This window comes from Castanea sativa, chromosome 5, assembly GCF_040712315.1.
Source record: "Castanea sativa cultivar Marrone di Chiusa Pesio chromosome 5, ASM4071231v1".
Lineage (NCBI taxonomy): Eukaryota > Viridiplantae > Streptophyta > Magnoliopsida > Fagales > Fagaceae > Castanea > Castanea sativa.
In genome coordinates, this window is record NC_134017.1 from 2,876,493 (window position 1) to 2,948,581 (window position 72,089).

At 33.1% G+C, this 72,089-nt stretch overlaps 5 protein-coding genes and 1 long non-coding RNA gene across 7 annotated transcripts in view; 3 read left to right on the forward strand and 3 right to left on the reverse strand.

Moving 5' to 3' along the window:
* Window positions 1-4,063: 4,063 nt before the first annotated feature.
* Window positions 4,064-10,269, forward strand: LOC142634246 (putative disease resistance RPP13-like protein 1). Its single transcript, XM_075808544.1, has 2 exons — window positions 4,064-8,490; window positions 9,686-10,269. The coding sequence occupies exon 1, from the start codon at window positions 4,264-4,266 to the stop codon at window positions 8,467-8,469; it is 4,206 nt and encodes a 1,401-aa protein (XP_075664659.1). The 5' UTR covers window positions 4,064-4,263; the 3' UTR covers window positions 8,470-8,490; window positions 9,686-10,269.
* A 7,402-nt stretch (window positions 10,270-17,671) lies between these two features.
* Window positions 17,672-20,372, reverse strand: LOC142637235 (protein TIFY 10A-like). The gene is made up of 5 exons (XM_075811517.1): window positions 19,983-20,372; window positions 19,555-19,735; window positions 18,659-18,945; window positions 18,496-18,553; window positions 17,672-18,028 (listed from the first exon to the last, which is right to left on the reverse strand). Exons 1-5 carry the CDS (start codon window positions 20,101-20,103, stop codon window positions 17,905-17,907), a joined length of 771 nt encoding a protein of 256 aa, XP_075667632.1. The 5' UTR covers window positions 20,104-20,372; the 3' UTR covers window positions 17,672-17,904.
* A 14,793-nt stretch (window positions 20,373-35,165) lies between these two features.
* On the forward strand, window positions 35,166-37,794 carry LOC142637308 (pollen receptor-like kinase 3). The gene is made up of 2 exons (XM_075811582.1): window positions 35,166-36,639; window positions 36,931-37,794. The coding sequence occupies exons 1-2, from the start codon at window positions 35,319-35,321 to the stop codon at window positions 37,704-37,706; spliced, it is 2,097 nt and encodes a 698-aa protein (XP_075667697.1). The 5' UTR covers window positions 35,166-35,318; the 3' UTR covers window positions 37,707-37,794.
* Window positions 37,795-50,363: 12,569 nt separating this feature from the next.
* LOC142634240 (uncharacterized) lies at window positions 50,364-53,129 on the reverse strand. Of its 2 annotated transcripts, none has more exons than XR_012844091.1 (3): window positions 52,993-53,129; window positions 50,896-51,125; window positions 50,364-50,806 (listed from the first exon to the last, which is right to left on the reverse strand). It is a non-coding gene; the product is annotated as an uncharacterized LOC142634240 (long non-coding RNA). The 2 variants fall into 2 exon arrangements; XR_012844092.1 differs by having other exon boundaries at window positions 52,934-53,065.
* Window positions 53,130-63,884: 10,755 nt separating this feature from the next.
* LOC142636190 (exocyst complex component EXO70A1-like) lies at window positions 63,885-66,674 on the forward strand. The gene is made up of 2 exons (XM_075810317.1): window positions 63,885-66,162; window positions 66,331-66,674. Exon 1 carries the CDS (start codon window positions 64,010-64,012, stop codon window positions 65,948-65,950), a length of 1,941 nt encoding a protein of 646 aa, XP_075666432.1. The 5' UTR covers window positions 63,885-64,009; the 3' UTR covers window positions 65,951-66,162; window positions 66,331-66,674.
* Window positions 66,675-68,794: 2,120 nt separating this feature from the next.
* The window catches only part of LOC142636783 (uncharacterized), a 4,282-nt gene continuing 987 nt past the window's right edge, over window positions 68,795-72,089 (reverse strand). The window contains exons 2-5 of the mRNA XM_075811080.1: window positions 70,758-71,676; window positions 70,081-70,176; window positions 69,357-69,493; window positions 68,795-69,255 (exon numbers count right to left, since the gene is read on the reverse strand). Coding sequence (XP_075667195.1) covers window positions 69,081-69,255; window positions 69,357-69,493; window positions 70,081-70,176; window positions 70,758-71,676 — 1,327 coding nt within the window. The 3' untranslated portion in view covers window positions 68,795-69,080. The remainder of the gene's footprint in view (window positions 69,256-69,356; window positions 69,494-70,080; window positions 70,177-70,757; window positions 71,677-72,089) is intronic.

The window sequence follows — 72,089 nt, forward strand, 5'->3', positions numbered from 1 at the left end:
TCATAACAAATGAAATGTTAATTAATCTTGTAGTCTGATCCCATTTGTTGTGACTTATGACATTCAATCCCAAGTATTACCAACATTTTCTTAATTTTCTCCCTATCTCAATAATAATGATGCAACTAGAATTTGAAACAAACTTCAAAGCAAAGTCATTAGATGACTCATAGCTTTCTTCATATAGTCTCATAAGATCTCATTGATCTTTAGAATTTGACATAAATTTTCCATTTACTATATGTGTTGGGACCACAATTTGATTCTCTACAACCACTCTAAAAACAGGCCTGCGTGGTATGATGTTGAAGGTCATAAAAGATTTAAGTGTGTCTTCTTCATTATTAATTGGTTTTAAGGTGGAATGACACAATTCACGATCTGATAATATGAATTCAATTAATTTTAGTACTATTTTTATGAGAAGTAAAGAATGCTATAAAAAAAAAAAAAGTTTTTTTCTTTCTTTCTCATAAAATTGCTTCAAATATATATATATTTCTTAAACTGCCCACATGCATCCATTAACTTTTACCTTTTCCTTTAACATCTCTCTCTCTCTCTCTCTGCGCGTGTGTGATAAATGTCAACCTTTATTGAAGAAACATCCAAAATGCTAAGGCCTAAAGGCCCTACCCATCTTTGAGCTCAAGGAAGATGGTGATGAATTGGTGATAGCTCCCGAAGGTGGGAGAATACAGCAGCCCTGTGACCAAACAGTGAACGGTGGCTTTAGTGGCTTCTCTAAAATCAGAAGAAAAGTTTCAAAAATATTTATGGCTAATTTGTTTAGAGATAGATAGATGGTGACGTCCGGTTTAGTACAATAACAAATATCTTCCACTAAAAGTGAAGTGGTGGATTCGAGTCAAAGAATTAGTCTTTTTAAAAAATTAGGAGCAAGATTGTTTATCATGACCTCTTCCAAACCCTACAAAAATAAAAGTTTTGTGCACTAAATATGACCTTTAGGTAGACATGAGAGAAGTGGAATTTGCACACAAATGTAAGGCTAGACAAAAAATAATATTACAACTAGAGTGCCACTTAAACCCCAATATTTATGGCTAATTGTAGTTGGCTATTGATTAATAAACTTTCTAGATAACAAATACACAACATAAGTACAAATCAGAAATGAAATTTCAAAATCTTCAGAAATCAGATCCACTTAATAAATGAAATTTACAAATTCTCCTCTTCTTGGGCCATACTTACTAATCTAAAAAAAAATATATGAATAAATTCTAAAATAATTAAACCCAAAAAAAAAGTACAGAAGAGCTGACAAGAATAGTTAGGATTTTAACTTGTGAAGGCATCAGAGGGAGGTGTAACCTAAGTCATAGAAGATGGTGATCAGTTGGTAACTATAACTTGAGCTCAAGCTGGTTTGAAGATTGACCTCCCACCTCAATCCATGGATTGCTTTCCTCAGGTTTGGGTGCAGCTGGTGAAGGTGGGTTCACTTGGTATGGTACATTTGCTGCCGCCCTGAAAAATAAGCAAAACAAAATTTAGAAAAGAGCATCATTAATTGATCATCATGATAAAAATGAAACCCATATTAAAAAAAAGGACAAACAAATATGCTTAGTCCTAAAATTTGTCAAGTTCTATATTTTATCCTTAAAAGTTGAAAATTTTCTTCAATCCTCAAAAAATCATAAATGTACCAATCAATTTTGGTCCCAAAAAATTTAGGGACTAAAATTTGAGTACTGTTTTTTTTGGCATTGTTAAATAAATTAGAAGATCCACGCATATGCAAATTCTAGGAAATTGGGCAGTACTTTTTTTGAAAGATAAGAACTCTACAAACACATCATTGCTTCTTCCTATTTCCCTTTTCTTTTTGTATCTTCTGAAAAACTGACTACCTATCCTTTTTCTTCTCAAAGAACCGGTGAAGTGAAGCTTTTCTTGCAATTGGCAAATCTGTAAGGTAAAAAAATGTCGTAACAAAAATGTTAGTACACGAAGCTTTTGAAAGCTGAAAACCTTTTCCTCATAAAGTATTCACGAGACAAGGCAATTACCAGAACCAATAGCACGAGGTTGTTGTTGAACCCTTTCTTTGGTGGTGGTATTCCTTTCGTGTGCGGCTACAACATTTGATTCAGAAGCAAGGGCAGAGTCAAGGAGGGGGGGAGGGGGGGGGGGGGGGGACTCGCCCTCCTAGTCAGCTCAAAAAATACCTTTAATTATTAAATACCCTTGTCTACTTTTTGCTTTTGGGTTTATTAAATGTCACTTTATTTCTTTAGTCTTAAAACAAAGCATAACTAGTAAGAGTCTGTTTGGATAGAACTTATTGCTAAAAACTGAAAACACTGTAGCAAAATAATTTTTAAATGTGTAAATAGTATTGCGAGACCCATTTTTAATAAAAAAATTGCTAAAAAGTACGTGAACAGTGCACGCACAGTACGCGCATAGTGTGCACACTGCCGTTTTGTCTCCTACAGCAGAAACGAAAAAAAAATAATAATAATAATAAGAGCAAAAAACGCAGACGCAGCAATAATCCGAATCCAAACGCATTCTAAATGAACTATTGAGGAATCTTAAGTCCTCCACTAACATGCCTTGCACTGAAATTTTTTTAATTTGCTTCTACCATATTATAATTTGAACATTTTATAAGACCACATTAACCAAAATAATAGAAATTCACATATATTGCACTTAATATCTATCTAACTACTAATAGTTTCATTCATAACTTGAGTTTTGGCTCAAAAAAAATTAATATCTCTTAGTATTTAAAGGAAAAAGTTTCTCTCCAAACTAGTTTGGAGAAAAACCCTTCAAACTTATCAAATATTTTTATATTGAGTGTGAAATTTAAAAATCCAACCGTTGGATTGCATGTTCTTATTATATTATTCATGCTTGCAAAATTTCAAGAAAATCAAAAATCAATTGCTATGTCATCAAACAAATGTTAAAATTTCAAGTTTTTGTAATCTAAAATTGTGTATAAAAAATAAGTTCATTGATCAAATAGTAAATAAAATCCGATTTGAACGAAATTTGATATGCATGTTAAGAACATAAGGAATATGAAATTCAACGGTTAGATTTTCAAAATTCATACCTAAAAAAAAAGATATATGATAAGTTTGAAGGGTTTTTCTCCAAACTAGTTTGGAGAGAAACTTTGTTCTTAAATGAATAGCTTTTAATTTTTCAAATTGGTCTCCAGGATTATATATTCACATAAATTTGTGTAAATGCGAATATCATATATAAATCCCCCCCACCCCCCCCCCTCCTCTCACTGTTCAGAAGCCATGGAACTTCTTGAATGAACTTTCTCCATCATGCTAGCAGGAGTAGAAACAAAGCCATGGAACCCTTTTTTTTTTGGGTTTTCGGCATAATCATTGGAAACATGACATTGGAACTGTTAAATATTAGCATTGATACACCATGTTGAATATGCTATTATGGATGCGGAAGCGAAAGCATAAAGTATAGAACACAATAACACAAGAGGATTACGTGGTTCAGCCTAACGGCCTACATCCACGGAGGAAACCCTAAAGGGCTACATCAATAATATATTAATGTATAGAACAAATCCTGTGTTACAATGAACCATAACATGTGTATATATAGTAGACTAAACCCTAAACTAATAGACTTCTAGTACAAGTAGGAAACTTGGCTTGCACACAAAGTAGAATTAGGCTTGGACTTATGCTAATGGGCTAATATATCTCTAACAGGAACAAATTTGCAACCGGAAGAAGCGTCCCCACTGGAGTGAACAAGCTTTGTTAGCTGATGATTCTGATCTCCAATTTCTCCAACAGCAAGAAATTACCTTCCAATCCATTGTTGTTACTTGTTCCTAAACCACTTTTAAATGATGTTGCTAAATACTTGCAAGTTGCATCTTTTTGAGACCCGCATTAGGACTTGTCTCCATCAAGTCAGCAGCTGACCAGGTCCTCCCTCTCTCCTACTTTCTTCACGGATTTACTGTTTCAAGTTCAACATTTCTTCTTTCTTCTTTCTTCACAATAATTGCCTTTACACTCTCTCTCTTAAGCAAACTGCACAGCACAACAACACAGTTTCAGATTAATCAAAAACTCACTTTACCCTTTGTAACAGAGGAGAGAGAAGCCGAAGCAATCCTTGTGTGTTGGTCATTTCGTGAAGGACTTGGTGATCTTTGGGTCTCTAATCTCTCTCACCTCCTTCATTTTTGGAAATCTTAGCCCATAGTTCCCTTGTTTCTACGTGCAAACCATGTCAGTTGTTAGAGAGGCTGCTCTATCCTACTTCCTTCAGAAGCTGTTTGACAAGTTAACCTCTCTTGATTTGCTGAAGATCTTCAACCAAGAGCAATTTGATGCTGACCTTAAGAAGTGGGAGACAACATTGATGAAAATCCGTGCGGTTCTGGATGATGTAGAGGAGAAGCAGATGACATGCTGGGTGGTGAAGATTTGGCTGGATGAGCTCGAAGACTTGGCTTATGACGTGGAAGACATCTTAGACGAGTTTGCTACTGAAGCATTGAGACATGAGTTGATTGCAGAAGCCAGCACAAGTAAGGTACTAAAACTCATCCCTGGTTGTGTTGGCTTGAATCGAAATTGTGTTACTTTCAGTGCTAGGATGCTGTTCAAGATTAAAGAGATTGACACAAGATTGCAAGAAATTGTGACACAGAAGAATGATTTGGAATTAAAAGACAAAGCTCAGGGAATGACTAAAACAACAAGATCAAGACTGCCCTCAACTTCTCTGGTCAATGAAGGTCAGGTTTTTGGCAGGGATGAAGATAAAAAGGCTATCATCAACTTGTTGCTGAGTGGTGAATCAGGTGATGCTCAACTGTCTGTTATTCCCATACTTGGTATGGCGGGTTTGGGTAAGACAACTCTTGCTCAACTAATCTACAATGAAGATAATGTGGATAGTTACTTTGATTTGAAAGCATGGATTCATGTTTCTGAAGATTTTGACGTTGTAAGAGTGACAAAAGTAATTCTACAATCTATCACTTGTGAGACCTATGATATTAATGATTTAAATTTACTACAAGTCAAATTGAAAGATAAGTTATTTGGCAAGAAGTTTTTGCTCATTTTGGATGATGTCTGGAACGAAAACTATGACTTTTGGACTCAACTACGTTGTCCTTTTGAATTTGGAGCTCCAGGAAGTAAGATTGTTGTCACAACTCGGAATGATCGCGTTTCATCAACATTGGGCACCACTAAAGCTTATAAGTTGAAAGGGTTGTCAAATGATGCTTGTTTGACAATATTTATCCAACACGCATTGGGCATAACAGATTTCAGTGCATGTCCAGAACTTGAAGAAATTGGCCAAAAAATTTCAGAGAGGTGTAAGGGCTTGCCTTCAGTAGCAAAAGCTCTTGGAGGCCATTTGAGAACCATACACAATCGTGATGAGTGGAAACATGTGCTAAATAACAAGATATGGAATATGTTAGAAGGGAATAATGATGTTCTTCCTACTCTTAGATTGAGCTATATATATCTTCCTTCGCATTTGAAGAGGTGTTTTGCCTATTGTTCAGTATTCCCAAAGGATTATGAATTTGAGGAGAAAGAGCTAGTCTTGTTATGGATGGCAGAAGGTTTAATTCATGAAACAAAAGAAAACAAGCAAATCGAAGATCTCGGTGTTGAGTATTTCCGTGATTTGATTGGGAGATCATTTTTCCAACAATCAAGCAGTAATGAATCACTCTTTGTTATGCATGATCTCATCAATGATCTAGCTCAATGGGCAGCGGGAGACTTGTGCTATAGGTTGGAGGATAAATTGGGTGGCAATAAACAATTCAAGATTTCTACAAAGGTACGTCATTTTTCCTACATTCGTGGTGTTTGTGATGGTATCACAAAATTTGAAGCCTTCCCCAAAGATGTGTGTTTACGAACTTTCCTGCCGCTACCAATAAAGAACAAAGGTTACTTAACAAATTATGTTTTAGACTTTTTGTTGCCCCAATTAAGATACCTAAGGGTATTATCTTTAAGTGGATATGAAATAGATGAGCTACCAAATTCAATTAGTGATTTGAAACATCTAAGATACTTCAACCTTTCTTGTACTAAGATTACAAGTTTACCAGAATCAATAACTAATTTGTACAATTTGCAGACATTGATATTAAAAGGTTGTTCACATCTAACAAAATTACCTGAGAAAATTGGGAATTTAATCAATCTTCGGCATCTTGATATTACTGATGCGCATTTAATCAAAGAGATGCCTATGGGACTAAAAGAGTTAAAGAGCCTACAAACTTTATCTGATTTTGTTGTGGGGAAAGATACCAAATCTAAAATAGGGGATTTGATGAACTTGGAGTTTCTTCGAGGAAGATTTTGTATTTCAAGCTTGGAGAATGTGCCTAATGCTGAGGATGCAAGAAATGCCAATTTGAATTGTAAGAAGAATTTAGATGTATTGGTGATGAAATGGCAGTTTGATGATTTACAAGTTAGAAGAGTTGCAGTTGATGTTCTTGACATGTTACGACCTCCAAGCATGGTGAAAGAACTTTTTATTAAGGGCTATGTAGGTGAAAAATTCCCAACTTTGTTAGGAGATCCTTCATTTTCAAATATGGTGCTCTTAAGGATTGAGAATTGTAAAAATTGTACATCCTTGCCTGCAATCGGGCAATTACCCTCTCTCAAAGACGTTGTCATTAAAGGAATGGCTAAGGTAAGGAGCATTGGCCCTGAGTTTTATGGGGAAGGTTGCTTGAAACCTTTTCGATCCTTAGAGAAACTTTGCTTTAAAAATATGCAGGAATGGCAAGACTGGATTCCTCAAGGAGGGGAGTATGAATTCCGTCAATTGTATGAGCTTACTATCTTTGAATGCCCCAAATTGCAAGGAAATTTGCCCCACCATCTCCCATCGTTGAAAAAAAATTTTGTTCATCAGTGTAAGCAATTGCTTGTTTCAATACCAAGCCTTCCAATGCTTCATGAATTAGAAATTGTGGGATGCAAAAAGATGAGGAGCGAAAATACAATCGAGTTAAGTTCACTAAAATCAGTGTTTTTTTCTATTCCAATGCCAAATATTTTGAATGAGGAGTTCATGCAAAGGTTAACAAAGATCGAATATCTGAAGATATACGATTGTAAGGAGCTAACAACATCGCTGTGGCAAGATAGGTTGGATTCCCTTATAAGGCTATATATCAAATCATGCCCAAGACTTGTCAACATTAGCTTGCCTTCTACATTAAGGACAATAACAATTGAAAGTTGCCATGCTCTGAACTCCTTGCCAATATCCAATTGTACGTGTCTAGAACATGCAACTATTGAGGGATGTGCTTCTTTAACCTCCATTTCAAGAGGTAAGCTACCTCCGTCTTTAAAGAGGCTAGATGTACATAATTGTGAGAATTTGTTGTTTGTGGTGGATGTGAGAGAGGCTTCTCCTTCTTCTTCTTTAAATTTGATAGAGGAGAATCTTCATGGCAACACTAACAACAATGCATCTTTTCTTCAACACTTAGAGATTAAGGATTGTGAATCTCTAAAATGCTTATCATCAAGTGGCAACCTATCTGTCATGCTTAAACACCTTGAGATTTATGGATGCTTAAAGCTGACGTCCTTATCATCAAGAGACCAGTTACCTGCAGCCCTAAAACACATTTCAATACGACTTTGTCCAATGTTGGAGTCAATAGCAAATACACTACACAACAATGCATCTGTTGAACAACTTAAAATTTGGCATTGTGAAAAGCTTAAGACCTTACCCGAGGGCCTACACAAACTATGCCACCTCAATGAGATCAACATAGGTGGGTGTTCTAGTCTTGTTTCCTTTCCGGATAGAGGGTTACTCCCTACCAACCTGAGAAAGCTTGTGATCCAAGATTGTGAGAATCTTAAGAGCTTGCCCAATCACATGTACATCCTTACCACTCTTCAAAAATTAAGTATATGGCAATGTCCAAGTATTATATTCTTTCATGAAGAGGGTTTCCCCACCAATCTAACATCACTTAATTTGTCAAGTGTCAATATCGGTAAGCAAGTAGCTAAGTGGGGATTGCACAGACTTACTTCTCTTAAATATCTCAAGATTTATGGATTTTCAGATTGGCAGTCGTTTCCTGAAGAAGGGAAGAATATGATGATGTTGCCTAGCTCTCTCACTGGCCTGAAGATAATGAGTTTTCCAAATTTAGTATTCCTATCCTCGAAGGGCTTTCAAAACCTCTCTACTCTTAAGAAACTGCTAGTCTATGATTGCCCTAAACTCTCATCCCTTCCAGAGAAGGGTCTGCCTCACTCACTTCTGAAGCTTCAAATTTATAGGTGTCATCTGCTGGAACAACATTGTAAGAAAGGCAATGGGCGAGAGTGGTTCAAGATAGCTAATATCCCTTGCATTCTGATTGATGGCCGTGCACAACAAAGAGGAAAAACTACATAAGTATACATTTACTTCTTCCAGGTACACCATTGTTTTTTATTAAATAAATTCCACTGTTATTTTGCTTTCACAAACTCCACCATTAAGAATTTGTATGATAATAGTGCTCATTACATTTAAGCTGTAGAAATTAGAAAGCTCAATACAGCAATATACCCAAAACACAAACACCATCCTCCTCTCTCTCTCTCTCTCTCTCTCTCTCTCTCTCTCCACACACACACTATGATTTTAAAAATTTGAACCTTAACCCAAGCTAATTCTTGCAACGTTGCAGCAGATGCTAGTTTTTGAACTATTACAAATTTTTCTCAAAAAACTTGGACGAAAAATTTGGGTTGAACATGTTCGATTTTTTTTTTTCTTTAAACAATTTTAATTATGGCGCTTTGAATTTTTAGCTCATCAACATCTCTTAGAGTTTTAATTTTGAATTTTTTTTTTTTTTGGGTGGGGGGATGGGGGAGTTCCCTTCGAATGAATATGTTGTCATAAAAGAAACTTGACTTTTAATTTTTGGAGTGCCCTTTCAGATTATGTAAATATGGGTAGCACTTTCCTTGGGAAAATAGGATTGTGATATTGGTCATCAAAGTGGGTTTTGTGGGCATAGATGGAGTAGAGTTTATATTTGAGGGAATGAGTGTGAGAAATTTAGTCTAGTTTTAAGAGGCCCTGCAAAATTTCAGGCAGTTTTTTTTTTTTTTTTTTTCATTGGGGACTATTTAGAATGTTCCATAGTACTATAAAATTTGGTTTTCTGTGTGTTTTGTTTTAGGTGAAGAGCAGCAATTAAAAGCCATATCAAAGGCCTTACTCTGTGGGTGATTTAGGTTAGGACCGAACTAATTCATTGGCTAATGAAAATTATTTAGGGAGAAGATTAAAAATTCCTTAGCTTTTTAAGTTCAACTACCAAGCTTGTTCACATTCACTCTGTATGTGTTGATATAGTCCTAAAATTTAGCCAACTCTCTAGCAGCTTAAGCTCCATGTCAAAATAATAATTTTCCTTTGGAAAATCTCGACTGGAGCTCTAGTTGTAAAGGAAATATTGCTAAAAAAGCATATTGACATTGAGACTTCATGCACTCTGCACAATGAAGGAAGTGAGTCTTTTGATCATTTTTTTCATTACTTGCCATCTGGAAGGGCTGATTAACTGAAATATAGAACAACAATGACACTTGGACTAATCTCATTTACACTTTTTCAGCTACAGACTGAGCGATTCACACTTCTTCAGTAACAAATCTACCTTCAAAGGCAGTGAGATCACTGCGATGGTTCTTAATTACATTGAGAACATAGAGCAGCTTTGCAGGAAAGGGAGAGTTATTAAAGAAGGACCAAATTATGAAGCTGAGGGAAGCACATCAAACGGGGCACTGGCAGGTTAGAGGCAAGCAATTATGGATGGCAATTCCTGATTCCATAGGGTGTGATGGGTTATAAGAGATGCAGGGTGTGAAGGGGTCTAAGTGATTCAGCTGGAAGGTTCAAGTGTTGGGCAATATGGAGCCTAGTTTGTAACTGTCTGGATTATGACCCAACTCGATATAAAAGTGTTATGATTTTTAGTGGAAGATTTTCTGCGGCATAGCCCATTGTCAGTATGCTGTGTGAGATATATTGCTTCAAATTAGGCTTTGGGGTGTTATTTTAGAGGAAAAAAAAAACTGTACTACCACACTTTGTATAATCTCTTTGAAAATAGTGAAATCACTGCAACTCTGTGGATGTAGGCAAATTGCCAAACCACGTAATTTCTTGTATCGTGTGATTGCCTTTGTGTATGTGTTATTTTTCTTTATGTTTTTTTCATCTTACAAATCTGGAAATTCGTGTATATTCTCAACATCTTGCTTGTTTTGCAAAGACAATATGGGTATACTGCTAGATGTTTTAGCTGGGACAATAATTCCAATTCACTTCCTTCCTCCTTTTTAGACAAGCTCTGTTAACCTTGAAGCATTGAGGAATTCAAAGTGTTTTTGTGCTCTCAACCAACAAAGAGCTTGAAAAATATTCAGAAAACAGAAGGACATGGTGAGGGCCAGTGTTACAGTGACCTACAAGCTCAAGCAACCAGCATAAGAGGTGTCGGCTTTGTTAAAGATATTAAGTTTATATGTGTCAAGATGTTATGGCCCAAGAGGCCCATGTAAGGTTAGCTTAGCTCCTATATATACCCTACTTAGATTCTATATAATATGCAATTGAAAATACCAAAGATGTCGCTACTTAGGTTTTCTCTCATGAATGTAGACTATTAGGCTGAACTATGTAAACCTTGCGCTCTTTTTCTCACACTCTCCTACTTCCCCTTCTCTACAATATTTATTTTAAAAGAAAAAAAGAAAAACCTACCCTCAAAGTTTTATCATAATTTAGTTTGAGTCTCTAACTTTGGTTTTGTTCAATTAAGTCCTTAAGTTTCAAAATTGTTCAATTAAAGCCTCTTGTTTGCATCTGTTAAGTGATCTACCATTAAGTACCCAAAACAAAGTAGTTTTGATTTTTTAAAAATTTATTACATTAAAAAATCCATAATATTTTTTTTGAAATAATAAAAATTTTAATTAGGATTAAATTAATAATAATAAAAAAAAAACAATAACAAAAACACTCTGACTCTGCCCCCATCATCTTAGCATCCCTAGAAATCAACCAAAAACGCTGAACAAGAGCATAATAATTATTATAATTAAAAAAAAAAAAAGATCAATAAATTTGTTTGCATTTAGCTTTGCTTAATAGAATGTCTTTACAAATATGAGGCAAAATTTTTGTACCCTGGTTCATATCTGTAAACCAAAGTCATTGATTTTGAGGTACGTAAGAAATAAAAATATCTATAACTAAAATCAATCTCAAATGCTGTTAAAATCTACATAAGCTATTGACAATTCTTATTCAAGAAAATCCGAATAAACATGGACTTCAAGGTCAAAATGGGAGAGGGAGGCAATAAGTGCATGTTTTTACATACAGTTGATCTCCATTATCGAGGACTTGAGGAATTTTATGTGAGAGAATATTATCTAATGTCGATCGAGCTAGAGACAACCCTCAACTCATATACGATTGATGATGGAGTAATTTTGAAATGTTTGCTCGTTATCTTCGTCCATTTCATTTGTAAAATCAATTGAGGCAAATGATTGTATGGTCTTTCTCTTCGCTTTTCTTTTCTTTTTTTGTAGAGAGAAAAAAATGATTGTATGATCTAATAACTATTAGGGTTTTAGCCTTTTAGGCCCAGTTGCCACAATATTAACCAACTCTTAGTCAAGTAATTAATTAGTTTAATTATGCTTTAGATCTGAACTGAATAACATCATACAAACATTAATTACATAAAACATATAGTTGATGACTTAAGAAAACTGATGAAACAAATTGTTTCACAGCAAAAACCAGGAATTTAACCGTCAATCCTTAAGGCAACAAATCCACTAAAATATAATGGAAGTTTATAAAGAAGATTTAACACTAAATCTAAGGTTACCTCATGTAGTGTTTATTGACGTGACCAAACGTAGGAGATTTAATTATTTAAACCATAATTTGTCTTGACCAAATATTTAAACGATACCAACTAAAAGGACAAACTAAATTCTAACTATTAGAATTGTATATGATTAGCCAACCTAAAAATACAGACCTATATAACAATAACATTTCATCCCATTCTAAGGAGTCAATTCTCATACGTAGTAAAAAGAATAAAACAACTCCAACAAAAGGGTGAACATACTTGTGAATATATTTGTCTACGTATGCATGCACAATATATATGACTCCAAAAACTTCTTACTTATAAATTATAAGTTATAATTTACAAAGTAATGTGTAAATATCTAAATTAAATCTTACTATATCCTATTCACATTTCCTTGGCTTAGTAATTTGATTAGTAACCTGGATGGGATAGACTTGATTTTTGTGACCTCATGCCAAGAAAAGCGCATTAATTAATTAATAAATATAGGCTGAATAGTGATTATTATATTTTTCTTTGATTAATTTTTGTGTACATTAGATTTTTAGCCAACTTAAAAAATTAAAAAAAATAAATAAAGAACTCACATAAAAAAAAAAAAAAATAGTTGAATTTCTTAAAACTAAGTGACCCTTACCCCCCAACAGTTTGATTGTGTTTCACTAATGAGAGAACGTATTAAACAATTCATCTCTGTCAAAGAATTTATAATGCTTGGCATTCTTTGTTAAAATCTTGGACCTCTTTTCATGCTAATAGAAGACATCCAATTTTTCATTGTTTAGGCTCTATTTGTTACAATAAAAAATATTTTGTGAAAAATGGCTTGTATTTTTGGAAAACATTTTTTTTTTTTGGCAAAGTAACTTGTTTTATGGGTTTAGTTATGACTCTTCAACCCTAAAAATGAGTCAATTTTTTTGTTTGACTCACACGAAAAATTATTAATATTTTTTGTAATTTTAAATAATCATAGGAACAAAGATTATAATTCACAAAATTAGATCCTAAAATAGGAAAATATTTTCTTATTTTTTGGACTACTTGGGAACATCAAATTGAAAAATAAACCCTAAATTCAAAATCTACATGAAAAATTAAATGGGATAGTGACTAATCTGAGCAAAGAAAGTAATTGGCAAGGTTGTCAAAATCGGGATCCTACGTAGGATCGTGGGAGGTAGGTAGGATCGGAGATCGTAGGATCAGATCGTGGATCGTAAGATCCTACCTATTTTTAGATTTTAAGCAAAAAACCTATTGATAGTGACTTTTTATGTTATATAATCACTTAAAATATGAATCCATCAATTAAAAAAAAATTGCATCATAAAATGTAATTTGCACGCACTACATCGTTCTTATGTCATTCTAACGAAGCAAAATATATTTAACTTTTGACATAATGTATCTAAAAAGTTCAGTACATGTTTAATTAGCAACTAAGTACCAAAATATTATCTACACATATGGAAAATGTTTTCCAAATTCTAAGTTCCAAATCCAAAATAAGTTAGGCTAGTTAGCATATAAAAACTAGCTAACTGCAATTTTACAATATGTAATCCAAAAGAGAATTCTCAATCTAAGGTAAACTAGCTAGTTAAATAATGAAGATCCTGTTTCATAATTTTTCAAATTTTACTTAATTTAGTTAACAAAATAGAAAAATGAAAACCTTAAAAGTTTTGTCAAAATCATATACACAACACAACAATATAGAATCAAGCTATCAAAGTACAAATAAATGATAAACTACTAAGTACTAACTACCAAAACAAATTACCAGAAAGCTTAAAGGCAGCAATGGCTCATGACAACATCATTGAGAGGGCTGAGAGGTGCTGGGTTTTTGACAGAGGAGTGAGGAGGCATAGGACTGAGGTGCTGGGTTTTTGACTAGGTTTTTTTAAAAAAAATGTTAAACTTAAGTTAAGAAAGCTTAAAGGCAGTGATGGCTCACCACTAACAGGGCTAAGAGGTGCTGGGTTTTTGTAAGAGGGCTAAGAAGGCGCGGGACAAAGGTGCGTGCTGGAGCTTTGTGTTTCTAAATAGTTTAGGTTTTGTTTTTGAAAACGTTAAACTTATACCATAAGTTTTTTTGAGATTTTATGTTGACATAGGGGTAAATTTGGGACTTCAATTCATTATTGGGCTTCTAAAACCCGTTGGGCTTGTGGGTTTAGGTTTACCCAAATGAGTACCACTTAAAAAAAAAAAAAATTCAAGCCAAATGGTAGGATCGGTAGGATCCCATACGATCCTACACGATCCTACCTATGATCCTAACATTTTTGCGATCCTGCTACGATTTTAAACTTTTTGGTGAGGTGGAATCGTAAAATCGTGCGATTTTACAATCCAAATCGCGATTTTGACAACCATGGTAATTGGAGAAAAATATTTAACTGTTAGTCTTTAGAAGAGATGGTGCCAAAAGAGAGAAATTACTATTGAGGGGTTTTACTTGCTATAGAGATTGTACAAAAAGAGAAAAATTACTATTGAGGGTTTTTTTTTTTTTTTTTGTTGTTGGAGAAAAAGCTTAGTAATGTTTATTATTAAAGAATTTCAACATCAAAATGTAAGGAAATTAACTATCACTAGAGGAATAGACTTCATCCTAGGGGCGGCTCTACAGCCAACCCAGGGGGTTCAAATGAACCCCCTGGCTTTGCCCAAAAATATATATATATATATATATATATATATATATATATATATATATATATATATATATTTAAAATTTTAATTTTTTTTTTGTTTTGACCCTTAAAATAAAATTTTGAACACCCTAACCTTAACTTTTGTTTAAACCCAATTGAAATAAACTTGAAATATGATCATATGAGTGCTATTTTCACAATATTTTTACAATAAAGGTTAAGTGACAAGTTGTAATATATTGACTTTTTATCTAAACCCATAACTAACATCATTTTTTTACATACCTTTAACAACTTGTCATCTAGATTGTATTGCATAAATGTTTTGTACTCTTAAAATTTCTCATTTAATAAAAAATAAATAAACCTTCTCTCTGGATTCTGGTTTACTTTACCGTTGATGGTAGAATAAAATTGTTTTTTTCCTACACTTTCCTTTCATCAACAAAAAATTACACCACCTGTACTACCAACTGATCTGTATTTACATCTATGATTTTTTTCTCATTCTCTCTTTCTCCCTTTTATATTTTCTTTCTATCTAATCAAGTAGTTTGATAAGTGTCCTACAGTTTTTCGAGTCCAAAAAGTCTTTTAGTGCTTGCTCCAATTTCAAGAGAATGACCACATGTGTGGTTAAAAATCCATACACTTTAAAAGCAAAATCTTATATAAGTTACTATTTATTTTCCTTAGTTTAACATTTATTCTCAGACCTACTCTTAGGTGTGTTGCTATTCTTCTTTATCATATTTTTTTTATTTAATTGATATTACATATGATTATAATAAATTATTATTAATTTGACAAATATTATGATTAGTTATTTGTTTATATTTATTTATATGCATTCTATTGTTGTTTTCTTACAAATTTTTAGACTATTAATAATTTTTTTAGACTATTTTACAATATAGTTGTATCGTATACCATTTAGAATACTATGTTAGATTATTGTATGTAATATGACAATTATATATACAAAAATAAAAATTAATCATTTTATTTTTTACTCCTCCACAATAAAATTTTAGCTCAAGACACTGTTGACCTCCCTAAAAGAAAATCCTGGAGCCGCCACTGCTTCATCCAGACTAACAACAAAAAAGAAAGTCTAGTTCTCTTGGCTAATGCGTGAGCAACCGAATTACCTTGCCTCCTAGTATAAGAGAATGAATGGTTCACAAGAGAACCAACAATAGAATTAATATCTTTTATAATATGTCCAAAGGACGAGAGAAGAGTCCTCACCTATGAGAGCTTTACAAATAAGCTCAAAATCACCCACAAAGATAGAGTGGGTAATACCAATTTCTTTCACAAATTGGATTGCCCTTCTAGCTGCAAGATCTTCCACCATAACAACTGACGAAGGCAGAGGAATTTTTTCAAACATGGTCACATGGCTGCCATATGACCTCCCCTTATACTTTCAAGCCACCAACCCAATTCCAGCTTCATTTGAATCATTAAAAATAGCGTCATCATAATTTGTTTTATACTCGGCCAGCGCAGGAGATTTCCACTTAGTAGCTGTAGGACGAAGTTTCAAGCGTGAAGCAGCTGACCTTTTACGAAAATTTGCCAGAAGAGTAGCAGCTTGTTCAAGAATGTTTGAAGGAGTTTTTTTATTTTATTTTGATAGTGTATAGTTCATTTTGGTGGTCTATAGAATATATAATTTTTAAAATTTTTTTTTTTAATATAGACCGAGGTTTAATCTTGATCTCTTATTTAACAACAAGAGACTTTACCAATTAAACTAATTAAATTTCACAAATATATATAAATATATGTAATGTTTTAAAAACGTTTTTCACCATTCAAAAACATAAAACATTTTCTTCTTATTTTTCATTGCTGGACTATACCTTTTTTTACCGCACCAAAACACTAGAAAATGCCGTCATAACAAATGAAATGTCAATTAATCCTGTAATCTGATCCCATTTGTTGTGATTTATGACATTCAATCCCAACAATTACCAACATTTTCTTAATTTTCTCTCTATCTCAATAATAATGCTGCAACTAGAACTTGAAACAAACTTTAAAGCAAAGTCATTAGATGACTCATAGCTTTCTTCATATAGTCTCATAAAATCTCATTGATCTTTAGAATTTGAAATAAATTTTCCATTTAATATATGTAGTGGGACCACAATTTGACTCCCTATAATTACTCTAAAAACAGGTCCGTGTGGTGTGATGTCGAAGACCATAAAAGATTTGAATGTGTCTTCCTCATCACAAATTAGTTTTGAAATAGAATGATACAACTCAAGATCCGACAATATAAATTCAATTAACAAATGCCTTAAAGCAATTGTTAATATACCATTTCGGTACTATTTTTATGAGAAGTAAAATATACTGTAAAAAAAAAATAGTTTTTTTTCTTTCTCATAAAATTATTCTAAATATATTTCTTAAACTATCCACAGATCATCTGTTAACTTTTCCTTTAATGCGCGTGTGTGATGAATGTCAAACTTTATTGAAAAAACATCCAAAATGCTAAGGACTAAAGGCCCTACCCATCTTTGAGCCCAGGGAAGATGGTGATGAATTGGTGATAGCTCCCCAAGGTGGAAGAATACAGCAGCCTTGTGGACCATACAGTGAGCGGTGGCTTCTCTAAAAGCAGAAGAAAAGTTTCAAAAATATTTATGACTAATTTGTTTTGAGATAGACAGATAGTGACGTTGGGCTTGGTAAAACGACAAGTGTTTTCCGCCAAAAGCAGTAAGTGGTAGATTCGAGTCAAAAAATGAGTTTTTTCAAAAAATGGGGGATTAGAATATTTATTATGACCTCCCTCAGACTCTACAAAAATAAGAATTTTGTGTCCTGAATATAACCTTTAGCAAAATAGTGAGGGAAGTGGAATTTGAGCACAAATATAAGGCTAGAAAAAAAAATTATTATGACTAGAGTGTCACTTAAACCCCAATATTTATTATTTATGGCTAATTGTTCGTTAGCTATTGATTAATAAAATTTCTAGATAACACATACACAACACAAGTACTAATCAGAAATGAAATTTCAAATCTTCAGAAATTACGTAATAAATGAAATTTACAAATTCTCCTCTTCTTGGGTCATACTAATCTAAAAATATATATATGAATAAATTCTAAAATAATTAAACCCAAAAAAAAAAAGTACAGAAGAGCTGAGAAGTATAGTTAGGATTTTAACTTTTTAAGGCACCAGAGGGAGGTAACCTAAGTCATAGAGAAGATGGTGATCAGGTGGTAACTATAACTTGAGCTCAAGCTGGTTTGAAGATTGACCTCCCACCTCAATCCATGGATTGCTTTCCTCAGGCTTGGGTGCAGCTGGTGAAGGTGGGTTCACTTGGTATGGTGCATTTGCTGCCGCCCTGAAAAATAAGCAAAACAAAATTTAGAAAAGAGCATCATTAATTGATCTACATGACAGAAATGAAATCCATTATAAAAAATAAAAAAAAAAGGATAAACAAATGTGCTTAGTACTAAAATTTGTCAAGTTCTATATTTTTTCCTTAAAAATTGAAAATTTTCTTCAATCCTCAAAAAATCATAAATGTACCGATCACAATTTTTAAGCACTATTTTGTTCCCCTCAAAAACTTTAGGGACTAAATATAACCCGAACCAAAATTTGACTACTTTTTTTTTTTTTTTCTTTTTTGTATTGTTAAATAAATTGGAAGATCCACCCAAGTTCCTTAAAGCTCAAGCAAATTCTAGAATATTGGGTAGTACTTTTTTTTTTTTTTTGAAAGAGAATAAAACTATACAAATTAAACACATCATTGCTTCCTTTTTTTTCCTTTTCTTTTATATATTCTAAAGCATTGCTTACCTATCCTTTCTCTTCTCTAAGAACCGGTGAAGTGAAGCTCTTCTTGCAATAGGCAGATCTGTAAGGTAAAAAAAAAATTGTAACAAAAATGTTAATACACAAAGCTTTTGAAAGTTGAAAACATTTTTCCTCTTAAATTATTCACATGAGACAAGGCAATTACCAGCAACAATAGCACGAGATTGTTGTTGAACCCTTTCTTTGGTGGTGGTATTCCTTTCGTAAGCGGCTACAACATTTGATTCAGAAGCCATGGGACTTCTTGATCTAACTTTCTCCATTATGCTAGCAGGAGTAGAAACAAAGCCACTAGAAATACTAGAGCTTCCCTTGGTAGCCACAGTTATGATTTCCCTTGCCTTCTCAGCTGGTAAGTCATCGAATGATAGAACTTGGCCCCTATAGAATATGGTCATCTGGGCTGTCACAGCCTCCATGGTTGCAGGCTTCCTACAACAACAACAACAACACAATTAAGCATTAGTCTCAAAACATTTTGAGATCGATTAAGAATTCTAGACAGATTAATTAGGGTCGACCACATGGTTACCGACTTTCTTTTACCAAATAAATTACTCTAATGACAATATGTTTTTGTTCAAGGATTAAAGTTGAGATGTTCCAAATATCCATGAAGTTTAATGCTTAAGCTATAAGTACGTGCATGACTTTTCCTTCACCTAATATATACCCTTACAAGTTAAAACAAATTACTAGAATATAATCATGTTTATGTAGGTCTTTTGGTGCTTATAATAGGTGTTCTTATGTAATTTCAGATGACTTCGTGGATGGATGACATCCAACTATCTGAGCACAAACATTCGCTTTGAATTGACATTATGTTCACCATCTAACTATCTGAGCACAAGCATGTGCTCCATGTTTCTCAAATAATAATAATAATAATAATAATGTTCATCACTATTCAAAAAAATAAAACTAACTTAATGTTTCAAAAATAAATAAAAAATGGAGCAAGGTTTTTCGTCTTTCAATACATTCATAAAAAAATAAATAAATAAATAAATAAAAAAGCAAACACAAAGGGCTACACACCTGGAATCAGCCTTATTGGTAGCCATTTCAGTTGGGTTTGAGGGAAAAACACCAAGCTTTTGAAGAAAGTCCATGGGTTGCACGTTTGAGGGAGCCACAGCGTTTTGTCTCAAAGCTTCACCTGAATTTTCCATGTTTGTTAACAAATCCATAGTGGTTGCCACTGGTGTCTCGGGGTTTTCTGAAACATGGCCAGACAAAGAAAGTATATATATGAGACCCTTTGTTCTAAAACCGAGACTTATTGGAAGTCAAAAAAATATAAACATGTACAGATTTCAGAAATCTTCAACCTTCCTTTCAAGAAATGAGAAATTCAAAGGGCATAATAAGAGAGCAAAAATCAAAAAGTTACAACTTCTAAAGTGAAAAGTAAGGCAACCCAAAAGAGATAATGAAGATAACAAAGAAAACAAAAAAAGCAGTACCTTTGGGTTCTGGCCTAGTCATTTCAAGGCTAAGACTTCCTTTCTCCTTCATGTACTGGCTCAAGAGGTTGCATGTCTGGGCAAAATTGGACTTCTCTTGTGCCTTGCTGTGTTTCATCATGTTTGTCTGGCTAGAAAAGTTTCAGCTATATTATTTTCACCACAAAACAATGACAGAAAATTTTGTGTGACTAATGTTTTTTCTTGAAGATTTTGATGAAAGGTTATTATAGTTTGGGGACTTGGATGAAAGACTAAGACAGGAGAGGATATAATAAGTGTTTAGTGTAAGGTATAGGTAGCTTTAAACATGTGCTTTGAACAGGATTTGCTAGGAAGGGGGGGGTCCTCTTTCATTACACCAACTTTGAATATGAACATGGAAATTTCTTAAATTACTTTAATGAAATTTCCTTTTCAAGCACGTGTTTTTTGCATCAGAAAAAGAGGTGGATGGCCAAATACCAGTAATCATAAATCCCACAAAACGAGTCAATGGAGAAGGAGTGTGACCCACCTCTAGAGAGATGATACATTTACAAGATTGTCCATGGTGGACTAGGTCCAATGTTGACACTTTTTTTTTTGGTAAATCAATCTTATGCTTCTTCTTCTTCTTTTTTTTTTTGTTGGGTTAAAAAGGATAATGTATTAGATTAAATATAAATATAAATAAGTCGATTACAAACATTAGCTGCCTTATCAAAGGAAGAGTAAATTCTCCACCACAAACTTTGGATTGTCAAAAAGAATAAAAAGAGGATTCTAAGTTACCTTCGTCTTGTTGATTTTATTTCTAAACAAGTCTCCTTTTTTGTAGTTTATTTGTTAAATATGGGATAAAAATATTTTTAGATAAATTTTAAGCTAAATGTATGACAAAAAAATAAAATAAAATCAACTTTTTTATTTAAAAAAAAAGTGATTTTATTAATTTCAAAAAACTAAAAGCAAATTTTTTTTTTGGTGAAACCAACACACGTGACCTTTTTTCATAATTAATAATAGTGCTAATAAAAATGGTGTAGTCATCCATGTAAAAATGATGGTAACCATAATTTGTCACATTTGGTGTTATGAAAATAAAAAGATTTTGAAAATTTTATACCTTTAGCATTACTTTTTATCTTGCCAAGAGCCTCATAGCTTATTTGGCACTTCTTAATAAAATTAAAGGGATATGCACAAATTCATTTGTTAATGATTTAAAGGGATATGCCTCATAGCTTATTTGTTAATGATTTATTGATTTATATGCACAAATTCATTATAGTTGTGTTTGCTTTCTTTGATATATGTGTATAGTTCTACTTTATTTTTTGAAGAATGTATAAAAACATAATTTAATAGAGTATAAAATGCGTCTTAATCACTATCCTTAGTGCATTCGTTAGAGCATTACTTTATATTTCTTTTTTTGAGAAAGTATATAAGCACAAAAAATTCTACACCTATTGATGTGAAGAATTGTGAGGTAACTAAAAATGTGATGTTAGCGATAGATTCAAATGAGAACCATTCAAAATTTGCCAATTTAATTATTGTGAAAAATGTTGTCAGATTCTTTGTGTACGGTAACATTTTTATTAATATTACTTTTTATTTCTTTCTCTAATCTTTTGTTTTCATATAGTATATTTTTTCCATGTGGCGAATTGAATTAAAAACTACACCTCGGGGATCTATATCATTGTGACATTTTATGAGTTGTTCACAGGTCACCCTCATCGAAATATTAAGTTGAGTAGTGGGAATTCAATATTATTCCTTCATTTATAACCTTTTAATTATGATTTTTGATAGAATATTTTGAACCATACTAGATTGTCAAAGTTTTCATTGAATAAAAAAGAGTACAATTTGATCTAAAATGAGACTAGTTACCTAAAAGAAGAATTCTTGATTCTCATAATTGTTTGGAAGGAAATTTAGATGTGCCTTCTTTGCTTTTGATAGTTTAATCAATTAAAACAATTTTCACTTTGAACAGCTGAAAGGTATTTCAACGGTGAAAATCATATGTTAGTATGAAACTCATATAATCTAATGATGACCTTTTATTCTGTAAATTGCAAAAACGAAGCTCGGAAATTCCAACCTGTTTTATGGGTTAATGGATATTTTCCCTAATAATTTTAGCTAATAAAATTATTGTAGTTACTCTTTGATTTTATAACAATATGTGACCATATTATGTTTTTATTATGTTACAACTCCATTTTGTCCCTTAAATTGAACTTCATTTATCAAATTAGTTCTAAAGGTATACTTTTTAATAATTTAGTCACTCACTCACAAAATGAATTAATATCTAATTGACTTATTTTAACAAAGTGGGGAACTAAATTGACAATTAAACTTTGAGAAGTAATTTGACAATAAGGACAAATTTAAAAATTGAAGTAAAAGTTAGGAAATCAAATTAAATTTTACACTTTTACTTAAGAGATAATCATTTTTTAGAAGAATTAAAGAGATAATCTAATAACAAAACTTATCATTTCATATGCTATTGTCATGACTTTAGCCTAGTGATTCAATTTATTATAAATTTTGTAAACCAATGGATTAAATATTTAAGTTAAGGTGCATTTAATCTTTAGTAAAGATATATATATATATATATATATTTAAATAAAGTTAAATTGTGTATAAATATTTTTAAAAAAATACCAAGAACAACAATGAATTTATGCATGTAAACCTATAAATTACTATTTTTTCAATAAAAAAAATATCATGCACTGTAATTTATAATTGATGAAGAATCAATACAACATGTAGTTTAAAAAACAAACAATTGCACATTTCAAAACCTTTGAAGACTTCATGAATAGGTTAAAGAGAAAATAGTAGGTGAATTGAAATGTCATTTTTCAAATGAGTTGGGTTCAAGTTACACCTGGTATAACTCTAAGTAATGTTACAACAATCAATATTTTTTAACTGTGTGTGAATTTTGATAAATCGACCGTTAGATTATATTATTTTTATATATTTTTCATACTTGCAAAATTTCAAGATGATCAAAGATTAATAATGATGTCATCTATCAACTATAAATTCAAGTTTTTGTAATTTTAAATAATGCATAAAAAATGAGTTTATGGATCGAATGGTAAATAACATCTGATTGGTATGAAAATTAGCATGCATGTTTGGAACATATAGAACATATAATCTAACAGTGAAATTTTCAAAATATAAATTTATTAACAACTTATTGGGTGGTGTAATATTGTTTAAAGTTACACGAGATGTAACTTGAACTCAACTTTTTCCATATATATATATATATATATATATATATATATATATATAAAATAGAGTCAAACTGTGCATAGATAAAAAAAACACAATCAATAACAATAAATTTGTGTATACAAAGTACAAACCAATAAATTATAGAAAATGCTAACGGATGCCTTTAAGGTAATAATTAACAATCCATTTAAAAAAAAATTATGGGAAAAGAAAAAAAAATTTAGATAGCTTTTTTCATTTTCCACAAAAATGGTGTTAAAACTTTTTCAAAATAAATTATTAACTATTACTCTAAAGGCACTTATTAGCATGACCCATAAATTATTAATCACTTTTTTATTAAAAAAAAAAAAAAAAGTTAGCATGCACAATACTCGGCATGCACAATTCAAAAAAGTTTCAAGACTTTCGATGTACTTTAAAATAATAAAAAAGACAAAATAGTAGGTGAAATTTTATTTTTTCTTGGAATCTAGAAGGTGAAATGTAATTTCCCAAATGGGTTTCTTTTTATTTTTTCAAGCTTGAAAGTGGAAACTTTAAAACTTGAAACTTGAAGCCCATAAAGCACGAGCGAAATTGAGGGCGCAATTTCCTAAAAAGGGTATTTGAGTCATTTCGCACACTACTGACGGTGTTAAAGCTAACGGCGTTAGGTGACAAAACCAGAGAAAAAAAAAACATTTACGTGCCGACACAAAAAGTGCCGACACGTGCACGGGCCAATCCCGTTCCGTCACGTGTCTTCGAGATTCGTGTGGTTTTATTTTTTTTTAATTTCTTTTCTGTACATTATATTTAAAAAAAAAAAATTAAAAACACGTGCTTAAACAATTCAAACAATTCCCCAGGGGCAATTACGTCATTTTGACACCCACCGAAGTGACAGACACGTGTCAAATGTCCACGGCTTTGAACTGCGAGTGCACCAGGATTTGTGGATTTGTGATTTGCGCGGTGGTCCAGTCTGTGGTCCAGTGGTTCTGGTGAGTTGTACGCTGTGAGCCCAAGTGCGCCAACTCTCCAAGGCACAAAATTCACGTGGAAACTACTTTTGTAATAAAATAGACCCCGTGACTACCATTTCAAGAACTTTCTTGGTCTTGAAAATAAACTAAAACCTTTTTTGAGAAAAAAAATAAAAAATACTTGTCTATACTCTATACCTATAATTGAGCTTATGAGTACAAAACTATATACCAGTCTATTTGTTATATACACATATATACATGACAAAAATATTTATCTTGATGTGATATTTTAAAAAAAGAAGAAGATAAAAATACAATTGCTATTAAAAAAATATTAAGATAACTATATATTTTGAAAATCTAGTTCTTAAGTTATATTTTTTTTAATATTCTTAATACACGTGTTAAATTTCGCGTCAATTGGATGTTATTTGCTATTTGATCCATATACATAATTTTAAAATACAAAAACTTGAAATTTAAATATTTGATTAATAATGTAACTATTGACTTTGATTTTCTAGAAAACTAAAATATTTATTTTGATATGAGATAAAAAAAAAATATGAGTACAAATTTTGACTATAAACTTGGTTGTAGTCAATGACTATAACTGCTACTAAAAAAATTAAGATGATTAATATTTTGAAAATCTAGCTATTTGATTGCATATCTTCTGTTTAACTCCCCACCCCACAAAAAAAAAGCCTCAAAGGGATATGATTGGTTTTAAAGGGTTTCTGAGGTGCTTGAATTATTTTTTTTTCCCTTTTTTTCTAAGGAAATGCTTGACTTAACAACTTAACATGTGGTTCATTCCTCTTGTGTTAATAATTTATTTTTATTTTCCTATCAAAAATATATTTTATTTTATTTTTAGATGTTATATAATTTTTTTTTAAATCAATGGACATAATTGATGATCTTTTCAATTTATTATTTATTTTATTTAAAATCAATGCATTTTTAGAGGTTTTTTTAATTGTTAAAGCCCATTTTAATTTTGTAAGAACGGCTTTGTTAAGCTAGGTTTTTTTTCCCCCCATTTTCAAGAATATTTTTTGCATTAAAACTTGAAGTATAAGCCATTCAATAAGTTAGCTATTATTATTATTATTTTTGTACACGTAGCTTATTTCTAATACACTAGTTTTAGCAAATAAACAAATCAACAAATAAGACCAACCAAACACACAGTAAGGCATATCACACAACACAAGACTTATCTAGGGTAGCCTACCCTAGAAAATATGTGTTTATCTACTCACATGTTTATTTTTAAATGATATATATATAATGGAGCAACCGAGCAAGTAAAGACATCAAATGGGTTTAGATGGAATCCATCACATGTTGGAAGAAACCGAAGATGGTGGTACATTTGTCCACGAAGCTGCAAAGCTGAGGCAAGAACAAAATGTCAATTATTTTTTATATTTGAAAGATCTTTTAAAAAGTTATATTTGCTAAGTATAATTAATAACTAGCTACTAACTCATGCATTACGCATGGATTCATTTAAAAATAAACAACGGGAGGGACATGGGAATGTAAAAAAGTAAAGAGGAGCATATTAAAATTGTTAGAAAATAAAATGTAATTAGAAGCATATTAAAATTTTATCTAAATTTAATACTACTTATAATAATTTATTCTAATTTTTAATAAGATGGAACATGTGGTGATTTTTGTTGAATAGATATACGATTGGTTTTTTTATTTTTATAAATAGTTCATTAATATAAGATTCTTAGTATTTTGCACTCATTAACTTACTTGGCAGAAAAATTAAAAAACATAAATGAACATATGGCAACAATTAAAATCTAATTTAGAATTTAATTAGATTTTTTATGAGCTTTGACTTTAAATATATACTAGCATGTAACCCATGCAATTATGCAAACGCATAGATACATTTAAAATTAAACATAATTTTTATTAAAAAAATATAAATAACTAGTGAAATTTTTTTTTTTTATAAAAAAAATAGCATGTAAGACATACATATGTATGTATATATTTAAAATTAAACACAATTTTTATCATAAAAATATAATAATTAATCAAATTATTATTCTTAAATATAAACGCAATTAGTCACATATTAAAATTCTTACCAAAATTTAATACTACTTATGATCTTTTTTTTCTTCTAATTTTTAATAAGATAACATGTGTGATGATCTTTGTTGTGTGGTGATTTTTATTAAGTCTATATAATTGATTTTTTTTTAATTTTATAGTTCATTAATATTATATTTTTAATATTTTACACTCATTAACTCACTTAGCACAAAGATTAAAAAAACTCAAGTGGACATATGGTACAAACTTAAGTGGATAATTATAGTGTGGTCCACATGTAAATTTAGACACATGACACAAAAATAAAATAATGTCATATATTTATTTTGGTAAGTAATAATGTCAAACAATAAAAGAAAAAAATTGCCTTAAAATTTTTTTTTTTATTTTAAGAAACCCTTTTAAAATTCCATGGCTTAAAAATGGAAGCTCTATTTTTCACAAACCACAATGAGCATGTGGATTTGTTTTTGGTTATCTAATTTCTACTAATTAAGGTTGTTCAACAGCTCAAGCAAGCCTCACAGTAGCATGCAAAAATTTTCACTTAATTTTTGTTTCTTTTTCAAAAAACAAAACCAATAATAATACATGAAAAAATGTGAATCTTGCTGCATACATACACAAAAGCTACTTTTTTTTGGTCCACATATACATACACAAAAGCTTGCCTACCAATAATTCATCCCTCTCTTATGTACGGACATATTCTGGAGTCTATTTCACGGCAGCAACAATCCTTACGCCATTGTGATTTTAGATTTTTTTGGTAAAAGAGTCCAATTTAGTACTACTGTACTAGCATATAAGGTCGTAGCGTATAAGCTGGTTTTGTGTTTTGTCCCTCTAAATCTTGGACCTTATACAACTAATTCCATCATATATAATTTTTTTCTTTTTAATGAGAATCCCATAATTTATTTCTTTTAGCATGGTTTATATTTTATTCAATAAATATAATAAACTTATGAATTAGTAAGATTTAGGGATAATTAAAATACAGCAAGTGTAATTAAATGAATACTACGTGAAGATCGTTAAAAGTTGAAACTTATTATTTGTTTTTTAGGTAAAATATTATTTGAGTCTCTAAATTTTACTAAAAGTTTGTTTTTCATCCCTAAATTATTAAAAAGTCTATATTTCGTCTTTAAACTATTGAAAATGTTTTATTTATGTCCTTAAACTTTACTAAAAATTTGTTTTTCATCTCTAAACTATTAAAAAAGTTTTTTTTTTTTATCATTATTTTTATTTCTATACTATTCAAAGAACTTTTTACAAAGTTTAGGGATAAAAAGAACTTTTTAAAGTTTAGGAACAAAAAACAAACTTTTAGTAAAGTTTAGGAACCAAAATAGTATTTTACCTTTTTTTTGTTTTTTTTTGTTTAAGTAAGTGATGTCTCAACTTCTGACTAAATTATTCTCTTCTTGCCCATAAGACACTTCGAAAACTCCATTGACCAATAGTGTGGTAAATTGAACACGGAACTTCTAGATTTATGTCACACTCCAAACTAATAAACCTATTTAAGTTTAATGTTTTGTACATATACAAGACTTAAATTGCTTAGCCTTGTTCAATATATATAATAACTTATGAATTAGTAAGATTTAGGGATAATCAAAATACGGCAAACGTAAATAAATGAATACCACTTGTAATACCTTCTCCACACGTAAAAAGGAACCCTAAAAGTTGAAACTTATTATTTGTTTTTGTTTTTTTGTTTAAAGAAGTGATGTCTCAACCTCAAATTAGATTATTCCATTTTTGCCTATAAGACACTTCGAAAACTTCATGAACCAATAATATGGTGAATTGAATATAAAACTTCTAGATTTACATCTCACCCCAAAATAATGAACCTATTTAAGTTTAATGGTTTGTAGATATACAAGACTTAATTTCCTTAGCCTTAAGTTAGTGATAAGATCAATTAAATATTAAATGGCTCTAATCAAACTAAAAATATCTTAAAATTGGTAGCAACTCTACAACTTCCTCAAAATTCAAGATCTTGCCAAAGGATTAAGCCAAAATCCCATATTGATGATCATATTTATCAATAATAACCCAAAAATTGGAAAGAAATCACTTTTTAACCTTTGAGTAAAAACACCACGGATCACAATCATAAAAAGTTTCAAAAGTTGTTCAAGATATAATGTCATATCATTCATATACTGTAACCCTATACTTTTCCAGGTGTCTCCAACTCAACCTTTGGTTTTATTTTAATTCGAACATATCTATATCATATTCATATCTCATTTTCTTAACTCTCAAAATAATCATTTCTTTTGGGACGACTCAAAACACTCGTTTTTTTATTTTTGTTTTTAAATTTAAATGGAAGTACTTGTATTTTAAACGTGGATTTTTAATGTTACTTTTGGTTGGCAGACTTAGCCAAACTGATCCATAATATAAGAATTAGAAACATATCATTATCAATCTCTACTAGTTGTATATTTAGGCATATTTTTGTTGTTTAGAAGACAATGACCACATGATATCATCAGAGTCGTCATTATCATATTCAATTTGTGTAGCTAAGCAAACAATAGTTGGTCAATCACAAAATTGTTTTAAATTATTCAGGCTGCAATTTGGGAAACTAAAGTCGAAGATTCAAATCCACACCATGGAATAAAATAACTTTCCATAAAATATATGATTTTAAAATTTAAAGAAATTTCCAAAAGCCAACTTGGTCAGTAGTCCAATAAACATGAGTTGTGTAATACCTAACTATTTCTCTTTGTCTGTTACGAAAATTTTATGTATAGCACTATTCGAATTCTCTACATTTAACAAGAGAAAAGTAGTGACTTGAAATTGAGGGCAATTGATCAGTCTATCAAATTTGGATTTTTCTAAAGAGATGGAAACATTTACTAACTTAACCATTTCTTTCTTGTACTACAAAAACTATACAATTAAAAGGGTTCCACTTCTCTTCATATGATGTCCCAAATTTAATGTACTAAATTGACTTTATAAGAGTAACTTTATTGACAAAGTCCTCAAAATCCGGAGCCGACAGAAAAAAGAATGGGTGAGATTGAGTGAATTGTATAACCATTTCCACTGAATTGGGTCTAAATTTTAAAATATTCCAAAATTTATAATCGACCTAATAGATTTTTAGCCATCATCTTCGCATGTAAGGTTATTGCATTGATTAACACGCTTTGGAATATGATTTTTATATATATATATATATATATATATATATATATATAGAGAGAGAGAGAGAGAGAGAGAGAGAGAGAGAGAGAGAGAGAGAGAGAGAGAGAGAGAGAGAGAGAGAGAGAGTCTTAACCTATGACATTTGTTTCTAATAATTGTTTTTTATCATTAGATCAAAACACCAATTGAGTTTTGATATAGACAGGGATTTAACCTCAACTCTCTAATTCTACGATAAAATATTTTACCGATTGAGCTACCTGGAACCTACTTAAATGCTAATAGTTTAAGCAAATAATAACTTTAAGAATTATTGGATTATGTAAAATTTGATAGTTACATAATTATAAATAAATATAAGTGTAAAGTTAAGGTATTTCAAAATTTTGGCTTTTGAAATGATTTGAAACTTATTACGGTGATTGGACTATTACAATGCAAAGAGTTGACTTATTATCCGTATTACTATTTAAGAGGTATTCTTTATATGAGATTCTCAATTTAGGAGTCTAAAATACCCTCAAAATCATAGGGTTAGATATCTAAAATTAATAATTTAAAACCTCCTAATTTTTAGATAAATTAAAAAAATAAAAAAATTCTCCCACCTCCATATTTCTCTCTCACGTTAGTTGTCAAGTATTAATACAACTTCTTCTTTTTGAAAAAATAAAATAAAATAAAACTGTTTTTGTAGGGTGTTTGTAGGGTGTGGGGGGCAAGGGTCAAGGTTCAAATCTCCAGGAGTGAACTTCACACACATATACACTTAGATTATGCTAAAGTAGAATTCTATCTTGTATAAAAAAAAAATGTACCATTTTTTTTTAATTCACTAAACGTTTTTTTTTTCTCACCTCCACATTTTTCTCTCATATTAGTAGTCAAATACTAATACAATTTCTTCTTGAAATAAAAAATGAAATAAAATTGTCATGAGTAAAACACGTAAACCCAAAAAATAAAAAGTCTCATTGCAAAACGCATGTGATGAGACTAGTACTATATTTAAGGGACTTCTCTTATTTAGACCCTTATTTTTTTTGTTCTAAAATGCCCCTACACTCCTATGTTTAAGTAAAGACAAAACTAAAGGACAATCCGGTAAAAATACAACTCTAACTCCCACTAAAACATTGCCTAACAAATATGGTCACTCTCCTATTAATTTTCAAATTGTTTTTTCCACTTATAAATTAGATTTTCAAAATAATAGAACAACAAAGCCCAACATTTTCACTTTTTTTTTTTCCCTCTCAAATTGAGATAAATGGAAAATTATGACACTAAACCCAGAAAAAGCCTCATAATTTTAGGATCTTAGTTGAGGCTCTTTTCTTTTCTTTTTTAGTTTAGTGTCATAATTTTCCTTTTTTTTTTTTTTAAATTTTGAATAAGTTTGTTTTGAAGACTTTTTTTTTTTTTAAGAAAGGTTTTGAAGACATGGATTAGTAGGAGAGTGCCCTATTTTGTATGCATTTTAAGTGGAGTTGGAGATATATTTTTGCCGGGTTGTTCTCAAGTTTTTCCCTATGAAATGTAAGGTTTAGGGGTATTTTTAAACTATATAAAAGTCCAGTTCAAAGAGGAGAATTCTCTTATAGTTAGTATAGATTATTATTTAAATTGTCCCTTCATATGCTACTTCATTACAAAAAATATTTATCCGCTTATAAATCAAATTTTCAAAAATAATAGACCACAAAACCCAACATTTTCACTTTTTTTTTCTCTCAAATTGAGATGAATAGAAAATTATGACACTAAACCAAAAAAAAGTCTCATAATTTTAGGATCTTAGTTGAGGCTTTTTTTTTTTTTGGTTTGGTGTCATAATTTTCCTTTTTTGTTTTTGTTTTTTTTTTTTAATTTTAAATTTTGAATAAGTTTGTTTTGAAGACTTTTTTTTTTTTTTTGAGAAAGGTTTTGAAGACATGGATTAGTAGGAGAGTGTCCTATTTTGTATGCATTTTAAGTGGAGTTGGAGATATATTTTTACTGGGTTGTCTTCAAGTTTTTTCCCTATTAAATATAAGGTTTAGAGGTATTTTTAAACTACATACAAGTCCAGTCCAAAGAGAAGAATCTTCTTATAATTAGTATAGATTATTATTTAAATTATCCCTTCAATTCATATGCTACTTCATTACAAAAAATATTTACTTGCTTATAAATTAGATTTTCAAAATAATAGAACCACAAACCCAACATTTTTCCTTTTTTTTTTTTCTCAAATTGAGATGAATGGAAAATTATGATACTAAACTCAAAGAAAAAGCCTCATAATTTTAGGACCTTAATTGAGGCTTTTTTTTTTTTTTGGTTTAGTGTCATAATTTTTTTTTTTTTAAATTGAATAAGTTTTTTTTGAACACATGAATTAGTACGAGAGTATCCTATTTTGTACGTATTTTAAGTGAAGTTGAAGATATATTTTTACTGATTTGTCCTCAAGTTTTTTTCCCTATTAAATGTAAGGTTTAGATGTATTTTTAAACTACATAAAAGTTCAATCCAAAGAGGAGAATCCTCTTATTTTTAGTATAAATTGTTATATAAATTGTCCCTTCATATGCTACTTCATTACAAAAAATATTTATTATATTAATAATGACTGAATAAGTTTTGCTACTTCTAAAAAAAAAAATAATAATAAAAAATAAATAAATAAATAAGAGCTTTAGTCATTAGAAAAAGTAATTGTTAGTAATACTTTCGTAGTGAATTCTACCTAGCTCAACTTATAAAATTTTGTACTCTAGAATAAGAAAACTAGAATTGAAATCCAACCAATACCAAAAATCAATTGGTATCTTGACCTAATGGTAATGACTAATCTTCATGTAGTGTTATATGGAAAATAACAATTTCACTTTAATAAGTACGAAAAATATATTTAAAGTTAGCCATTTGCTTATTTGATTGTCTACTAGGTAGATAATTTTTCTTCTCAAATTGCATATTGATTCCAGATCTGCATGATGAACAAGCACTAAAAACAATAAAAAAAAATAAAAAATTTGAACCTTGAAAAATGGAATGATTTTTCAGTTTCATCATGTCAATATTGAATCAGAGATAAAGAATTGGTTTTCCCTTCGATGGAAAATTAGGAATTGAGTTAGTTGACAAGATTTAGTCAATGAATTATGAATTGTGCATCTGAGAAAATTTAGCACCTAGATAAGGAATTGGTGCAAATTAAGCGTAACTGAGGCCAGTCGTTGCGCCAAGAAATGACACAAGCCAGCACATCTGACTATTAATTATAGTATAAGTATTCAGCCACCTTCTAGGAAGTTTCAATTGAAAGACTATTCAAGGAGGTTAGTTGATACTTGATAGGCCCCAAATCAGGGAAAAAGAAAAAGTAAAAAGAAAAGTCTATATGATTTTTATGTCAAAGCCAGCCCGGCCAAGATCCATCTAGGAAATGTAACTGGATTCAATGTTGGATGATAGTGTTTTGAAGTGGAAAAATAATCTTTGAGTGATGTTGTTGTTATTATAGTATATAGTGTTTGTGATATTTACAAATTGATGTGTGATTTGTTTTAAATACTATGAAATGGGGATTTTTTTTAGAGAGAGAGAGAGTGGTACCCATGGTTATTGGGGATTTATTTTTTAGAGATAACATGTAATACAAGGAATAACTATTACAATTTACAAATTTTTCGGTAACGAATAACTATTCATCTCTCTCTCTACGTACACACAAACACACTAACATCTGAGCATGTGAGGGAGGCTCTTTTATTTTTTTTAAAGGTTAATAATTTTTTTTCAAAATAATAGTAGCAATGGTTTGAAAAAAAAGTAAAAATAATATGAAGGCTGGAGATTTTATTTATAAATTTTTAAAAAAATGTTGAAAAAGTTATTGTAGTTCTTGCTCTTCAAAAATCTCCAGAGAGAAATTGAGAGAGAAAGAAAGGTACAAGATTATTATTATTTTCAACAAAAAGGTGACATTCATGATTATTGATCTAACTTTGTTGACAAGTATAATCCTATTTAATTTATATTAGGGTGTGAAATTTAATTAATTAAAACAAACAAACAAACTACAAAAACTACAAAACAAAAAAAACAAAAAAAAAATCGGATGTATTAATTTAAATTTCATATTAAATTTTTTTATGAAACGTGTATTATTGAAAAAAAAATTAATTGTTTAATATATCACCATTTCATTCAAGCAAGTATAATTTTCAATTATTGGAATTTAGTATTTACCATTTAGAGGAGATGCTTTCAATTTCCTCCTTTTTTCAATATATATGGAGATATGAATTTTGAACAGAGAAAAATAACAATAATTATACAATTATTTAATTTATAAAATTAAATATTAAGCAAGACCCACAGGGACTATTAATAAATTATAACGAGTCCCTTAAGAGTTATAGATACTAAATTATTAGTTATCATGTTAGCTAGGTAACTTTCTTAGGGAAATTAAAAAAAAAAATTGTTAATAATTCATTTATTTGCACGTATGAATTCATTGTCTTTGTGTGGGTTTCTCTTCGTATTTGTTCATGCTTTAACTTTCTTTTTAGAAAAAATGCATAAAGATATTATTTAATGTAGTTTTAAATGCAACTTAGCTTTGCCTCTAAGGTCTCAGAAATCTAAATTAAATATATATATACATATATATATATATATAACATTATATAATTATACAATGATATTTTAAAATTTCATTTGACTATGACTTAATTTTCTTATCAAATCTTATTATATCAAACTGTGAAATAAAGATTTATGGCTTTATTCTTATATCTATGCATAGTAAGTCTTTTACGGTGGAATTGATAGTAGTTTTAATATGTTCCATAATATTATATTTCAAAAATATTAAAGGCCTTGTGGCTAAATCTTTTAGCATATGTTAAGTTTATATTTTATCAAGAACATAAGGGATTTAAGAGATGGAGAGAACTATCTCTCAATGTACAATCCATGTGCTAATGAGTAATTACCTTAAAAAAACGAGACTCAGAGAGAGAGAGAGAAGTAACTCTAGCCACAAAATACTTTGAATAAAATAAAAGGAGGGGACTTAATTAGAAAACTTAATTTTTTTTCTATTGTGATTAGAGTAATTGTACTTTCATTTATATCCATCATTGATATCGTTTTTACTATGCACTAATAAGAATAAAAAAAGTGTAAATAAATACGAGGCAAAAGATTTTTTTTTTAAATGTAGTTAAATTGTATGGAATTATATCTAAGATAACCTTATATGTGAAAATAATAGATACAAACAATACCCAAAAATAAATTTTTTTAAAAAATCAATTAAGATGTGGCTAAATATTCAATTGTCTAAACGATTAAAACCTCACTTGGGTTGGCCACTTAAGCAAAGATGTCCACCAATTCAAATCACCCAGCTTGTAATACCCAAAAAAATATACTGTGAGCTGGGTTATCCAAAAAAATATACTGTGAGCTGAACATAGGCCTAGAATTGGGACTTTGATTATTTTTTTTTAGCTTGGAACCCACCTAAAAAAAAGCATCTGCAATCCAATTAGAACAAACGGTTATAACGGTTTTTCAAAAAAAAAAAACTGACTTTTTCAAACAAGAAGCTCCAGAACTCTCTCCCTAAAGCCCTTAGGTCTCTCCCATTCTGAGGCTATCTTTTGCACTCTCCCCCAAAGCAATACACACCATGAAGAGAACACACCAATTCCAGCCACAACGAGAAATCAGCAGAGCAAATAATACCCAAAACTTCACAGCAAAATTTTCAGTTGCCAAGACCTTTCTTAGGCTTCAAGTTACCGGCTGAGTAATGGCCGCTACTCAGCAATTCCTCGGGCGGTCTCTTTTCCTGTCCATTTTTTTGTTCCTCTCTCAAATGGGGTCTTCTTTAACCGAGTCAGAAGCATTGCTTAAGCTCAAAAGCTCGTTTACAAAAGCCGGTGCTCTAAATTCTTGGGTGCCTGGCTCAGTGCCTTGTAAGGGAGAAGTTGGGTGGGATGGACTAGTTTGTTCCAATGGCGTTGTCACCGATATTCGCCTTGGAGGTTTTGGTTTATCAGGAAAGATAGATGTTGATGCCTTGCTTGAACTTTCTGATCTCAGGAGTATTAGCATTATGAGCAATAATTTTTCGGGTCCAATACCCGAATTCAACCGGTTAGGCTCGTTAAGGGCTATATACTTGTCAAGGAATCAATTTTCAGGTGAAATTCCATCGGATTATTTTGCAAATATGGGGTCTTTGAAGAAAGTTTATCTTTCTAGTAACATGTTTACAGGCAACATACCTTCTTCATTAGCTCAAATTCCCCGTCTTAGCGAATTGCTTCTTGATAACAATCAGTTTAATGGGACTATTCCTTCTATAGATCAACCAACATTGGCGTTACTCAATGTTGAAAACAACAAATTAGAAGGTGCAATTCCATCCAGCTTAGCGAAATTCAATGCAAGTACATTCGAGGGAAATGTTGGCCTTTGCGGGGAACCGTTGGGCAATGAGTGTAATGTGGCAGCTGTTGAGCAGCCAGCAGAATCAAAAAACTCAAACACTTCAAAAAATATGATTATTGGAATTGTAGTTGCAGTGGCGGTGCTTCTTATGATTATTGTTGTGATTATTGGAAGATCAAGAAAAAAAAAGAGAGATGAATTTGATGTGCTTGAACATGAAAAGAGAAATTCTGAGGAACATGTTGTTGAGGTGCGGGTGTCTCAGTCCGGGTCTAGTAGAAGAGAAGCTGATTCAATCCATAGGAAGGGCAGTAGCTCAAGCCGTAGGGGATCTAATCATGGCAAAGGCAATATGGCGGTAGATTTAGTAGTGGTGAATAATGAAAAGGGCGTTTTTGGGTTGCCAGATCTGATGAGGGCATCTGCAGAAGTGCTTGGGAATGGGTCTTCGGGGTCTGCATACAAGGCTGTGATGGCTAATGGGGTGGCAGTTGCAGTGAAGAGAATGAGAGAGATGAATGCACTGGGAAAAGATCATTTTGATGCAGAAATAAGGCAGCTTGCAAGTCTACAACACTGGAATATCTTGACACCTTTGGCTTACCATTTCCGGAAAGATGAGAAGCTGTTGGTATATGAGTACATTCCCAAAGGCAGCTTGCTTTATCTATTGCATGGTATGATTTTTATGACAAGTTCTTGCAAAGTCTGCATTTTCTCTTTTGACATCAAAATAAGAAGGATGTCAATCTATTAGAAAATGCAGCCTAGCTTATTTAGCAAAACAACCCAACAATGTTCCTTTTAATTATCGTTTTACAATTGCATATGACTTAATAGGTAAATTTAAGATTTATCTTTTTGGGACCAAGCAGAGAGTGAATTTACATGCATTTTTCTATTGGTGAATCTAGACATCAATGTTTGCTACATAAATGACTTCTATTGATCTCGTTGCACTTTTTTAGGTGATCGTGGACCATCACATGCTGAACTAAATTGGCCTACACGTCTAAAGATTGTTCAAGGAATTGCTGAAGGGATGGGTTATCTGCACACTGAACTTGCTTACTCCAGTATACCCCATGGAAATCTCAAATCCAGCAATATTCTTCTCAGTCCTGACTTTGACCCCTTACTCACAGACTATGGATTCTTCCCATTGATCAATCCTTTGGATGCAGCACACGCATTGTTTGCATTTAAGGCGCCCGAGGCAGCAAACTTTGGCCTAATTTCTCCTAAATGTGATGTATACAGTCTAGGAATTGTCATTCTTGAAATCCTTACTGGGAAATATCCTTCTCAATATCTAAACAGCAACAAAGGTGGCACAGACGTAGTCGAATGGGTGAACTCAGCTATTGCTGAACATAGACAATCTGAATTGTTTGATCCCGAAATTGCAAGCTCTAGAAATTCAATTGGTGAGATGAAAAAGCTTCTCCTCATTGGTGCAGCTTGCACTGAAAGTGATCCTGAGCAAAGACTAGACATGATGGAAGCCATTAGAAGGATAGAGGAGGTGCAAGTAGAGGGAGGCCAAGAGGATAGAACAATGAATGTCTTACCATCTCTTCGAGACAGCTATGAAGATATTTTTCCACAAATAACTTTTGAAGCAAGAAATTCATATGACGGCCTTGGAGGGCTATCTAGGACGAGACTTGAATCACACAGCTTTGTAAGCCAATCATCAGGGCGTCCTAGTACTGATGATAATTTTGTCTTTGCCATCCCATAATAAATGTAAAGAAGTTTTTATTTTCTTTTGATTAAGGAATTCTCTGTATTCAACTTAATAGGGAAATAAGTTGAATGGAGTGGCCTTTCTTGATGCACCATTTTACAAGAATTTGAGCTAAAGAAAAAGGTCAAGATAAAAATTTAATGCATAGGTACCTTGGCTTATACATGTAATTTTAAAACATAATTCTCTTTGAACTCAAAGTTACATGTTTTTGTAAAAAGCAATGTTCACCGCAATTGCTTTGACTTCAATTTAAAAAAACTAGAAACTATTTTTTTTAACGAATAAGAAGACTTTAAAGCACAATAAATTTTACAAAAGATAGTTAATCACTTGAGCCAGAAAACTTCAACCAAACAAAACAAACCAGTAGCTAAAACTACAACAAAACAAATCTAAGCTTGACAAAGCGATTAATCTTATCGCACAAAAATTATGCATAAGTAAAGTTTAATGGCATGTAACTGTAAGCCATGTTGTAGGAGTAACTTCATGTTGACAGCCATAGCAAGAGCAACAAATTATGAGGAACCCGCACTATGTCTGATATGTAACACCATCCAAACCACCTCTTTAATTATACATTTGGGAGATCCATTTGCTAAATGATAACTACGAGGGGATGCTCGCAGTACAGCTAGTCCCAATTCTCAATTCTAATGCTTTAAACATAGTTTAAATGTTTAATTATTAGTTGCTGTCACAAGTTGATACTGCTAGAAAGATTGAACATAGAATAATACTGTCAAATCTTTTGTTTATGCTGTTCCAGATAATTGCTAATCCAAATTTTAGGTTGGGATCAGGTCAGCTGGCGTGTCTCCAGAAAGTGACATGCAATTGGAAGTCTGATGCACTGTGAAGTTAAAAGTTTGGACATAGTTACAACTAATGGTCAATGTTTGTTTTGGTTGAGCTTCAAAGGATCTAATGTGAGTAGAGATAATTACTGGATTGAAAAGATTTAAGGCTAGAAAGAATACTTGTGGTTGACCAAAGCAGTTTGGATAGCAATTGAGCAAACCTTCGAAAATCCAATCATTTTTCCTTAATTTGAATCTTTTCATATTGTGTGGTGCATCTCTCTTGATAAAATTTCCATCATAAAAAAAAAGTACACTTAAAAATTTTCCATCATTTTTTTAGAGTTCATTGTTTTTGTTTGACATGGCGATCTATCAATATTTGCAGGTCTGAGGATCTCATGTTGGTAGCTATCTCCCCAGCTTTGAAGTTTCGCATCATACTCGGGTTTTTTTTTTTTTTGGATTAATCAGAAACTTCTTATTGTTGGGGAAAAAAATCCTAATCCCCTCTATCTATGTGTGAATTAATGAATATAACTACCAAGTAATAACAATATTATGGAAACAACAAATTTCAACAAGCACCAGATAAACACAACCACGCAAGAACACCAAATCTTACGTGGAAAACCCTCCGGTGTAGAGGGAAAAAACCATAGGACAGCTCCGAAAAATATCCACTATGAAATAAAGATTACTACTATCAAGTTTATGTTAAATTTGAGTTAACAATAAATTGAATATACAACAAATAAATCTCGAGTAAATACAATCACACCACAAAGCCAATAGCAAAATCTTCCTCTAAATGCTCCAACTCTCCATGGTTGTAGCACTCAAAAACTCTCATTGTGTAACTTGAGTAAAGAAAAATGTCTCTTTTTTCTTTTTCACTTGTTAACGTGTATAATGTTATGGGCTTTAGGCCCAACTAGATTACTTGTATAGCACACATTCTTGTACTACACATTTACTTGTACTGCACTCCTATGCCTCCTATACAAAGGCGCACATATATATTCCTCAGTTGAGAAATACAATACTATTGAATTCAGTATTTCTAACATGGTATCAGAGCAGACTATCATTGTTACACTGCCCTTGTTACACTGCACGAGCCTCACACCTATTGTGAGGCTTCCACTGACCCTTTATGGCAGATTGTAATGAAAGAGGAACTTGATACATTATCTAAAAACCATACTTGGGACTTGGTCACTCTCCCCCCTGGGAAATCTGTGGTTGGTTGTAAGTGGATCTACAAGATTAAGACTCGCTCTGATGGGTCCATTAAGCGCTACAAAGCTCATCTTGTTGCAAAAGATTTTACACAGGAGTATGGGATTGATTATGAAGAGACCTTTACTCCAGTTGCTCGTATCTCATCTGTTCATGCCCTCTTAGCTGTTGCTGCTGCTAGTAAATGGGAAATTTTCCAAATAGATGTCAAAAATACATTCCTTAATGGGAATTTAAGTGAAGAAATTTATATGCAACCTCCTCCTAGTCTCTTTGTTGAATCAAACAAGGTTTGTCAACTTCGGTGTGCACTTTATGGCCTTAAACAAGCTCTACGAGCTCGATTTGCCAAATTCAGTCCTACCATCTCTCGCTTGGGTTACATGGCCAGTCATTATGATTCTGCCTTATTTCTTCGTCGTACTAACAAAGGCACTATTTTACTTCTCCTGTATGTGGATGATATGATCATAACTGGTGATGACCTCAATGGCATTCAAGAAATCAATGATTTTCTCAATCAGCAGTTTGAAACGAAAGATCTTGGACATCTCAGCTACTTCTTGGGTCTTGAAATCACTCATTCTACAGATAGACTTTACATTACTCAAGCCAAGTATGCCTCTGAACTCTTGTCTCGAACTGGACTTATTGATAGCAAGACTGTTGACACTCCAGTTGAGCTTAATGTGCATCTGACTCCCTCAAGAGGGAAATCATTGTCTAATCCCTCTTTTTACAGACGCTTAGTTGGCAGCCTAGTTTATCTCACTGTTACTCGTCCAAACATTTTCTATGTTGTTCACCAGGTTAGCCAGTATCTGTCTGCTTTACGATTGACTCACTATGCTGCTGTTCTGCGCATTCTTCGGTACCTAAAGGGCACTCTCTTCCATGGTCTTTTCTACTATGCTCACTCTCCTCTTGTTCTCCGTGCATTTTCTGATGCTGATTAGGCAAGAGATCCCACTGATCGCAGGTCCACCACTAGTTATTGCTTTCTTCTTGGTTCTTCTCTGATTTCTTGGCGAAGCAAGAAACAAACTCATGTGGCCTGCTCCAGTACTGAAGCAAAATATCGTGCCCTTGCTGATACCACATCTGAGCTTCTTTGGGTATAATGACTTCTCAAAGACTTAGGTGTGTCTACATCCTCTGCTACTCCTCTTTATTGTTACAACAAGAGTGTCATTCATATTTCTCACAATGATGTCTTCCATGAATGGACTAAACACATCGATATCGATTATCATTTTATCCGTTATCATCTTGTCCATGGTGCTCTCAAACTAATCTCAGTTTCCTCTACAGATCAACTTGCAGATATCTTCACAAAATCATATCCTAAGAGACACCTTCGTACTTTGGTTGACAACCTCAAGTTGGTCTCACATCTACCTTGAGTTTGAGGGGGCATTGTTAACGTGTATAGTGTTATGGGCTTTAGGCCCAACTAGATTACTTGTATAGCACACATTCTTGTACTACACATTTACTTGTATTGCACTCCTATGCCTCCTATATAAAGGCACACATGTATATTCTTCAGTTGAGAAATACAATACTATTGAATTCAATATTTCTAACATCACTCTCTCACACTCTCACTGTGTTGCTCTCTATTTCTTCACACGGACTGCACCTCAAATGGCTGAAGCTCTCTCTTTTTTCCGTGTCTTGCTCTCTCTGGATCTCACACCAAAATGGCCGAATGTGGCTCTCTGTTTGCTTTAGCTTTCACTACTTCAGCTCTCTCCGCTTCAGCTTTTTTCCCCAAGGCCGAATGGCCTTTCTTTTCTTTTTCTTTCTTTCCTCCTCAGCGTGTCTCACACTCTTAACTCAACTTTGCAACACTCTAACTCAGAAAAGTCAAACCCTCCCATGCATGCTCAACTTTGCATTAAACCAAAGTCTGACTTTGTGGGGCTTGAGAAGACAAGCTCATAAATGAGCTTTGACAAGAAGTAAGCAAGTGGGCTGGACCCAGTAGGTGCCACGCACCCAACACTTATAACTGACAAAACCATAGTTTATAAAAAACACAGCCTCGCAAGTTAGAAAAGCCAAACTAAAACACCAAGCAAGGACTGACACAGCAGACACTAAGAAGGAGGGACTACAAACTAACCCTTCCCAAGTAGAAATAGGAAACAAAATACTAGCCGGAAAGCCTAGAACAGCTTCATAACAGAAATTCTACTGATCAAACAAGGACAAGATTAGGATTGAGCCCTCCACTTATAGCAAAGTACAGTATTTAGAATTGATCTTTGGAAGCCTGAATTTGCTTCAATCCTGCCTTTAACATCTTTTTTTATCTTCCCCACAATTTGCTCCTCAGTCTATATTTGGCCATTATGGATGAGTGCATGTCTTTGAGACCAAAAATGGCACACTGTAGCCTAGAGAGCAACCTTACAGAGTAATACTCTCAAGCTCTTCCCCTTCCAAGTGATGTCTGCCCAACTGATGTTATCTTGCCATTTGCAAACTGCTTGTGGTACTAGCCTACTAGGCAATAGCTCATGACAGTGAACCAAATCCTTTTGGTGAAGGAACATTCAAAGAAAACGTGGTTTTTGCTTTCTATGATGCCCCCACAAAAAACGCATTAGCAGTCTCCTGTGTAATCCCATTCAGCAATCCTATCCCTGGTTGTTAACCTATCTTTAATGGTCACCCAACCTGTAAACAGAATTTTAAGAAAGGGGCCTCTAATAAAAACATTATTCATCACTTGGATTTTGAAGCTACTGAAAGCTTTGCTGTGGCAATTATGCAGAAAATGAACGCAGAAAACTAAGAGATAGAACTGAGAGAAGAACAAAATGAATTTGAAAGTGAATTGCATTAATCACAGAGAACATGTACATCAGTATTTAAAGACTTGTTCTAGACTACAAATGTGCCTTTGATAGCTGGTAACAAAAAATGCAAGATTAACTACACTAACTGCCATACCAAAAGATGGCTTAACTGCTATAACAGAATTGTAGCTATGACAAGCTGAACTAATCTGTAACAAATTTCAACAGTCTTCACTTATCGAGTTTCACTATAATCACATACCAATTTCCTTCAGTAACATAGGATCGCTAACATCCCCCATCAAATGAATGGGGACTGGAGTAACAGTAACCATGAGTTTTTAGATGAAGGCATTTGGTAAGAACATCTGCAATCTAGTCCTGGTTTGAGATAAATTTACCTTTGAGGCCTTTGCAGACCACAAATTCTTGACAAAGTGGAAGTCACACTTCAATATGTTTTGTTCTAGCGTGGAAAACGGGATTTGAGGCAATAGCTAGTGAAGAGACTTTATCACACCAGATCGTAGGTGAGTGAGAAAGAAACACACCTACTGATAGGATTGTGGCCAAGGAAAACAATGAAGCCTTATGTAGATCTTCTATGAAAGGGATTCCCAGCCCAATTTGCATCGGCATAGGCAGATAGAGATAAAGGCCCAGATTGAAAGAGGATGACATCATTCCTTCCCTCCATCATACATTGCAATGGCTGTTAATAATGTTTGTCCATGCATGCATTCTCCTACTGAGACATTAATGTCAGAACCAAAGTTGCTCATGGAAATATTACAAGTATATTGTTCTTCAATATCATGTTCAAACACAAATGATAAAGTGACTATACAGATCAACAAAAAATTTTCCCAACCTATATCCATTCAAGTATATATATAATTATCCACCATATATTTAGAAATTAAATCATATTCATTGAGCTCCATAATAACAGTAAATCCCTCATAAATCCTACTTTCTGCTATGTTTCTAAATCTACTAAACAACTCCAAATTCAAAATTTCTAAGATATAAACTAATACATTTCTGGGAATGGAACAAGACTTAACCGGCTATTAAACCTTTAATTATGACCTTAACTTTTTCCATTCCATTATTGTTGGAGGAAGAAGTGCAATTTGAACAAGAATAAAATATTCTTGAATAACAAGTAACGAATATATAAAGGGACCTCACCTCTGAGTGACTAGAAAAAACTTACCGGAATATGGCCTCATAAGAGTGCTGCAAGAAGCTTGTATACCCTATCTGCATAACATTCCCTTCAATGATCTTCAGCTTCAAATTCACAAGTATTAACATCTGCCTGAACTAATTAGTATAGTTCAAAAAGTTTTATAAAGCTGAAGTTCTTTAGCATAGGTACACATTGATCGTGTGATACACTTAAAACGTTTCAATGTAGGTACACATTTTTTTGTACAAATAGTAACATCTGCCTGAACTAAAATATGAGTACCTACGCTGAAACGTTTAAGCATATCACATAAATACTTTAGATCCACTAATGTCTTGCAAGAGAAATTGCCATGACTATGTAGCAACTTCAAAGGTTTCCAACCCCATACATCACTGTGAATCCCGAGATCGAGTTCATCCACTTTACGCGCAGTGAAATTGCCAATTTATGTATCAACAAGATCAAAACAGTTACGGCAAAAGTTGTATGTTAGGCGAAAAGTATATCTCCAATTCCCATGGTGGTAACATGTCTTTGGTATAGCTAGACTAGTCCAATAATTACTTATATCTCCAATTTCCATTCATATGAGGTGAATGGATTTCTTAAAACCATGTGTACGTGGAAATTGGAAAACCCAATTAAAGAATAACCACAGTTTTATAACCAGTTCTCTTTATTTTCATACGAACCACAAAATTGCTAAGATATAAACTAAGGCATCTCCAGTTTCCCTCAATATTTCATGGAAAAAAAAATGAACAAGTAATAATTCATTAACAAAGAATTAGATACATCAGTTCACCCAAACAAATCTGCAACCACAAGCAGCAAACAAAAACATTCCATCACCTAGCACAAAATCTGCGGAAACAACACAGCATTAGAGCGGCTACAACAACAAACAAAGAACAGCCACTAAATCAAGGACAACAAAACTCAAGTAAAAAATCTCCCTAGGGAATGACTTAAGAAGATAATAATTGAAGCTCTAATGTTAAAATTCTTGCAAGCATATCCACATTGTATCATTTCAAACACTCAGAAATGCACGAAGAGAAGAGAAAAATACAAGAAAGCTATGCACAACAACAACAACAAAGTCTTATACCAAACTGATGGTTTTAGCTTAAACAGAATTTCACTAAATAAACCAACAAACCCTTTTGCAATTTTAGCTTAAATCTTTCTTATGTTTTCATCAATTTCAAGCAGATTTTGGCATGAATGAAAATTTGATGGTAAAAAATCATTAAGAATAAATGAAGGTGTACTTAATCACCACTCCATTCTTTACCATCAAATTTTCATTTAATAAGAGCCTATGCTATTCATGCAATTATATTCACGGATTTTAGCTTAAACGGAGTCTCTGCAACTCTTGTAATAATTCAAAGGAGACAACAATGATTTCCCAAAAAATAAAATGATGATTACATGAAACGAAGTCAAAAACAAATCTAACTTGTTTGTTTTTTTGAATTAACATAGTGCTAAATCTAAAATGTACTCTTAAGGGTAAAAACGTTACATGATTACAATTTAACAGATACTAGGTCAAAAACAAATCTAACCTTTTTTTTAAATATTATTTGTATTAACATAGATCTAAATCTAAATGGATGACAATTCCAAACTTTTTCTTAAATTTTTATTTTTAGGACCCAAATTCAATGGTGTCACAAGATCGGAGTTAGATAAAGTTTATGCAGAAAAATAAATCATTCAAATTAATCAAATCACAGTAAAATTGTCCCATGCGCGCATGCACGCACACACATACATTAATCGGACCCATATATAAAATGTGACTCACCCAATAACAATGAATCAGGACAGTTCACAGAGGCAATATGACAAGCAAAGCAACTATAAAGAAACCAAAAGAGATCTGATCTAGAGATCACACAGAGAGACTATAAGTGAAAGAGTGAGGCTACCATTTTACCCATTGAGGGAGACAGACAATAACTGAAAGGCTGAGGCTACCATTCAGCAAGCAAAATAAAGAAAGGCTATATAAAGGTTTTCTGACTGACTTCATGTGAAATATTGGGTGGAGTGTCAGATCAAACTTGTGTGGATTGTTTGGTGGGGTGTCAGATCAGACCCAACTTCTAGTTGGATTGAGAATTGCACATTATGCAATTGCAATAAAGGGTTGAGATTGAGAGTTGGAAAAAGAAACTTTCAATCTCAACCGTTAAATAAAAAAAATATTGGAAAGAAGTAAAAAGTTAAAGTTAAAAAAGTAAAAAATTTTGTGAAGGAATGAGGTGAATTGCATAGTGCAATTGCATATGATCTCAATCCCTTCTAGTTCACCCTATTTGCTTTTTTATTTCTTCATTATACAATGTTTATATTTGGTGAACTAGGCCAATATTCGTTTTAGATTAGAGCTTTCATGAATTGGCCACTATATTTGGGTCTATGAAGTTTGTATTTTTAAAAGTCCTAAATAAATTAATAGTGCTTTTGTTAATGGTTGTCCTAAAGACATCCGATAAGGGCCATAAGACTATACTAATTTACTTAAATGAACCTATTTTTATGGAGAATTGAAGATGAAGTCAACAATGGATGGGAATAAGGGTGTTTACCAAACTACATGACCACACCTAAATTGACCAAACCACTCACAAAATGGAGTAACTGTATTGTACCGCAAGTACCAATGAACCGCACTGCATGATATGGTACGGTGTGCGGTTGTGTGTGTGTGAGTGTATTGTCTTGTATATATTTGTGTTACTTTTTCTTGTTACATATGTTATATTTAAAATAAAATAAAAATACTACCATATTGTCATGGTTATTAATAGTAAACAAGGTGTATGCCAACTTTTGTGGGAGAATTTTTTGAATGGGTAATTTCACCATAAATATAGCCTAGGAAAAATGACAGGGCGATTGTGATTTTCACTTCTTGAAACTTAAAACTCAGGTCCTCCTCAAAATATGTTTAAACTTGTTTGAATAACATGGGCAATAATAAAGTATTCTCGGGTTTTGTGAGATAGGTTGTAATTGTGCTAAACTGAATCAAGCTGATTATTAAAATTCTAAGATCATTTAATTTTCTATCTTATATGGAACCCGAGTTGAGTTTGAGTTAAGATTTATTTAACTATTTATTAAATGATGTGAACTGTTATTGCTAGTCAAGAAGTAATGTAAAATAAAAACCTTTATAGCTGGTCAAAAAGTAATGTAAAAATCACTTAAAAAGCTTGTGAAAAGCAATGTAAAAAGAACTTTATAATGAATGAATTGCAATATTCAGCAAAAAGAAAAAAAACTAGTCACAAAGCAATATGATAAGAAGTTGTTTGTCCTCTTTTATGCTCTAACGAAGATTTCTGGGAAATTTTCTATATGCTTGTGATCTGCAATTTGCTCCTAAAACGTCAAACGAAGGGTTGAAAATTTCGTACACCATGCCAAACTTGTTTGTCCTCTCCCTCTCTCAGAGTGCTTGGTGGGGGCAAAGAATTGATTGGAAATTTCCATAACTACACTGTTCTCCTCAAAAGTTGTGCTAGTCTACTCTCTTTCTCTCTTTGAATTAACACAACACAATGTTTGGCAGAGGACTGAGATTCTCTGACATTAACACTGTTTGGTGGAAAAAAGAAGAGATTCGGGTTAGAAACTTTCACGTTACGTAGCATCATTCTGCAGTTTGCTCCTCAAAAGTTGTGCTCGTCTTCCCCACTCTATCTCTCTCTCTTTGACATTAGCACAATGTTTTTGGACGTTGAAATTGATACAATAATTGTTCTGTTAGCTGAAGGAAAATCATTGTGCAGACTACTCCGAGTTCTCATATGGGGTAGGTTCACACATTGAGAAGAAGGGTTGGAAATTTCTTACATGCGAGAAAACCTCCAAAGTTGTGCTTGTTCTTTCTTTCCCCCTCTTTCAAGAAAAATTCTAGTAGATATCTTAAATTTCATCGAAAATTTCATAGACATGCTCTCACAATTTTGTGTTGTGAATCTGTGATGAGAGCCAAGAGGGAGTCAAATTTATAATTACTCTCTCAAATTAACACTATCTTTAAAGGAAGAAAAAGAAGTGGAAAACGATTTTAAAAAAAAAGAAAAAAAAGAGATGAAAAGTATATATATATATATATATATATATATATATTCTTTATGGTTTGAATGTAAAAATAAAAGGTAAATTACTTTTTTGCATTCTAAATTATAGTAAAAGTGAGTGAATAAAAAGAGACAAACAAAGGAAGATGAAGGGAAAGATGAATAGTGATATTAAAGTAGGGGTAGTGAGGAGATGAAAAGGTAAGGCAAGAAGAAATGTTGAAGAAAGTGTAAATATTTAAAAAATAAGTGAATGTCAAAAAAATATTATAGGAAAATTTAAAATAAAAAGGATATATATATATATATATATATAGGTGTTAACAACAAAGATGAATATGTAAAGTCAATAATCTATTTATATATTTTTTTGTAAAAAAAATAGGAATAAAAAAAACAGCGAATGATGTGGCGATGAGGTGGTGCAGCAGGAGTTCAGCAGCAATAAATGCTACGCTTCAGCTTTTAATAATATATAGACTAGTAATTGGTGCTTGTAATACTTGTTTTGTCTTACAGGTTTTTGTTTTATGTAAAAGCTACTTAGTTACCGATAGTGTAATCGAGAACTATGTTATACTGTCATGTCATTATTAAGCACCATTTTTTAAAAGAAAAAAAAAAACACACACACACACACACACACACAAACAAAAACAAAGCTTTGGGCTAACCAAAACCAACCCAGCAGATATTGATTAGGAAAAGCCAGCCCAAAATAGAGAAAAACTAGCCCAACAGCTTAAAAATTGGCCCAAAACAAAGGAAAAATCAATTTTGAGTTCGGCCAATCCAATCCAAAATTTTGTAATATATATTACCCAAAACCAACCAAACCACATATTGTACACCGCACAGCACCGCAAATGTGATCGCAAAACTAAGGTGCAATGCAATGGTGGTTTCGGCCAAATTGCATTGTAAAGTGCGGTGCTAAAAATGGCTTAATACCACACCATGAATACCCCTAGATGATAGTGTCAATAAAGCATAGAAACAAGCCCATTAATAAATGGTCCAAGGGCATCCTTAAGGCTATACTAATTTATCTAAATGACCCTACTTTTAGGGGAATTGAAGATGAAGTCAACAAGTGGATGAGAGTGTCATAAAGCATAGAAACAAGTCAAATATTGTATGATAGGACAAAAATGCCCCTTAAAACATTCTTTTGGTTCATTTCATTTTGCCTCCATTTCTTCCTTTCAATTTTTCACTTCCCCTCCAATTCCCACCCATCCAACTCCATGATTGACTCATCCTACCAAAAAAAAAAAAAACTCCATGAATGACTACATCCAAATGGTTCCATTTTGAAATTGCATTTTATTAATGGATGTCCTAAAGGCTACTGGGAAGCCCATAGGCTCTCTATTATCTCTCTCTCCCTCTTTGCTTGCCTTATCTCCTAAGCGCGGGACTGGTTTATACATTCATGGTTATAGTTCGTTTATGGTCTTTCTTTTCTCTATTGTTAAGTATGGAACTAACTTAAGTATCGGAGTGCTTTCTTCTTTTTATGCACAACATAAGTTGCATCAACCTTTAGCAGAGCTTCACTCCCCATCAAACAAAGTTTACTGTGCAAGTGTCAAACTCAATCCAATGGTTCAAAAAATGCCTGACCTAACATGTATGGTCATGGTACTATCCTACCACATCCTATTCTGACATGTCCTCCCTAGAGGATTCCATCACTTACATATACAAATTATTCCAAAATAATACAAGTAATATCAATATTTTTTGTGTGCTTGTTTAAATTAATTGTTGCTATCACAAGTTGATACTGCTGGAAGGATTGACTATAGAACGATACTGTCACGCTTGTGTCAAAATCTTTTGTGGTGCTGTTTTAGATATGTACAAATTTTAGGTTAGGATTAGATCAGCTGGGGTGTCTCATGGAATTGACATGCCTTATTGGTGTTCTGATGCACTGAATTTAAAGTTTGGGTATAGTTACAACTAATGGTCAATGTTTAGTTTGGTTGAGCTTAAAAGGATCTAATGTAAATAGAGATAGTTACTGGTTGAAAAGATTTATGGCTAGACAGAATGCTTGTGGTTGGCCAAAACAGTTTGGATAGCAATTGAGCAAACCTTCGAAACTCCAACCACTTTTCCCTAATTTTTGAAGCTTTTGATACTATAGTGCATGGTGCATCTCTTACATATTACCAATTATTCAAAGATGTTTAAAGGAGAGTACCCTTTTGCTTTCTTAATAAAGTTTCAATTTTTTTTTAAGTACGGTTATATTAAGTTGTGGCATTGAATTTTTTAACAGTTCATTGTTTTTGTTTAACATGACAATTAATCAATATTTACAGGTGTGAAGATCTCATGTTGGAACCTGTCTCCCTAGCTTTGGAGTTTGGCATCATACTCAACGGAATATTAAGAAGGGAGCCACTAATACAAACCTTGGATTTTGATCTCCTGAAAGCCTTGCTGTAGTAAAAGATGTTATGCAAAAACTAAAGGCAGAAAATGTGTGCAGAGAACTAAATGATATAATTGAGAGAAGAACAAAATGAATTCGAGAGTGAACTACATTAATCATAGAGAACATTTGATCTATAGACTACACATGTGCCTTTGATAGCTAGTAACAAACAATGCAAGCTTAACTACACTAACAGCTATACCAAAAGATGGTTGCAGGCTTAATTGCTAAACTAGAATGGTAGTTATAAACTCACAACAAGTTGAACTAATCTTTCACAAATTACAACAGTCTTAACTGATTGCCACCGCAATCATGTGATAATTTCCTTTGGTAAAGTAGGATCGCTAACATACCCCCTCAAATGAATGGACACTAGAGTAACCATGAGTTTGCTTTTGATAAGGAAGGCCCTTGGTAAGAACATCTGCAATCTGATCCTGGCTTGAGATAAATTTTACTCTGAGGTCTTTGTAGATAGCACATTCTCTGAAATAGTGAAGTCAAACTTAGATATTATTTTTCTTGTGAGGAAAACAGGATTTGAGGCGATAGCTAGTGCAGAGACATTATCATACCAGATCATAAGTGCGTGAGGAAGAAACACACATACTGATAGGGTTGCAGCCAAGGAAAACAATGAAGCCTGGTGTGGATCTTCTATCAAACAGATTTCCTGCCCAATTTGCAGCAGCATATGCAGATAGTGATAAAGACCCCGGTTGAGAGAGGATCACATTCACATCTCACCTTCCCTTGGCCCAACATTGCATTGCTGTTAATAATGTCTATCAATACATGCATTCTCCTACCGAGACGTATTAATGTCAGAACCAAAATTGTTCAAGAAAATATCAATAGTATACTGTTCTTCAACATCATGTTCAAACACAAATGATAAAGTGACTTTACAAATCAAAAACGAATTGTCCCAACTTATCCAATTCAATTATCTATATAAATATCCATTATATATTAAGAAATTAAATCATATTCAAACTTTAATTCAAAATAATATGTTTGCCACCGAAGAAGAGGAAAAAATATATATTAATTTCGGACCATCAAAAGGTAGGTTTCAATCTTGATACACTTTTCTACAATCAGCATTAATGTCTACACTAATCATTGAACTCCATAATATCTGTAAATCCATCATAAATCCTTCTTTTTGCTATGTTTCTAAATTTACTCAACAGCTCCAAATTCAAAATTGCTAGATATAATGAGACTCTAACCAGCTATTAGGCCTTTAATTACAACCTCACTTTTTCCATCACATTATTGAGGGAAGAAGTGCAATTTGAACAAGAAGAACATATTCTTTATCAAAATAAATAAATAAAGGAGACCTCATCTCTGAGTTACCAGAAAAAAAAAAAAAAAAAAATGACAGGAATTTGATGTTATAAAGTGCTGCAAGAAGCTTGAATACCCTATTCGCTAACATTCCTCCTAATGATCTGCAGCTTCAAATGTACAAATATTAACATTTGGCTGAACTAAGTTGTCTAGTTCAAAAACTATTTTGAAGCTGACAATCTTCAGTGTCGGTATACATTCGTCTTGTGATATACTTAAACGTTTCAACGTAGGTACACATTTTATGTACAAATATTAACATTTGCCTGAACTAAAATATGTGTACCTACGCTGAAAAGATTAAGAATATCTCATAGACACTTTAGAACCACTAATGTCTTGCAAGAGAAAAGGCTATAACTGTGTGGCAACTTCAAAGGTTTCCAATCCCATATCATGGTGAATCTTCAGATCAAGTTCATCCACTTTATGTGCAGCGACATTGCCAATCCATGTATCAACAAGATCGGAACAATTATGACAAAAGTTGTATGTGAGGCGAAAAGTATATCTCCAATTTCCATGGTGGTAATGCAGAGCTATTAAAAATAGTTTCAATAAGTTTAACATGTTAACTAGTTTATCTCCCACATTTTCCCTTAAATGAAGTCAATGGATTTCTTAAAACCAAGTGTATTTAGTAATCAGAAAACCCAAGTAAAAATAACCACAGTTTCTAAATGCAAATGTGCCAATTCTCATTAATTTCATACAAACCTCAAAATTGCTAAGATATAAACTAAGGCATCTCTAATTTCAGACAAAATATCACGAAAAAAAATAAAAGAATGAATGAATAACAATTCATTAACAAATATCTAGAGACAGGTTCATCCAAAAAATCTTTAAAAATAAGCAGCAAACAAAACTAGCAGCTACAACAAGAAGCAAAGCACAACTACCAAATCAAGGACAACAAAACCTAAGTAAAAAACTCCCTAGGAATGACTTAAGATGGATAAAAATTGAAGCTTTAATGTTAAATTTTTTCAAGCAAGTCAATAAATATAAGAATGATTAGCAAAAAAATAAAATGTACTATTCCAAACTTTTTCTTAAATTTTTATTAATAGGACCCAAATTCTATGGTGTTACAAGCTGTGTGTTGAATACTTAGATTTACAAAGCTTATGCAGAAAATAAATCATCCTAATTAATCAAATCACAATAAAACAATAAAATCATTAATATATAAATTATGTGACACAATATAACAAGCAAAGCAACTGTAAAGAAACTGAAACAGAACAAGACCTCACACAGAACAAAGATGCAATTTTGGCAAGACAGGCAATAACTGAAAGGGTGGTTACCCAATTTTTGCAGACAGACAATAACTGAAAGTCAAAGGCTAACATTCAGCAGAGAAAAGAAAGGCTAAGGCTACCTAAAAAAGAGAGGCTCATGTGAATTGTTAGGGTTTGGTGTGGTGTCAGATACTCAGATCAGAACCAAATTCCAGTTCTACCCCATGCTTTTTTTTTTAACAGAGTTTATGTTTGGTTAACTGGGCCAAGATATTAGATTAGAGCTGTGGTGAATTGGGCCACTATATTTGGATCTCTGACTTTTGTATTTTAATTTCTCTCTCTCTCTAGTAATTTCAAAACCATATATTTATATTAATTGGTATCGAAATATTTTTATTTTTATTAACTTATTTTTGTTGATAACCCTGCAAATATCAGCAATAGTAGCAGGGAGGTTGGACTTATTACCCAAAAAAAAACCCTTTTAAGATTACTAGCTAGCTTTAGTAGAAGTATGGGCTGCAACATTACAGTCTCTACTAGTCCAACAATATTTACAACTCAAACAGCTCTTAACTAATTTCTAAACTATTTCTGATTAAGGTGGAGATGGACCAGTGCACTTACTTTCCCTTTGAACTCATAGGCGCTAGAGATTTGATACAAGTTTTTGCATCCCCTTCCACAATAATTTTCTCCCATTTTTCCTCAAGAGTAATTTGAAGAGTCCATAGAATAGTTGCTGCCTCGGATTGTAAAGGAAAGCACAACTCATGAACTTTAGCTCGTACCTAAGTGACTTCTCCATTATCTCTAGCTACTACAACCAAGGCGGAAAACTCATGTGAGATTGCAGCATCTACATTCAACTTGATCCAATCTGCTGTAGGAGGGCCCAGTGCTTCGCATTACCTTCCTCTTTGAATGGCTTTTCCCTTATCATTGCAAAAGCTAATTCTTGGAACCTATTTTCAGTGTTCTCGGCAGTAGCAATAATGTTAGCTTTGCCACCATTGTGTAGAATTTGATTTCTCAAGTTCCAAATAGAATCCGAGGTGAAGGTCATATATAAGGGCAGCTTGAGAATTTCTTCTTTGTCATGTTGTTGACTTGTTGTCCATACATCCCATGTTTTGAAGGTTCTGTCTCCACTTTGATGATATCTTTACAAGAGTTTACTGGAGCATTATCTGATTTTAAACCTCACCTACTAGCAAACCATATTGGTCTAGCAATAGGGCATATAAAGAATAGGTGAGTAGGGATGGCAATGAGGCAGGGAGGGGCCGAAGGATGGGGTCTTCGTCCCCGCCACGCAAGGTTTTGTCTTGCCCTATCCCCACCCCGCCCCTTATGACGGGAAAAACTTTCTTATCCCATCTCCGCCCCTTGGGGCCCCGCGAAGCCTTGTTCCACCCTGTAAAACTTTACTTTTTGTTAATTTTCCCTACAACTAGTATAATTTTTTTAATGAAACTTATTTCATTAATAAAAATATAGTTGAAATTACAACTAAATTTATCCCATCAAATCAAATCAATTTTTAGAATAAATTGAATAACATATCCAATTGTATAACAAGACAATCATAAATAAAAAATAAAAAAATCTCATAGTATTACACATAACAAAATAAAGGCAGAAAACCACATTGGGTAGAATAAAATAAGCTAATATTGATATGTTTGTTTAATATAGTAGGGTTTTAGGATATAAAAATTTACAATTATAACACTTAGCAACGCAATACAAGGCGGGGGATGGAGAGGGGCGGGGCGGGGCGGGTCTAAAAAATCAAACCCCACCCCCGCCCCCCCCCGCCCTGCCCCACCCCATTGTACAGGGCTAAAATCTTGCCCCGTCCCCGCCCCACCACCTTTGCGGGCCGGGGAAAACCCATGCGGGGCGAAGTGAGGAGGGGCAGAGAAAAATTGTCATCCCTATAGGTGAGTATATGTTTTCACAGCGTTTTCACATAAAGGACAAAGATTATCATTAGATCCTAATCTTAACATCAGACTTTCCTTAGTTGGTAGTGAATTTGAACCAATTCTCCAAAGTAGCATCTTTACTCTCTCATGTGGTTTTAAGCTCCAAATCTTCTGCCAAGGAACAGAGAGTGATAATGAGTTAGAAGTGTCCTCTTGTTCTACTCTATATGTAGATTTCACGGAGAATACACCTTTAGAGTCTTTAACCCAAATTAGTTCACTAGGTTTTGGACTCAAAGGGATTGGAATGCTCAAAATGGCTTGAGCAGATTCTGGCTCAAACAACTCTTAGAGCATGGTTTCATTCCAGTGGTATAACTCATGATTTATAAGGTTCGAAACTATTAGTGGATTCTAGGTAGTGTTTATACTCTTTGGTTTTGTCTTGAACTCAAGAAACCAAGGTACCCACGAGTACAACCAAACATTTATGGACGCCCCATTACCAACCAAATAGCAAGCACCTTTTGATATTAACACTTTCGATTTTTCTATGACTTCCCAAATCGAAGAAGCTCTCTTAGGAGGGTCTTTTCTCAACCAGTCACTTCTCACCTTATATTTGCATCTTTGGACAATCATGCAAAAACTGTAAATCAAAACCAAAACGACTTTCATTATAGTTTTTATCTTTGACAGCTTTAGTTGAGAGAGAATTTATGGAAAAACAAAAATGTTCAATGACTCATCATCCACAGTAGTGGTGCCAAATTTTTAACATTTTAACACCATAAAAAGTTACTTTATTTTTTATTTTTTTTACCTTCTTACATTCAATAACGGTAGTTTTATTTTAGCTTTTAACACAATAAAATAATACAAATACTACAATAAAATAATATTTCATTCAATTACCAAAACACAAACACAACCTAAAGTAGTGTGAACGTATGGCGAACATTGGGAGAGACGCGGAGAGGTGGTGAGATAGTGAGACAAAAGTAGTGTGAACACAAAATAAAAATTTACCTTTTAACTACAATGCAGTGCATAGCTTGTGCACTGTAGCTATGGAACAAAAAAAATATAGATTTAACTCCACTATTGCATGTTATATTTTGATATTTAATGGTGCTAAAAATAACTACTATTTAATACTACTATTGTTAGTACTCTTAGGTAGATATAACTTTGCTTTTCATGGATTTTTTTACTTGCACATGGCATCAAACATAGGCCCAATGGTCTCACAAGTGGTCCAAGCTCATTTGTTAGATTTTGGGTTGATCCAAAATTGACGTAAAATGATCCTTTTATCCTCAGCTGGTTGCTTCTTTCTTTAGTAAGCTTGTTCACTGGTGATGGAGGGAAACATTTCAATTCAACTTTGATGTTGTCCCAAACGTGGGCTGCGTTAGCTAGTGCTAATCAGGTGGGCCTTAATGTGCCAATCTCATCAATTGGTCTTGTGATTCTGATGCACATATGTATGGGCCTTGGTATTGAATTCTCGTGGTGCCTATTTAGGCTTTTCTCATGTGTTCATTCAGCCCAGGCATATAGGCCATGTTGGCTGTCCTCATGTCTCTCAATTTTGGTCATTCCTCTATGTCTTTTAAACCTACGCCTGGCCATGTTAGTGACCTTTTGGTTGAATTTGTTGACCCATTCTCTCTTTTAATTACAAGTGTTTGTAATCAACTGGGGCCAGATCTATGGGTTGGAAACTTGATCCATTAGTGAAGAAAAACCTCGTGGATCTTGAGGATTAATTTGGTGGGCCCATCTTGACCCAATTTCATGTGTTGGTTCTTCACGGGTAGTGGGATATTGCAATGGACCTTGAGCTGACTTTGTGGCCTTCGGGCTTATGCTAAATTTACTGTAACAGATGGCCCTCACTGAAACAAAGATTTTAAAATCACATGCTAGAAACTCAAACCAAGGTGTTTTGGGCAACAGTTTTCAGTATTTAAATAATATTACACGTATTTTTATATATTTTTTTACCTATATATATTTTTAAAAAATACAAATAACATTACTAGAACAACATTATCAAACGGCCCCTAAACTTCCTTAGCTTCACAGCTCACTCCTCCATGCTAGGTCATTTGAGAAGCTAGAGATGCCATGCTAAGCATGTCAAGTCTCCAAAATGTTTTTCCACTAGATAGCGTTTATTGCACATGCTAATACACACTATTTAAAACAACTAAAAACGTGACTTTAAATCATGGTTTTAAACTTGAAAACGTGACTTAACGATTTTAAGTTGTTTTGAGTAAGGTGTGTTTACATTCTTATAAAAAGCAAATGACCATTCGTTGATTTTTTAAAATTTTTATTTTTTTTGAAGTTGTATCATGTATGAATCTTGTAAAATTTTGTTTTTCTTTTTAAGATCAAATTAAATTAAATATTGGCCTGAGTGAATAAAGGCTGCAAGATGGCCATATCACCCTCTATGTCTTTGGCCTAAGAGCAACCACATTAGCTCTTGTATAAGTGTGTATAATAAAAAAAAATGCTCAAATTTACACATTTTTTTTTTATCAAAAACAGTCCATATCAGCTCATGCATAACTGTCTATATTTTACATGCTCCTTCAAATTGCTACAGTACCGTGTAAATTTACACGGGTATTGTAGCTCGGTTATCCAATTTTTTAATAATTTCCAGTTCGCTCGTTTTTTTCTCTCTCTTCTCCCAGTTAATTGCTCATCCCCACGCACAAACACATCCACACAAATACACTTGCTAAAAAAAAAAGAAAAAAAGACAGAGATACACAAACACGGAGCTCGTGGATCGTGGATGGTGGATCGGAGCTCGGGACGGAGTGTTGATGGTGGATCGGAGTGTGGATTGTGGGTCGGAGCTCGGATCGGAGCTGTGGATGGTGGATCGGAGCTCGGATCAGAGTGTGGATGATGGATCGGAGTGTGGATCGTGGGTCAGAACTTGGATCGGAGCTGTGGATGGTGGATCGGAGCTCAGATCGAAGTGTGGATGGTGGATTGGAGTGTGGATCGTGAGTCGGAGCTCAGATCGGAGCTGTGGATGGTGGATCGGAGCTCAGATCGGAGCTCATGGCTCGGATCTGTGGTGGATCGTCGGATCGGAGCTCGTGGCTCGGAGCTGTGGTGGATCGTCGGATTGGAGCTTGTTGGAGCTGTGGTGGATTGTTGGTCGGAGCTCGTCGGAGCTGTGGTCTAGAAAATGGGTACAGAGAGAGAGAGAGAGAGAGAGAGAGAGAGAGAGAGCAATTTCAAATGGGTAGAAAAAGAATGAGGCGGGTATGTATATAGGTAGTTAAAAGAGAAATAATAAAAAATTTGATAAAGTTGATTATTTAATTAAAAGATGGGTTAGAATAGATGAACTGATGTAAGTATTTTGTAAAAGTAATAGTGTAAAATAGAAAAGGTAGATTTTTTATGTAAAATAAAAGAAATTTTTAAAAGAGTTAATGTGGTTGCTCTAAACTCGAAAATTTCTTTTCCCTTATTTTTTGAGTCAGTTTTCTACAAGAGAAATGAGATCTTTGCTCAAATGAACAAACTTCAAGTTCCAAGTTCCAACTCATTGCCAGAATTGCTATATATTCTATGGAGTATTATTATTATTATTATTATTATTTTGCTGACAATTTTTTATTTATCATTTTCAAGTCAACCTGACCACTACAGCTGGAAATATATGAAAATGAATATATAAAATATAAAAAGTTGGAAATCTAAACCTGGCACACAATTGTAACCCACTGTAACTCTGAGATTAGAATTACGGATACAATAATAATCCGTACACTTATTATCATTTTCCCATGCTAACACGTTGAACCAGGACGTGTATTCGGCACTGCAATCATTATAAATAGAAGTTTCATCATGAAAACAAATAAAGGGTTAATATTTTATGTTTTGTTTTGTTCTTTTGTGCCACAAATTTCTAGGCTCACCAAAAATCCTGTCATATTCCACATCTAAAAGCTACGTTATATTCATAAACAAAATCTTATTAGACACTGGCTTGTACAGTTGTACCCCATTCGATGTATGATTTTTTTTTAATATATTGATTTTAGTTTTAATAGAAATACATGAATAATCAAATTAATAATACAGTTTATGTAATAGCCTTTGAGAATAAGTGGCGTGTACATGAAAATAATAAACAAATGCTTACTTTAAAGTTTAAACACTTCTATGCTTTTTACAGTAGAACTTTCTCTTAGTTTCAATTTTTATATATAATTTAAGATTGAAACTTAATTATAGGGAAAGTATATGAACATTCAATGAAATTGATATGAGTGTCCAATTATGTTTATTTAAACTCATTTGTTTTTGTCAGTATTATTCTTTAATATATATATATATATATAGTGTGTGTGGATTAAAGTAGGGTTCATTTGGTATATCGAGCCTAACTTTTATTTTTCCTTAAAATCAAATTTTCAGTGTTTAGTATAGAAAAGGTTTAAAAAGAAAAAAGCATTATGGATTTTTTTGTTAAAGTATCATCTTTTCCAGAAGTGTTTATTTTTGTTATTTAAAATTTTAAAAAGCTCAATTTTTTTTTTAAAAAAATAAACCATGTTAAACGCAATCTTATATATATTTTGGAAATAACGCAATCATATATTTTATAAGGTTTTATTAACACCTACTCTTAGGACATACATTAATAAATCAATTTAAGAAACTTTTTATAAAATAATGAACCCTATTTTATAACAACTTCTTCCTTCTTTAGTAATTAAATTGTACATCTGTCCTATATTAAATAAAATAAAAATTGTACATCTATAATCTATTACATTTGTGGCTGTGTAGCACTAGCACAAGATTTTACTTCACGTTCTTGCAATGTGTGCAGCAAAGAAAATAGAAATGACAGCAAAATGTTGAGTTTCTCCAAATCCACCCTGCACCACTCGTGCAACTCTGAATTTAAAAAACAAATGTACCCTGGCCAATAAGATTGTTATAAAATGTTTCTCTCTTCTCTAGATCGTTCTTAATTTGATAATTAATAACAAGCTGTACTTGTACTCTTGGCATATTCCAATCCACCATACACTAGCTTCCAAAACATAAACAATATTTAATGAGAAAAAGAGATTGATGATATGGTGTATTTAAATCTTATGCCAGCTTAAAATAAGTGTCTTTTATACAATTTTTTATTTAATTTTTGGTACATTAATGGGGAGGGGGAATTCGAACCAAGATGTAATGGTTCAATATGTACTCAACTACAAAATTCTTGAGAGTGTCTTATAACTTTTATTTTTATAAATAATGATATAATTTAGATCGTTTTGAGTATTTAACTGTTTCCTCTAGTGTATGTAATCTCTTTATTTGCCTGTTTCATGACTTCAAGATATTGACAAGAAATTTTTAACTCAAGATCTCATAAATAATATGAGGCCATAAAAATCACTTAGCAAGCACCTTGTGTCTTATAACCTTTATTTTATTTTATTTTTATAAAGAATGATATAATTCAGATATTTTTGAGTATTTCATTATTTTTTCTAGTATATACAGTCTCCTTATTTGCCTGTTTCATGACTCTAAGATACTGATAAAAAATTTCTAATTCAAGATCTCTTGAATATTATGAGATCTTAAGAACCACTTAGCGAGCGCCGTGTGTCTTATAACTTTTAAATACTACTGATTTGTTCATTTTAAATTGATATATAATGTTTGATTATTTTATACTATACGAAGATAATGTTTGATTATTCTTGATGCAAATTATATACGTATATGCAAGCATGCATGCACGTGAATGTCGGCCTATTTTGTCAGTTGATCGGTTGACTTCATTAAATTCGTCATTTGAATAATTGAATCTAATATTAGTTTTTTTTTAATTATTTAAATTTATGTTGTATTTGTATCTGGCCGAGGCAACAGAGGTAAACATGAATATCTGCTAAATATTCGCTAATTAATCTTTTAGTAGAGGAATTAATTTCTCATTAATTTAGGTTAAGCCAGCAGATTACGCTTATGCCTAGCTGGCCTTAATATGAACCACTTTATTGAAAAATGCACATCTTTTTCCATAAAATAAAAATTCACATCTCTTTCTCTGTTAAAAGGAATTGGGAAATGGGAATCCTGGAAATTTTTAGATTCAAGCATTGCCTCTGTTTCTTTTTTCAATGTTTTTCTGAGAGATTCAAACATAGCCTGCTAGAAAGTACACAGAAAGGTGGGGGGAAAAGAGAGAAAGGAATATACATGCGCATATATCACCAAAAAAACACATACAAAAGAAGATTCATGACAACTTTCATATTACTTTATGGGATGTACTTTTTACTTGATGGCTTTTCAATATCACCAAGTAGTGTATATTTATTTATATTTTACATTACTACTGCAATATGTCTATATTTTACGTTACTATCATTTTTATTGAAACATATCTAATTGTATTACCCTCAATTTTGTTAGCAAACAACACCCTTTAGGACATTCTTTCTTTTTTAGATTAAAATTTTAACTAAAAAAATTCATGAGATACATTATCTAATATCTTGTTAATTGATGAGTAATATTTAAAATAAGAAATTAAATTTTTAAATGGATGCTAAGATATATAGATATGATAAGATTTGAATCTATTGTTCCCCTTCATGAGGATTGGATCCAAAAGGCTTAAGCCTATGAGTTTGGGTTTAATTATTTTATATTAATCACTCCCTTTTATTATTTTTATTCAATGTGGAACTTTATTCATACTTTTTTTTTCCTTTTAAAAACAAACACACACACATAAAAGGAAGAGAAAAATGGGTTCTAAAAAACCATAGTAGAACTTTACTTACACATGTATACCTAATAATTACTTTTTTTTTATATATAAATAATTTCATAGTTACAATAATAATATATAAATTCATATTTGAATTCATTTCCTTTTATTCGAAACAAATTTTTTTTTTTTTTTACTAATTAAACTAACGGAAACTCTCACATTGATTTGAGTGTTGAACTTTGAAGATTTAACTAAATTAAAAACACTAATAATATTACATATTTGAAATAACATCTTATACTTCATCATTCATTTTAACTCCACATATTATTATGTTAATAGAAATTCAATTATTTTCTTGCTAGATCACTATGTGGCTTTAGAGTTAAGAGTTAGGAGACTTGGACGTGGCATATAACCCCTTATAAAGTAAGGTGGCCTGATTAGACATGCAATATAAACCCTTTTTAATAAGGTGGCTTGGTTGTATCCTCCAAAACTAATAAAAAAAATAAATAAATAGACAAGGTATGGAGGCCTGGTTGGACCAATCAAATTTCGAAATAGTTCAAGTCTTTCAAAAGATGCCTTGTCTTTCCAATAGATAAAAAAAAAAAAAAAAAATCAGTACGTTACTGTTGAAGTCTAATGGACACAAAGTATACACCGTTCAACTCCCAACAAGAAAATTAGAATAAGTGTATATGTAACGTTGCTTTCATTTATTTACCTTAGAATTAGTTTACATTTTAATTGGTTGAGTGCTTGTCAATGTCTCTTAAATTAAGATACTTCTCTTGAATTTTTTTTTTTTTTAGGAAGTACTTCTCTTGATTTTAGTTAGCCTAATTGAAAAAGTTTTTTGTTGTCAATCTTGAAGGTGGATCATTGATTGGAATTCGATTGTTACTATAAAAAAGAATTAGAATACTTATTGAAAAAGAAAAAAAAATAACCATGAAAAAAAATTTATATTAAGAGAGAGATATAATATATTTCTATCTCTCTCTCTTCTAAGTTTTAGCACTTAGGTTGGTTTCAGTTAATTTTGATTATGATATTGAAGCATGTCTGCATGTGTGTGTATATAATAATCACTCTACAAATACAGTCATTTCATAATCATAATTATTTGATAATTTTGGTAAGTATGAAAAACAATGAGTTCAAATTTGGCAAGGATGGAGTGCAAAACTCATGTTTTACACTATCTAATAAGAAATTGTCACATCAATTTTTTACTCAAAATTCAATATATCCTACCACACATAATAACATCTCAATAAACTCAAGTTAGATTTTCAAATGGATATTAGAATTAATTTGAGGGGTAAAATTTGTACTTTACACCACATCCTTATTGAATTTAATTTCAAAAGCAATTACTTCATCTAAGACTATGTATAATGTATCTTGCTTGTTTCCACGTAAAATTACTTATTTTGACACATACAAAACATTACTTCTTCTTCTTCTTTTTTATCTTTTAATAAATTTGAAGTTTATTTACATATATTTGTCATTATTTAAGATCAAAAAATGCTAAGGTAGTACTCATTCTTCTTTTTAAAAAAAAAGAAAAAAAAAAGAAAAGAAATTTATAGACAACATTGCACTCATGGTGAACAAGTAACGTGGTTTACCATTCCATTAAACAACTTCTAACTATTTAAAATTACTAAGTCAGAAATTTTTTTAAAACAGAAACTGACTAACTTAGTAATTTTAAACAAACGAAAGTCTTTTAGTGGAACAACAAACAAGTGACGTAATCCACCATAAAAACCATATAATTTCTCGTCATTTTCAGAGTGCTGTATTTTAAGTCATTCCCTATATTCTCGTGTTTGTGTGTGCTCTTAAGAGGGAGAGATCATAATAAAAATTTTATATATTCCTTTTTAAAAAAATTAAAATCACGTTCTCTTATAAATTACAAAACATTTGTTTTAAGTTTACTATAAAATGAATGAGGTGTTACTACAGATTCTCTCATTGTCTCTAGAAACACGTTGTTTTTACCGTAAGTAGAAAAACATTAACAGTTATCAGTTTTCAACCAACCAAACACAAACACACTACACACAAACACAAAGTCATTAAGTCAAAAATTGCGATGAAGTCAATCAATCCTCCCACTCCTCTGATTTCGTTAATACAATTCACACCCACAGTAGTCTCTCCAAAAATCCACACTCCAAGACAAAACACACACACACAGTCAATCACACACCCTAAACCCATTATTCAAATCCTCTCTCTCTCTCTCTCTCTCTCTCTAAATATCTCCACCACCATATCCCAAAACCAAAAACCAAAAACCCTCTCTTTTTCACTATAAGATTTTGATTTTGATTTTTTAATGGAGCCACCGGAGGATAAACGAACGCCGTTGGATGAAGCGGAGGGGATAATCCTACGGTGGGACTCAACCGCATCGGAAGAAGCCAGAGACAAAATGATCTTCGATTCTGATCGCAACGAAGTCGATCGTTACTTACAAGCCGTCGATGAAATCCAACGGTCGCTATCTTCCGCCACCATCAACAGCAACGACGAGAGGAGCAGCAGGAGCAGTAACAGCGACGAGAGCAGTTTGAACTCGACGATTCAGATCGCCATGGCTCGGCTTGAGGACGAGTTTCGTAACATTCTGCTGAGTCACACCGCTCCTCTCGAAACCGAGTCGATTTCGTTAGGCTCCGATCCGAGCTCGTCGACTCACTCTCACGGTCAAGTCGACGATCACGAGGACGAGGGGAGCGTGCACGACCAGGGTTTGAATTTGAACTTGAATTTGAGCTTGAAGCTCGCTCAGCAGCGTGAAGAGCGCGATGAAGCCGAAGGAGAAGGTGGAGATTCGGTCGCTGATGGTGCTAGTAGCAGTAGATCGAGTTACCGATCTACTAGCAGTATCCGCGAGATCGATTTGGTGCCGTCCGATGCGATCTACGATCTGCGGTGCATCGCGGAGAGGATGATCGCCGCCGGTTACTTGCGGGAGTGTATTCAGGTGTACGGCAGCGTTCGGAAGTCGGCGGTGGACGCGAGCTTCCGGCGGCTCGGGATCGAGAAGCTGAGCATCGGCGACGTGCAGAGGCTGGAGTGGGATCAGCTCGAAGCGAAGATCCGGCGGTGGATTCACGCCGCGAAGGTTTGCGTTAGGGTTTTGTTCGCGAGCGAGAAGAAGCTCTGCGAGCAAATCTTCGAGAACTTGGGAACCGATATCGACGACGCGTGCTTCGTCGAGACCGTGAAAGGTCCGGCGATTCAGCTGTTCAATCTCTTCGAAGCGATCAGTATCAGCCGCCGATCGCCGGAGAAGCTGTTCAAGATTCTGGACCTACACGACGCTCTGATGGTTTTGATTCCAGACATCGATATCGTGTTCGAAGCGAAAACTTCCGAGTCGATTCGGATTCAAGCGGCGGAGATTCTGTCTCGGCTCGCCGAGGCGGCGAGGGGGATCTTATCGGAGTTCGAAAACGCGGTTCTTCGCGAGCCGTCTAGGGTTCCGGTGCCCGGCGGAACGATACACCCGCTGACGAGGTATGTGATGAATTACATAAGCTTGATTTCGGATTATAAGCAAACTTTGATCGAACTTATCGTGTCAAAACCGGCGACCGGAACCCGATACGGGAGTGATCCGACGACTCCTGATATGGAGTTTGCTGATGAGTTGGAAGGGAAGACTCCTCTGGCATTGCATTTGATTTGGGTGATTGTGATTTTGCAATTTAATTTGGATGGAAAGTCTAAGCATTACAAAGATACTTCATTGGCACATTTGTTTATGATGAACAATGTGCATTACATTGTGCAAAAGGTGAAAGGGTCACCCGAGTTGAGAGAAATGATTGGGGATGATTATCTGAAGAAGCTAACCGGGAAGTTTAGGCAGGCCGCGACGAATTATCAGAGGGCTACTTGGGTTAGGGTGTTGTATTGTTTGAGAGATGAAGGGTTACATGTGAGTGGGAGTTTTTCATCTGGGGTGTCAAAGAGTGCATTGAGAGAGAGGTTTAAGTCGTTTAATGCTATGTTTGAGGATGTTCATAGGAATCAGGCGACGTGGTTGGTGCCCGATGCTCAGCTTAGGGAGGAGCTGAGGATATCTATATCGGAGAAGTTACTTCCGGCTTATAGGTCGTTTCTGGGGCGATTCAGGGCCCATATTGAGAGTGGAAAGCACCCGGAGAATTACATCAAGTACTCGGTTGATGATTTGGAGACTGCTGTTTTGGATTTCTTCGAGGGGTACCCTGTATCCCAGCACATAAGGAGGAGATCCAGCTCATGAAGTGGGAAGTGACTGAGTTTTGGGAAATTAGAAACTAGGAAGAATTCTTTTAATTTTTTGTGGAGTGTTTGGGTGATGTGGTGCTGGTCAATCTGGGATTTCCGGAGCCTCTGATTTGTGAAAAAAGTTTTACATTGTATATTAATTGGGAAGATCAGTTGTAGCTCTCCAGAATCGCGCAAAAGTCCCTTCAGCCTGAATGCTTCTGCACTGTAAGCATGTTATTTATGTTGTTACCACTTTCTAGATTTTGGTTTCATTTGTTTATATTGGCATTGTTGCATGTGTGTTTTCTTTTGCTCTATAATGTCAGCAAGCAGTTTCCTTTTATAGCTTCAGATGACTCTTAATACCATGTTGTATTTTTGCCCTTTGTTAAGATGCATATATGGGAAACGGAAATCTTAGATCAACATGCGTTGAAGTGGCCGTTTCCTTTTCAAGCTTCGAATGACTTCTGTCCCATGTTATGTTTCTGCCTTGATGAGAACAAATTGGAAATTGGATAAATTTCATAGAATACCTGGTGGAGAATTGCTTAATATGTGTAATGGGTAAAACCCATGTATATAGATTCAATTATTCAAATACGGCAAAATCCATGTAACTTTGTGGTTAAACCCCGCAACTGTATGTCCATAGTTGCTTGCTCAATCCTCGCATCTCCTTTTGAGCTGCATCACCTATAAGATATATTAATGGACTTTTAAGTTTGACTTCTGCACCTTCTATGTGATTCTGATTTAATATTTCATGCTAATAGAGGTTCCTAATTGGTATTTTTCTCAATCTAAAGTGTGATAATTAGGTAGATTTATTCTACTTACAGGATGCACTGTGACTATCTAGTAGTAGCTGAAAAATCTAATTCTGATTCTGACCCTTTATTTTTCCTTTTTGGTTGTGTACATGTGTCCTGAGTTGTTAGGACCATATTTGGAATATTTTTATGATGAGATTTCCTGAAAAAATTCTTAGTCCTGGTATATTCTTTTGGGTCCAAATCCAAATAGTAATTGGATTTAATTTGTTTTTAGCTATTTATTGCATCTCTCTCCCACACCCAACCTATGGACGCCCTTGAGCTCAAAAGGTTGAGCACTGATTGGGCACAGAAAAGAGAATTTGAATAGGGAAAGCAACATGAACCTGCATTTGATCCAATATAGATATACAGATAATAATCAATTATCGGAATTTCACAGAATATACCTTATTCAACCAAATCAAGATTATAAAATGTAAGCAAACATTTTCAATGGGTGTAAAAGGGTCCCCTGAATGTAGTGGGAAAATCTGACACTGTATGTTTGGTAGTCATAGGGAGATGCTACCATTTGTGTAGTGGAAACCAAGCTTTTAAGCCATACAAGGTTGAGAGTGACGCATTCATCTTTCAGAGTGCATTCTTTATAAAGTGCGGGTGTTTAACTATAACCTTGTGACCTTTGCCACATATATTTAACATGTCCTAATTTGAAGAACGAATATCTGACCACTGATAGGAATTAACAAATTCAAGTATCATGAACCCTGCAAGAAAGGTCTTGTGTAAGTAAAAACATGATATCAAGTTGCAAATTTTATAATTAGCTTTCCACTAAAGTTTTAGATAGTTGGATGCATCACGAAATAGAAATAAGGATTGGATAGATTGACATGTTGTCCAAATTATTTTATCAGTCAATAGAAGTATTAAATAGGAAAATTCCTCCCATGAATGGACGGCTTGACTTGTCCGTATACGTTGTCCAAATTGTTTTATCAAGCAATAGAAGAAATTGAACAGAGAAATCTGTGGTCCTTGGTCTGCTATGAATGAGAAGGAACATCATATCATTGAGAGTACATAATAATTACTCAAATAAATAATAAATCTTGAAGGTTTTTTTTAAAAACTATTTTTAATGGTAAAATCGCAAGGGTTGAATAGTTAATCTAGTGGGTTTTAGTCCTCAAAGATCTCAATGAAAATTTGGGATTCAAATCTTCTACCAATACCATAGGTCATCATCCCTAATAGGAAATTTTTCTTGTTTTAAATACTACTAAATTTTCTGAAAACTAAAAAAAAAAAAAATTTCTAGTTATTGTTTACCCTCATAAAATAGTGTTTATTTACTTTAATTTACTGTTCATATTTTATAAACAATGCAAAGGGTGCTGGTAAAAAAAAAAAACGCTGAAACGTATACGCACTGTTTCAGCTGTACCCAAACGGCTTCGTAGTTAGTTGAAGTGCGTGAGAGACTTGAATTGACCTTAATGGTGGGATTAAAGCATCAAAAAGTCCATTCCTAATGGCTGCTCAAAGCTCAAACCAAGACACGAATGCCAATCATCTCGTTTTAGTTTTTAAAGCAAGCTACCAACCACACAATCTAATTCCACCTTTCTTTGTGCAGTATCCACGTCATTCCAAGATAAGAAAGAAAAAAAAAAAAGAAAAGTATTCAGAGTCAATAAAAGGCAGCAGCGAAACTTATATGACATTTCACCAAAAAAAAAGAAACTTATATGACATGACATCCATGTCATAACTCATAAGAGCAATGCTTTGCCTTGCCAGCCCAGACAGAATTTATCAAATTATAAATGTTGAACCCAGATGCTATAGAGATTAGATGTAGACGTGGAACACAATGGCTGGTCCCCAAAATTACATGCACTAATTTTGCAAGGACAAACATAACGTGCGGTTTAAAAACAAAAGAAAGAAAGAAGACTAATTGGTTTACGTGAATCAAAAAGGAAAACGACATTCAACAAAGAAGAAATATCAGTCGTCAGTTAGTTAGGCAGAATTCAAATCATTCCATTCAACAAAATTTCTCTCTTAAGGAATTTTCCTAACAAATAAACCTATTAATTTTATTTAATCATACCACTAATCTCCATTGACTCTTCCTTCGTTTACAGCAATAAATAAGCAATACAATAACCAATTTAACAAATACATAGAAAACAAAACTAACGAAGGATAATTTAAATACAGAAGACATGTGACAATCGCAACTCGGAATTTTCGTATCGTGATCCCTACTCCTGTATACATGCTAGCGTTGGATTCAGGGGAGCAGCTGAGGATTGTAAATGATGATAATAATAAACTAGCATATGGGTTTAAATTTTACTCGGTCTTGTCTTCTTCCAAATCGCCATTTGATAATTTATTGCTGTCTTGGACTGATCTAGCTTCAGGTGCAGTTCGGAAGTCATTAGAAGGCAATGGGGCCGGTTTTATAAGAGTCAGAGTTGTATCATCTCTGTCAAACTCTTCGCTTCCATCGTCAGAGTAAGCGTATCTGTCAAGAAGAGAAAAACAAGTGGGAATAGAGTTCTTTAACCAAGATGTGTGCCGTTTGGACCTAAAAATGAAATATTTTTATTTTTTGTTGGCTTTTACCGTGTTGAGTTCTGAGAAGGCGCCCAGAGAGAACATATGACACAAAGAAGAGAGAAAGACAGGACTTGCCAGAATGCAGGGATGATCCATGCATTCTGCCACTTCTCGTTGTAAACATCAATTGATTTGAAATAAAGCTGCAGAGTACAAAGTTGTGAAATATGTTACAAAAGACTTCATATGAAGCTGCAAATACAAAGTTGAGAATCATATAACAAGTGACCATGTTATCAAATTTACCAAAGAGAGCGGGATTAGAATAAAAAGTGATCCAAAAAAATAGTCATCCTAATTTTCCAACCTTTGTAGGCATAAAGTAAAAGCTTAGTTATCCAAGAATAAAATAGTTTCGTACCATCCGGTTTGGGAATTTCCTTTCCAACCTGTCCTAAAATTATATAGGATTTAGAATGATGGTAGAGCACCTAGTTCCATTTCCAATCCATCATAAAAACATTACTTCAATCCATTTGAACACCTAATCTATACTATATATAAAGGGAGGATCATATAAATAAAGCAATTAAAACTGGTGAGTTTTAATGAAAACTTCTTATCATCTTCTTTCACATTTACCAAGTTTCCATATATGATTTAGATTCAGCTAGTAGTCAAACAAGTCATTTGGCAGATAAAACAATTTTCTTGAAAATGCTAGTAGTTCACAGTCTTTTCCTAATCTTCTTACTTCTTAGACATATGTAAGTGCCAATGTGTGGATTACCTCATAGCATGTCCAACCCACAGACACGATAACAGCCACAGCCAAAGCATTTGTAAACTTCCTGTAAATATCCAGTTTAACAACCATCCGTCTAGCCTGTCACGCCACATAAGCAAATAAAAGTCATCATCTAGATATTTGTTTATTAAGATACAAAATAAGAAGAGGAGGCATTAATGAAGCTTAGGGCTTAGCAAACCCACCCAATTCCAGCATATAAGGCACTAACAGGTAAAAGGTTTCACAGAGTTTAATTGTCAGGTCCTATTGGTAATGGACAGGTGTAGGGAAGATTACAAACCAAGAGACAAATAATGAACATTCAGGATTTCAATCTTCTATTTTTCTCTTAATTTTTACAAAAACAACACCAAACACATTTATGTTGGTGCAGTACAAAGCACTCTGAGAAAACGTTATGTTGATTCCTATTATTATGGACACAAAAAATAGCTTGTTTTTGGTTATTGAGTTTCCAAGATACCTGCATCCATCTATATAGATGCTTAGTTTGTTTTCAATTTGAGAACACAACAGAAAGGCCATGTCCTACACTACTCTGTTCTGCCTATGACCCACTTACTTAGCATTGAGGAACAAAAGAAGTAGCCATCAAAACCATAAGATCTTCAAGAAACATAATAAAATATGAATAAGAGAAGATGCAAACCAAGTACCTGAAGCTTACTTAAAGTTGCAGAGAGGGAAGTAAATATCCAAAGAATGAAGAAAGCATCCAAGACTGCTACAGGAAGAACCAAAAAGAGTCTTGCCTTTCCTGAAAGATCGCTTATTGCACCAACATTTTCTACCAACTCAAGAACTTCAGATGCCACAAAGAAGGTGGCTCCAAGCATGATCACCTTTGATGTAAGCCCACCAAGGGTAGGTCTCACAACACCAAAGCCCATCGAAACCATTAACATTATCAAACGAGCTACCGTACGCTTAACAGCGCCAAAGGTGACAGCCCACATGGTTATTACAGTTGGTCTGATTCCAGTCTCATTGAATTCAGCATATTCAAAATACCAAAGAGTCATCTCAAACATGCCCAGTGCTATCACTATTGTTATGCAGTTCTGCAATGGAAGAACTTCTCTCCAAAATCTTGCATACTGAGAGAACCAAAAGATCCCAAGTATCACGAAAGCAAAGGACATGAATCCATAGAAATTCATAAGTGGTGCCATTCTACCAGGTAAGTAACCAGCAGGATTTTTCCATATTGATTTTCCCTCCACAGTCAAATCTTTAAGCTTTGGATCACAATGAATGAAATACACGTTATACATTCCAGTTTTAGTTATCTCAATAGATTTCGATGGCAACGTTGCAACTTCTTCATCTAATTCAAATGAGACACCAAACACTTTGGGCCAACCAGGATTCTCAGTAGATGGGCGGTGAATGATTTCTCCTTCTGAACAGACACCTAGTTTTGCAAGATCTGCTGTGCAACAAACAGCTCTTTGACCCCCATAGGCTGAACCCCCAATCGTCTCTCTATCTTCCACCTCAAAAACAATGGCGTGCAGCAACCCCGAGCTGAAGTTAGCCAACTCCTTGCCTCTCCGGAAGTTAACCTTCTCAAAACTGGTTTCATATTACCACAAAAGGTCAGGCATTGGGAACAAATAATTCAACCATGAAGACCACAATGCAAGAGAGAAATGTTAAAAAATGTTAAAAGTGTATGCTAGTTCTATCAATATATTTCTCTTAAGTGTAAAATGAACACCATCAACTTCATTAAAAGCTACACTTAAAACTGCATCACCCTTATCCATAGAACACTAATGCCCTCGCCAGTACAAAAATTCAAAAAATTTCTTGCATATTATAAACAGCATGTTGAAAGAACACACAACCCTTTTCTTTATTTCATACAAATTCCACAGTTAAATCATGTAACAAGTTGTGATCAATTTCGCTCAACTACAACAATACAAAGGGTCCATTTGGTTAGGTGTTTTGGGAGCCTAAAAGAGTGTTTTTAAAAGCCAAAA

Excerpts from the sequence above, each read along its gene's own strand:
- LOC142636190 (XM_075810317.1), top strand. The coding sequence starts at position 64,010 with ATGGAGCCACCGGAGGATAAACGAACGCCGTTGGATGAAGCGGAGGGG.
- LOC142637308 (XM_075811582.1), top strand. The coding sequence starts at position 35,319 with ATGGCCGCTACTCAGCAATTCCTCGGGCGGTCTCTTTTCCTGTCCATT. Across the intron at positions 36,640-36,930 it reads CTTGCTTTATCTATTGCATG|GTGATCGTGGACCATCACAT; the intron begins GTATGATTTTTA and ends GCACTTTTTTAG.
- LOC142634246 (XM_075808544.1), top strand. The coding sequence starts at position 4,264 with ATGTCAGTTGTTAGAGAGGCTGCTCTATCCTACTTCCTTCAGAAGCTG.
- LOC142637235 (XM_075811517.1), bottom strand. The coding sequence starts at position 20,103 with ATGATGAAACACAGCAAGGCACAAGAGAAGTCCAATTTTGCCCAGACA. Across the intron at positions 18,946-19,554 it reads ACCAATAAGGCTGATTCCAG|GAAGCCTGCAACCATGGAGG; the intron begins GTGTGTAGCCCT and ends TTGTTGTTGTAG. Across the intron at positions 18,554-18,658 it reads ATCTCGTGCTATTGTTGCTG|ATCTGCCTATTGCAAGAAGA; the intron begins GTAATTGCCTTG and ends TTTACCTTACAG.